The sequence below is a fragment of the Zingiber officinale genome, chromosome 3A, assembly GCF_018446385.1.
Source record: "Zingiber officinale cultivar Zhangliang chromosome 3A, Zo_v1.1, whole genome shotgun sequence".
NCBI classification, from domain to species: Eukaryota; Viridiplantae; Streptophyta; class Magnoliopsida; order Zingiberales; family Zingiberaceae; genus Zingiber; species Zingiber officinale.
Genome location: NC_055990.1, coordinates 146,130,181 through 146,202,269, shown reverse-complemented (window position 1 = coordinate 146,202,269; position 72,089 = coordinate 146,130,181). Strand labels below are relative to the sequence as shown.

Sequence of the window (72,089 nt, the reverse complement as noted above, 5' to 3'; positions counted from 1 at the left end):
CCACTTATACTAAAAGACTAAGCTGTCATATCTGTTGCCATACATCTGATTCCCATCCCCTCCACATGTCGATCAAAAGCTTTCGTCGGAAGGGCCTTAGTGAAAGGATCTGCCAGGTTATCCGCTAATGCAATCTTGGCGACGACAACTTCTCCTCGCTTTACGATGTCTTGTATCAGGTGGTACTTGCGTTCTATATGTTTACTCGCCTTATGAGCTCGTGGTTCCTTCGAGTTTGCAACTGCACCGCTATTATCACAATAAATTGTGATGATTTTGGGCAAACCATGAATCACATCTAAGTCCATTAGGAAGTTCCTGAGCCATACAGCTTCTTTGACTGCCTCAGAGGCTGCCACATACTCAGCTTCCATGGTTGAGTCTGAAGCACATTTCTGCTTGACACTCCTCCATGTAATAGCTCCACCTCCTAGAGTAAACACTAGCCTGACGTAGACTTACTATTGTCCCTATCTGATTGGAAATCTGAATCCGTGTAACCCATAGGGAGCAAATCATCTGCTTGGTAAACTAGCATATAATCTCTAGTCCTTCTCAGGTACTTTAATATATGCTTTACCATAGTCTAATGTCCTTGTCCAGGGTTACTTTGATATCTGCTGACCATGCCCACGATAAAACAGATATCCGGTCTCATACATAGCATTGCATACATTAGGCTTCCCACAGCCGAAGCATAAGGAACTACCTTCATGTCCTCTATCTCCTTTGATGTCTTCGGAGACATCTCTTTAGATAAAGTTGCTCCATGCCTAAAAGGTAAGAAACCTTTCTTGGAGTTTTGCATACTAAAACGAGCAAGGATTGTATCTATATATGAAGCTTGAGATAGGCACAACATCCTTTTCTTGCGATCCCTTATGACTTTGATCCCAAGAATGTGTGCACATTCGCCTAAGTCCTTCATATCGAATTGTTTGGATAACCATACCCTTATGTCCGATAACACTTTGACATTCTTGCCAATTAATAAAATATCATCTACGTATAGTACAAGAAATATCACCACGTTTCCGTTACACTTCTTGTATATAGAAGACTCATCCGTACACTGAATAAATCCATATAACTGGATTACTTCATTAAACCGAATATTCCAAGATCTTGAAACTTGCTTCAGTCCATAAATGGACCGATTGAGCTTGTATACTAGATGCTCTTTACCTTTTTCCATGAACCCTTCTGGTTGCTTCATATGGATGTTTTCTTCAAGACTTCCGTTAAGGAAAGCTGTCTTGACATCCATTTTCCAAATCTCATAATCTATATGAGCGGCTATGGATAAGAGTATCCAAATAGACTTAAGCATAGCTACCGGTGAAAAGGTCTCCTCATAATCGATTCTCTCTTTCTGAATATACTCTTTCGCAACAAGCCTTGCTTTTAAGGTTTCTACCTTCCTGTCTGTCCCTCTTTTCCTTTTGTAGATCCACTTGCATCAAATGGCTTTTACACCATCTGGTGGTTCTACAAGCTCCCAGACTTTATTAGAATACATAGATTCTATTTCGGAATTCATCGCTTTCTGCCAAGATGCTGCATCTTTATCTTGGAGTGCTTCGTCATATGTCCAGGAATCAGGTTCATGTTTACCCGGGATCAAGTCCGAAGATTCTCCCAAAAATATGAACCTCTCAGGTTGCCTCATAACCCTCCCACTACGACGAGGCACTGTTTGCGGTTGTGTATCATGTGTGACACGTGTTGCAGTCTCTTGTGGTATTTCATCTTGTACTGTTGGTACTAAAGTAAACGTGTCCTCTCTTATTTCTTCTAGAACAATTTCACTCATGGGCTTATGGTTCATTATATATTCTTCCTCTAAAAATCGAGCATTGGTGCTAACGATGATCTTCTGATTTTTAGGATTATAAAACAAACTACCTTTCGTTCCCTTAGGATATCCCACAAATAGACAAACTTCTGTACGTGATTCCAACTTGTCAGTATCTCCCTTCAACACATGTGCTGAACTACCCCATATCCGGATATGATTCAGACTAGGCTTACACTCATTCCATAATTCCATGAGAGTAGAAGGAACTGTTTTAGAAGGTACCATATTCAGAATGTGCACTGTTGTTTCTAGAGCATATCCCTAAAACGAATTTGGTAATTCTGAATAACTCATCATCGTTCTAACCATTTCTATAAGAGTCCTATTCCTTCGTTCTGCCACACCATTCTGTTGGGATGTATCAGGTGCATACAATTGGGATCGGATCCCCACTTCTGATAAGTAATTCCTAAACTCTCCAAAGAGGTATTCGCCACCACGGTCAGACCGTAGTGTCTTGATACTTTTACCTAGACGTTTCTCCACATCAACCCTATATTCTTTGAACTTATCAAAGCATTCAGACTTACGGCGCATCAAGTAAATGTATCCGTATCTTGAATAGTCGTCTATAAAGGATATGAAATATTCATAACCACCTCTTGCCTGGAAAGACATAGGACCACACAAATCAGAATGAACCAGTTCTAACACATCTTTAGCTCTATACCCCTAGGCCCTAAAAGGTCTCTTGGTCATTTTACCTTCCAAGCAGGATTCACATGTTGAAAAATTTTCCAACTCTAATGAACCCAAGAATCCATCGGCTACAAGCCTTTGAACCCTACTTAAGTTAATCTGACGAAGCCTTAGATGCCAAAGATATGTTTGGTTCATTTCCAAAGGTTCTTTTCTCTTATTAGAGTTAGAAGATGTGTTATTAATTTCCATTTGTTGTTTTGTGGGAGAAATTGGATTTAATGTATATAAATTATCAACCAATGCACCAGAACAGATAATAACTCTATTTCTTTTTATAACTACATTGTTACTGAAAGAAACAGAATATCCATCCAAATACAGTTTAGAAATTGAAATTAAATTCTTTCTAAAACTGGGTACATAAAGACAATTTCTTAAAACCAAACTTCTATTCTTATCAAAAGATAAGTAGACGTCTCTCACTGCAACAACCGTCACCTTAGTAGCATTGCCTATGTAGACGGTTATCTCTCCTTCAAATAGTCGTCGGGTTTCCTGGAACCCCTACAAAGAGTTGCAGACATGATCAGTGGCTCCCGTATCTACACACCAGGTGCTGATAGATAACACCGCTAAACATGTTTCAACTACTAGAGTTTGAGATATACCTTTATTGTTCTCTTTCCTACGAGGGCAGTCCGCCTTCCAATGTCCTGATTGCTTGTAGATGAAGCACTTTCCCTTCGGCTTCTTCATTCCTGCTCTTGGTCCTGTACCTTGAGGTTTATTCACCTTCTTTGCTGAAATAGTTTGTTTCTTCTTCTTCTTGCCTTTCGACTTAGAAGTAGAACCATTTTCAGCATAGTGAATATGAGAATTATGACGAAATAACCCTTCTGCTGCCTGAAGTTCTGTCAGTAGTTCCGCCAATAAATACATCCTTTTATTCATATTATAGTTCAGGCGGAAATTCTCAAAACTTCTGGGTAGCGTTTGGAGAATTATATTGATCTGGGTTTCCCCATCAATTTCTCCTCCAAGGATTTGTATTTCGTTCAAATAAGCCATCATTTTTAGGATATGGTCCCTGACGGGAGTACCCTCTGTCATGGTGGCTGTCATTAACTTTCTCATTCCTTCTTGCCTAGCGGCCCGATCCTGGTGACCAAAGAGATCCTTGAGATTGTTCATTATATCATAAGCTGTTGGTAAATCCTGATGCTGATGTTGCAGCACATTTGGCATTGAAGCCAGAATGTAACACCGCGCCATCTCATCTGCTTTTACCCATTTCCTATGATTCTCAATCTCCTCTTGGGTAGACTCACCATTAGGCGCATTAGGGCACTCCTCTGACAGTACAAACTTATAGCCCTCAGCAGTTAGGACAATGTCCAGGTTTCTTTTCCAGTCTATATAATTGGGACCAGTAAGTTTGTTCTCTTTCAGTATGATGACCAGTGGGTTGAAAGTCATCCTAAGAATCACAAAAGTAACTTTGGTCAGGTCTCTAAATTTAGAATAATATTTGATCTTGCGGTAAGCACAAGGGGACCCGCATGGGCAAGGATCAACGACACGTGGAGGTTAAGGTCAAAGGGGTCAACCTACGGGTTCAACCTACGAGTTCGACCGATCAGAGAGTCCTTATAGCTGCCCGGCCTAGAGAAGTCTTATGGCCGCTCGGCCAGGATCGCGCCAAGGGTGGTGCGAAGACAGCTCGACCACGAGTCGGGTTTCCAACGCTCACAAGCTGCCAAGTACAGAGAAATTGCCGAGCCGAGCAGCATGTCCGCTTGGCCGAACTACAGCTCAACCAAGGAAGCATTCTTGCTCGGTCTGCCACGCCTTCAGGTCCGAGCCCTACGGGGCCGAGTGGCTCTTCCGCTCAGCCCGAAACGGACAAGGCGCGGAAGGGGACAAAGGGAGCAGCTTAGGATATCTTTCTCGAGACGTGGGTCACCAACAGACAGCATGGTTGGCGGTTGGACCAGACAGAGAATCATACGGTGGAAGTTTCCACTATCACGTCAGAGATATGCCCGGGCGATTGCGGTATGGCGCTAGACATGCTTTTCTGACACGGTCATTCCAGGTATGCCTTGAGGAGCTTGCACGCTTTGGGATATGTGTATGCATTGTTAGAGTGTATACTAAAAGCCTAGCTTTTGGTATAAACATTTATCTAGAAATAAGAATCACATTGGTCAAATGTCTACATTTATGATAAATGAAGTTGTTCAATTAATTTATATTGTAGATAACATGGTGTGTGGTGTCACACACAGAGGATCATGTTATCAGTACCTTATAAATTATAAACAGTAGCTCACGACCATAATGGAAAGGAACAAACCATTGGAAGGTCGTAGTGTAATTAGGTATTAGTTTATCTTAACTATATAATTACACTAGTACACTTGGAGTGTATTGAGTAGGACCATTAGAGGTCGTTTCTTTTATACTGACTTTATAAAGAAACAAAGACCTCAGTTATTATGGAAGTGTGTGCTCTTAATCCTAATATAATAACAAGCACATATATTTGATATTTATTTCTTTAATTTATCAATGGGTGAGATTTAGTTCGATGAATCAATAAGCCCGATAAGTTGGGAAATGATATCACTTATAGTGTGTGTTGTTGATTATAGAAGGAAACTGTGTCCTAGTGATCTAGGTTGAGAATGTCCCCAAGAGGAGCTCATAAGGATTGTCATACTAAACCTTGCAGGTGGACATAGTCCGACATGACGATGAAGTTGAGTGGTACTACTCTTGGAGCTAGATATTAATTAAGTGAGTTGTCAGTAACTTACTTAATTAGTGGACATTTGTTATCTTAAACACAGGGAGACTAACACACTCATAATAAGAAGGAGCCCAAAATGTAATTTGGGATTGGTGCGGTAGTTCAATAATAGTTCTTTAGTGGAATGAATTATTATTGATGAAATTAAGTTGTGTGTTCGGGGCGAACACGGGATGCTTAATTTCATCGGGAGACCAAAACCAATTCCTCCTCTCGGTCCCTATCGTAGCCTCTTGTATATAGAGATTTATACCCACTGCATACCCACCTTCTTACCCATCCAATGGGGCCGGCCAAGCTAGCTTGGAACCCAAGCTAGGGCCGGCCAAGACCAAGTGGATGAGTCAAGTAGGTGGCCGGCCAAAGCTTGGGTCCCAAGCTTAGGTGGCCGGCCACTAGAATATTAAAAAGGATTTTTATTAAAATTATTTCTTATGTGGATATCATGATTTTAAAAGAGAGTTTAAAAAATTAAAAATTTCCTTTTATAACTTTCTACAAAAGATTAAGAGAAGAGATTAATCTCTTTCCTTATTTGTAGATTAAAAGGATGGTTTTAATTTTTGGTAAAAACTTTCCTTATTTGTAAATCATCTACATGTTTAAAAGAGAGTTTAAAATTTGAAATCTTTCCTTATTTGTTGATTAAAGGAGGATTTTAAATTTTAAGAAAACTTTCAATTTTAATCATGTTCATGATTTAAAAGAGAGTTTAAAATTAAATATTCTCTTTTATAAGTTTCTACAAAAGATTAAGAAAAGATTTGATATCTTTCCTTATTTGTAGATTAAAAGAGATTTTAATTTTTAGAGATAACTTTCTTTTTATCCACATGTTTAAAAGAAATATTTTAATTTATAAAAATTCCTTTTTATTAACCACCATGAAGGAAAAAATTATTTGAGAAATTTTTATAAATTTCCGAAAGCAAATTAGGAAGTTTTAATTCTTGTGTGAATTAAAATTTCCTTGATTTGTGGAATAGTGTGGCCGGCCATTGTATTTGTAAAAAGGAAATTATTTTTAATTAAATAAAATTTTCTTTTTCATGGCAAAATAATTAAGGAAGTTTTTAATTAAATTTCCTTATTTGCCAAGACCAAGGATTATAAAAGAGGGGGTAGAGAAGGCTTCATGGTGAACAACCTCTATTATTTCTCTCCCTCTTTTCCTTGGTGTTGTGGCCGGCCAACCTCTCTTCCTCTCTTCCTCTTGGTGGTGGCCGAACCTTCTCTATTGGCTTGGAGCTCTTGTGGTGGCCGGATACTACTTGGAGAAGAAGAAGAAAAAGGAGAGAAAGCTTGTATCGCTTGGAGCTTGGTTGGTGTTTTGTTCTTCGTCCTTGGTGAACCTTCTTTGTGTTGGCCGAACCTAGCTAGGAGGAGAAGAAGGTGCTTGGTGGTTTCTCATCTCGGAAGATCGTTGCCCACACAACGTCCGAGGTTAGAAGAGGAATACGGTAGAAGATCAAGAGGTTTTTCTACAAGGTATAACTAGTAATTTTTCTTTCCGCATCATACTAGTTATTTATGGAAATAATACCAAATACAAGAGGCTAACGATTCTAGAATATCGAATATGTTTTTCGATATTGTGTTCTTTTGTTTTTCTTTTCCTTGTGATTTGATTGTTCTTTTCGGTTAACCTAAAGTTATTTTAGGAAATTAAATATTAGATTTCTATAAAAGGTTTTGTCTAGTCGGTGGTGGTTGCTCCCATATCCAAGAAGGCCGTGTGCCTCGCCACGTCAGTACTGGGAACCGATTATGGAAATTAATATTTAATGGAATTAATAACTTAAGGTGATTTGGGTCGAACGTGTTAAGTTCCGCAGGAGATCCAAGTCAAAACCTAAAAGAACAAATAGATTAAGTTTTGGATCAAACGTGTTAAGTTCCGCAGGCGATCCAAAATTTAATTTAAAAGAACACATGGTAGCTAGGAAAAGGTTCAGATCTTTGTACAAAATTTTTGTACAGTAGAACCTCTAGGTTTTCCGAGTAGCAACCAACAATTGGTATCAGAGCTAGGGATTTGCCTCTGTGTATTTGGTATTAGTTTAATTATGCACATGTCATACATAATTTAGGCAGGATAATAGTAGGATGTGCTAACTTTGTGGATGCAGGATCCAACTATTATGGCTTATAGTTATTATGTGTGTGATTGGACCCTTGGACATGTCAAGGGCATTTTATTGTGTGCATGATTGTATTATAAAATACAGCAGAGTCGTATTTAGTTTTATTAGGATTTTATTTTTGATCTAGATACATGTACATCCTTCGAGGAATATAGGATCGAAAATGTAAAATTCTATATATGTCGTGAATCGAATCTTGCAAGGCGTGGAACTTTTGAGGACCAGAGGCGCAGCGAACAAGGAGCAAGATGGATGCGACAACTAGACCTGGTGGCCAAAGATGGCAGAAGTTAGGGTTGGTGACACACGGAGGACAACAATAGATAAAAGCCATAATAGTTGAAAATTAGATTTTTATTTATTGCTTTTATATTGTCTGTGTGTGCATGTTAGTATACATAGACTAGTATAGTTAAAAATTCCTCGTTTATAAATAACTAAGTGGGAGAGGGATTTTAAATAAATCCCATGGTCTCCATTACTGGTTTGTAAGTGATGCAAACAAGCTTGCGTTGGCTCTGAGTGCCTTCCTCCATAACGGATGAGCTTGTTTGTGGATCACTAGAATAGACTTCCAATTTTGGATGACTATAGGAAGTTAATTAAGAGCGTGTGATCTTCCCCAACGGAAGGGGCATAATCTTATTAATGGACTTAGTGTCAAGTAATGGTATACACTTAGGCATGTCTAATAGTATCCTCCCCATCGGAGTCACTGCTATTATTTGTGTGACCGAAGAAAACCAACTATTAATTTGTCAAATAAAAAGGTTGACAAGATAATAAAATTAAAAACCCCTCTTACAAATGTTTGATTTTGTATACGTCCACACTAACGTGGCATACAAAATTCACGGTGTTTGAGGTAATTTTATTTGTCATAAAGATTTATTGACAAGATAATTAATAAACCCTCCTCTTACAAATGTTTAAATTTTGTATACGTCCACACTAACGTGGCATGCAAAATTCACGGTATTTGAGGTGTTGGTGAATTTAAATAATATTGTTTGAGGAATCAATGTTATTTTAAATTCAAAGAGTTTTGACCAAATATTTGATCAAAGACAGATCAACTATTAATTTTATTCGTCATAAAGTAAAGTTGACGAGATAATAAAATTAATGAATAAAATCTCCTCTTCGATTTTGTATATACAAAATTCATGGAGATTTTAAGGAGTTGATCTTGACCAAATATTTTTGTGATTCTTAGGATGTTTGTCAATCCCTAGTAGTCATACTATAGAAAAAGATTTAGTAGTCCCAATTGTAATGATTGGAAATAGGACTTGGACATTAAGGTAGACTGTCTTCTTAGAACTAAGAACAATTTAGGTGTATTTAATTCATTAGTTGAAACATGTCTAGTGGTGTTATCTACTAGAACCTGGAGTGTAGATACAAGATGCCATTAATCATGTCTGCAATTCAGGGTTCCAGGAAACCCGACAACTAAATGAAAGGTAAATCACCGTCCACATGAGCACTACTGTAAAAGTGGTAGTTGTTGCAGTGGGAGATGTTTATCCTTTGATAAGAATAAAATATGGATTTTAAGTAATTGTCTTTACGTATCAAGTTTAGAAAGAACCTGATTTCAGTTTCTAAACTATTATAGATATTGTGTCTATTTTGATAACAAAGATGTTATCAAGAAAAATAAGGAAATTATCTATTCTGGTATGATGGTTGACAATTTATAATCCAATAACTCCCACGATGCAACAAATGGAAATTAGTAACACATCTTCTAATTTTAAGAGAAAGCAACCTTCAGAAAAGAACCAATTATATCTTTGGCATCTAAAAGCTAGGTTATACTTGAGTAGGATTCATTGGTAGCTGATGAACTTTTGGGTTCATTGGTAGTGGAAATCTTTCCAACCTGTGAGTCTTACTTAGAAAGAAAATAACCAAGAAGCTTTTAAGGGGTATGGAGTCAAATATATGTTGAAATTGGTTCATTCTAATTTGTGTGATCCTATGACTATCCAGACAAGAGGTAGTATTGAATATTTTGTCTATTTTATAGACAACTATTCAAGATACAAATAAATTTACTTAATGTGCCGCAAGACTAAGTACTTTGATTAGTTCAAAGAGTACAAGGCTGATGCGGAGAAATGTTAAAGTAAAAGTCACTATGGTAAGATCGTAGTGGCAAGTACCTCTTGGGAGAATTTAGGAGTCACTTATCAGAAGTTGGATTTCAATCCCAACTAACTGCATCTGGTATACCCCAACAGAATGATGTAGTAGAAAGAAGGTATAGGACTCTTATGGAATAATTAGATAGGTGATGAGTTATTCAGAAAATTACCAAATTTGTTTTAAGGATATGCTCTGGAAACGGAAGTGAACGTAGTACCTTCCAAAGTCATAACTCTCTACTCATATAGAGTTGCTGAATAGGCGTAAGCCTATTTTGAAGCATATTCGGATTCGGGTAATCCAACACATATGAGAGATAATGATAAGTTGGATAGGAGTTCACTTGTTTGTAAGTTATCCTAGATAAACAAAAGTAGGTTTATAGTCTTAAAAATCAGAAGGTCATTGTTAGCATCAATGACTGTTTTTTAGAAAAGGACTATATAATGAACCACGTGCTCATAAGTAAATTTGTTCTTAAGGAAATAATAAAAGACATGTCTAATCTAGTACCAACTGTACAAGATGAGATACCACAAGGAAAACTGCAACACGTATCACAAATGATACACAATTAAAAAAATGTCTTGTCGTAGTGGGAGGGTTGTTAAGCAACCTTAAAAGATTCATGTTTTGGGAGAGTTTTTGGACTCGATCCCTGAAGGACATGAACCTGATCTCCGGACATGTGACGAAGCACTCCAAGATAAATATGCAGCATCTTGGCAAAGAGTAATGAATAATAGAATTAGAATATATGTATTCTAATAAAATCTGGAAGCTTGTAAAACCACCAAGTGGTGTAAAAGCCTTTGGGTGTAAAAGGTCTATAATAGGAAAAGAAGGATAGACAGGAAGGTAGAAACTTTCAAGGCAAGGCTTGATGAAAAAGGAAACTTTTTCACTGGTAGCCATGCTTAAGTCTATCCGGATTCTTTTATCTATTTGGCAAGTGGATGTCAAGACAACATTCCTTAATGGAAGTCTTGAAGAAAGTATCCATATAAAGCAACCAGAAGGGTTCATTGCAAAGGGCTAAGAGCATCTTGTGTGCAAGCTCAATCAGTCTATGGACTGAGGCAAAGCTTCAAGGTCTTAGAACATCCGATTTATTAAAGTCTATGGATTTATTTAGTAACCGGATAAGTCTTGTGTATACTAAAGGCGTGATAGAAACGTGGTGGTATTTCTTGTACTATACGTAGATAACATTTTTGGTAGTTAGAAATAATATCAAAGTGTTGTCAGAAGTAAGGGTATGGTCGTCCAAACAATTCGATATGAAGGAATGTAAATATTCTTGAGATCAAAGTAATAAGGGATCGCAAGAAAAGAATATTTTACTTATCCCAAGCTTCATACATCGAAAAAATCCTTGCTCGTTTTAAGCATACAAAACTCCAAGAAAGGTTTCTTACCTTTTCAGGATAGAGTAACTTTATCTAAAGATGTCTCTGTAGACATCAAAGGAGATAAAGGAAATAAAGGCAGTTCTTTATGCTTCGGCTGACAGAAGCCTAATGTATGCTATGCACGAGATCAGAAATCTGTTTTGCCAAGGGCATAGTTAGGAGATATCAAAGTAACTCTAGACAAGGACAGTGGACTGCAGTAAAGCATATATTGAAGTACCTTAGAGGTACTAGAGATTATATGCTAGCTTACAAGGCAGTTAATTTGGTCCTTGTGGGTTACATGGATTTTGATTTCCAATCGGATAGGGACAATAATAAGTCAACCTCGGGGTTTTGTGTTTACTTTAGGAGGTAAAGTCATAACTATGGAAGAGTGATAAGCATAGGTGTTTTTCTGGACTCCACCATAGAAGTTTAGTATATGGCAAGCCTCTAAGGCAGCCATAAAAGCTGAATGACTCAATAACCTCAAGATAGACTTAGATATGATTTCTGGTTTGTCCAAAGATTATTACAATTTATTGTAATAATGTTGGTGCAGTAGCAAACTCAAAGAAACCATAAGTCTATAAGGCAAGTAAACACAATAGAGCGCAAGTACCACCCAATACGAGAAATAGTATAAACGAGGAGAAGTTGTTGCCGCCCAGATTGCATCAGGTGATGACCTATAGATCCTTTCACTAAGGTCCTTAAGGCAAGAGCTTTTGATGGGCATGTTGAAGGGTTGGGAATCAGATGTATGGCAGCAGATATGGCAGCTTAGTCTTTTAGTATAAGTGGGAGATTGTTAGAGTGTATACTAAAAGCCTAGCTTTTGGTATAAACATTTATCTAGAAATAAGAATAACATTGGTCAAATGTCTACATTTATGATAAATGAAGTTGTTCAATTAATTTATATTGTAGATAACATGGTGTGTGGTGTCACACACAGAGGATCATGTTATCAGTACCTTATAAATTATAAACAGTAGCTCACGACCATAATGAAAAGGAACAAACCATTGGAAGGTCGTAGTGTAATTAGGTATTAGTTTATCTTAACTATATAATTACACTAGTACACTTGGAGTGTATTGAGTAGGACCATTAGAGGTCGTTTCTTTTATACTGACTTTATAAAGAAACAAAGACCTCAGTTATTATGGAAGTGTGTGCTCTTAATCCTAATATAATAACAAGCACATATATTTGATATTTATTTCTTTAATTTATCAATGGGTGAAATTTAGTTCGATGAATCAATAAGCCCGATAAGTTGGGAAATGATATCACTTATAGTGTGTGTTGTTGATTATAGAAGGAAACTGTGTCCTAGTGATTTAGGTTGAGAATGTCCCCAAGAGGAGCTCATAAGGATTGTCATGTTAAACCTTGCAAGTGGACAGAGTCCGACATGACGATGAAGTTGAGTGGTACTACTCTTGGAGCTAGATATTAATTAAGTGAGTTGTCAGTAACTTACTTAATTAGTGGACATTTGTTATCTTAAACACAGGGAGACTAACACACTCATAATAAGAAGGAGCCCAAAATGTAATTTGGGATTGGTGCGGTAGTTCAATAATAGTTCTTTAGTGGAATGAATTATTATTGATGAAATTAAGTTGTGTGTTCGGGGCGAACACGGGATGCTTAATTTCATCGGGAGACCAAAACCAATTCCTCCTCTCGGTCCCTATCGTAGCCTCTAGTATATAGAGATTTATACCCACCGCATACCCACCTTCTTACCCATCCAATGGGGCCGGCCAAGCTAGCTTGGAACCCAAGCTAGGGCCGGCCAAGACCAAGTGGATGAGTCATGTAGGTGGCCGGCTAAAGCTTGGGTCCCAAGCTTAGGTGGCCGGCCACTAGAATATTAAAAAGGATTTTTATTAAAATTATTTCTTATGTGGATATCATGATTTTAAAAGAGAGTTTAAAAAATTAAAAATTTCCTTTTATAACTTTCTACAAAAGATTAAGAGAAGAGATTAATCTCTTTCCTTATTTGTAGATTAAAAGGATGGTTTTAATTTTTGGTAAAAACTTTCCTTATTTGTAAATCATCTACATGTTTAAAAGAGAGTTTAAAATTTGAAATCTTTCCTTATTTGTTGATTAAAGGAGGATTTTAAATTTTAAGAAAACTTTCAATTTTAATCATGTTCATGATTTAAAAGAGAGTTTAAAATTAAATATTCTCTTTGATAAGTTTCTACAAAAGATTAAGAAAAGATTTGATATCTTTCCTTATTTGTAGATTAAAAGATATTTTAATTTTTTAGAGATAACTTTCTTTTATCCACATGTTTAAAAGAAATATTTTAATTTATAAAAATTCCTTTTATTAACCACCATGAAGGGAAAAATTATTTGAGAAATTTTTATAAATTTCCGAAAGCAAATTAGGAAGTTTTAATTCTTGTGTGAATTAAAATTTCCTTGATTTGTGGAATGGTGTGGCCGGCCATTGTATTTGTAAAAAGGAAATTATTTTTAATTAAATAAAATTTTCTTTTTCATGGCAAAATAATTAAGGAAGTTTTTAATTAAATTTCCTTATTTGCCAAGACCAAGGATTATAAAAGAGGGGGTAGAGAAGGCTTCATGGTGAACAACCTCTATTATTTCTCTCCCTCTTTTCCTTGGTGTTGTGGCCGGCCAACCTCTCTTCCTCTCTTCCTCTTGGTGGTGGCCGAACCTTCTCTATTGGCTTGGAGCTCTTGTGGTGGCGGATACTACTTGGAGAAGAAGAAGAAAAAGGAGAGAAAGCTTGTATCGCTTGGAGCTTGGTTGGTGTTTTGTTCTTCGTCCTTGGTGAACCTTCTTTGTGTTGGCCGAACCTAGCTAGGAGGAGAAGAAGGTGCTTGGTGGTTTCTCATCTCGGAAGATCGTTGCCCACACAACGTCCGAGGTTAGAAGAGGAATACGGTAGAAGATCAAGAGGTTTTTCTACAAGGTATAACTAGTAATTTTTCTTTCCGCATCATACTAGTTATTTATGGAAATAATACCAAATACAAGAGGCTAACGATTCTAGAATATCGAATATGTTTTTCGATATTGTGTTCTTTTGTTTTTCTTTTCCTTGTGATTTGATTGTTCTTTTCGGTTAACCTAAAGTTATTTTAGGAAATTAAATATTAGATTTCTATAAAAGGTTTTGTCTAGTCGGTGATGGTTGCTCCCATATCCAAGAAGGTCGTGTGCCTCGCCACGTCAGTACTGGGAACCGATTATGGAAATTAATATTTAATGGAATTAATAACTTAAGGTGATTTGGGTCGAACGTGTTAAGTTCCGCAGGAGATCCAAGTCAAAACCTAAAAGAACAAATAGATTAAGTTTTGGATCAAACGTGTTAAGTTCCGCAGGCGATCCAAAATTTAATTTAAAAGAACACATGGTAGCTAGGAAAAGGTTCAGATCTTTGTACAAAATTTTTGTACAGTGGAACCTCTAGGTTTTCCGAGTAGCAACCAACATGCATCCCCTTGGGAGCCCTATATAAGGGCCCCAAGGCTTCGACGGAGGTATGCATTCTACGTTACTGTAGCTACAATATTCATTCTCGTCTTTCTCTCTTTCTGCCGGAGTTGACTTGAACGTCGGAGGGTCGTTGTCGGGAACTCCTTCCTGGCTCGGTTTTGTGCTTGCAGGTTCTCGCCGAAGGTTCACAGCAGTCGAAGGGCTATACGTCATCACCGGGAGCACCACGTACCTAGCATTCATCGACTCAGCACTTAAACAGGATCAAATTGGCATCGTCTGTGGGAACGCACCTGAATCCGAGCCGAGAAGATGGAAGAAGTTGGACGCCAACTCATGGTAACGCTCTCCCCCGAGGAGCTCGACGCACTCATCCAAGCCCGAGCTGCGAAGATGGTCGAGCAACAACAGAAGGCCCAAGCCGAGCGGATAGCACAACAGGCCACCTCGGTTTCTGGTGGTTGAGCGGCGATGGAGGACCGACCGGAGCAATACTCTACTTGGGCACAGAACAAGGGGCAGACCGGCGCCCCAGGAGACGCGCCGCCCACCCCTATTCCGTTTCATCGGTCACTATTCCAGACTCCGTCAAAGCTGGCCTAGCCAACCAGGGATTGCCCGATGAAGTGCCCATGCCGAATGTCAGGAAGGAGAAGGCGCCGCAGACTGAGTCATCCCCCGAGCGGGTCAATCGCTATTTCTCCGAGGCGATCTTACAAGACCCTCTCCCAAAGCATTACGCTCCCATATCGATCGGAGAGTATAACAGTACAACCGATCCGGACAACCACCTTGATAAGTTCGATAATGCTGCTACTCTCCATCAATACACCGACGGAGTCAAATGCAGAGTCTTCCTCACTACATTGTCCGGTTCGGCACAACGTTGGTTCTGGAGGTTGTCGGACAGATCAATTAAGAGCTTCAGAGACTTCCGAAAGACATTCCTTCATCAATTTGCCAGCAGCCGACGCTACCAGAAGACCAGCGTCAGCCTTTTTTCCATGAAGCAAGGGCCAAGAGAAACTCTCCGAGCCTACATCCAACGCTTCAACGAAGCAGCTATGGACATCCCCGCGGTCTCGTCCGAGATAATGATGCATGCTTTCACACAAGGCTTAGTCGACGGGGACTTCTTTTGCTCGCTCATCAGGAAGCCGCCTCGCGACTATGACCGCATGCTGAAAAAAGCAAGTGAGTATATTAACGTGGAGGAAGCGCAGGCGAGCCTGCGGCCCCAATCGAACGTAGACCACACGCCAGCCAGCAACCACCGAGAGGACCACGTGCCGAGGGGATGAGGCCACATCAAGATTCCAGGTCGCCCGCCATTCAGCACATTGCGGCCGAGCGGCCTAGACAAAAATGCAAGGTATGGACGTCCATGTTTTGCAGAATCCATCAATCAGTCACTCATAACACTAGAGACTGCCGGAATCTCCCCCCAGTCAGCCAACCTGAGCCAAGGAACTATCGCTGCCGATCACCTTCACTGGATAGGCGAGCTCATCATCAGAACGCCAAGCTGCGAATAGCTAGGCGTTCACCCGAGCAACACCACCATCAACAGCAACATCACCAGCCAAGGGCCAACCCCCGAGCCTCACAGGAGCGAGTGAGACCATCCGCTCAGGAGGAGGAAAATAAAAGCAATGCAGCTCAGGGCGAGATCAACATCATTGCAGGCGGACCGACGGGCGGTGACTCGAATCGGGCAAGAAAGTCACACGCCCAACAACTCAGGATCCACGCGGTTGGCTGCAGCCAAGAACGGGCAGCCAGACCCGAGATTAGCTTTGGTCCCGAAGACCTTGAGGGAGTGGAAGTACCCCACGATGACACCCTCATCATCCGAGCGGTAATAGCTAACTACACTACTCACCGCATATTTATTGATACAGGCAACTCGGTCAACATTATCTTCAAGAAGGCGTTTGACCAACTTCAAATTGACCGGGCCGAGCTATTGCCAATGACGACCCCGTTATATGGGTTCACTGGCAATGAAGTCCTTCTGATTGGGCATACCAGGTTGGCTATCTCGCTAGGAGAAGAGCCGCTACGAAGGACGCGAACCACTAACTTCATTGTGGTCGATGCCCCCTCTGCCTACAATGTAATATTGGGACGACCGAGCCTCAATGAGTTACAGGCGGTCGTCTCAACCTTTTGCCAAAAAATCAAATTCCCCGTAGAAGATCGAGTGGGAGAAGTCCGGGGAGATCAGCTGGCGGCTCGGCGATGCTATGTGGAGATGGTCCGAGACGAAGCAAAGTCCGCTCGGAAAACACCACGCATCGAGGTAAACGCTATAACCGAAAGGCCCCTACTTTAGTTTATGAAGAAAAGGAGGAGGTACAGATTCACCTGGCCCGACCGGAGGCCACAACGTTTATAGCCTCTGACCTGGAGGCAAGCCAGAAGGAGGAGATGACTGTTGGTGCGAGAAGCATCCGACGATCGAACTCGTGTTTTGATAATGGCAAAGGATTTAAAGTTAAGGTGTTTTGTAATCTAACAAGTCTGCTTGAGGATTTCAGGAAAGTCCTAGCTGCGGTTAGGCAAAGGGAAAACCCTAGGGGGTGGTAACCCTAGGTCATAGGGGGTGGTAACCCTATGCGAAAAGTCTTGGCAGGTCGATGGCTTCAGGCAAAAGTCCTAGGGGGTGGTAACTCTAGGTGGAAAGTCTTGGTGTCACGAACCAGGTGAAAGACTGGATCAGCCGGGAAGCGGAAGTCCAGCAGAAAGTCTGGGAGCTTCGAGTGTCGAGCAAAAGTCCAGTCGATCTGGAAGATCGAACTGGTATCAGGTAATCTCTTCTGAGGGGAGTAGGTGAGAACGCGTTCCCCGTAGAGGGAACAGTAGGCGTCGGGTCGACCTAGGGTTTCCGGTCGAAAACCTGAAGTCAGACTCGGACAGTCCGGAGACTGTCTATACTTTATTTATCATATTTATTGTGTTATGTGCTAACTTTGTGTTGCAGGGTAGTGTTTGGGACTAACGTATCTTGCAGGTGCAAAGGAGCAACCTAAAGCCTCGGATGAACAGTGTCCGAGGCGCCTTCATAGAGCTTGGAGGCGCCTCGGGTGCAAGGCTGGAGCTGGCTGCGAGAAGTTGTTCAAGGCGCCTTAATGAACAGTGGAAGGCGCCTTGAACAGATGAAGGTGCCTTGGTGAACATTGGAAGGTGCCTTGAATCTGTGATAAGGTTTGACCAGTTCGCCCCTTATCTCCGCGGCTGACTCGGCTCATTCAAGGCGCCTTGGTGAACAGTAGAAGGTGCCTTCAACAGCCTTTATAAGAGGTTTCGACCAGCAGCTCAAAATATCAATTTTCAAGTCTTCTGTCTCCAACGTGCTGCTCTAAAAGACATCCGGAAGTGCTGCTGCAAGTCTTCAACGACCCGAAGCTCCAAGATTCTGTTCTTGTCGTCGGTACAATTAGTTTTTTATTTACTTGTACTTCAAAGCTGTAACTCTTTTTCGTACTTATAGTTGTTGCCCACGGAAAGCGATCAAGGATCGCGGGCCTTCGAGTAGGAGTTACCACAGGCTCCGAACGAAGTAAATCTTTCGTGTCTTTGTTTGTACTTGTTTCTATTTCTTTCCACTGCGCTTATACTCGAACGACTTACTCTATATGATTCCGATAATCGAAAAATGAAATAGCCACGAGCGCTATTCACCCCCCCCCCCCTCTAGCGCTTCTCGATCCAATAATTGGTATCAGAGCGGGGTTGTTTTGAATTGGTGCAACCACCATTCAAAACAGTTTTTTTTCGTGGTATTTTGTTTTATTTTTTTTCGGAGTCAATTAGAAATTAGCTAAGTAGCTAAAATTCTAATTCTTTTCAAATCGGTGTTGCTCAAAGTTGGTCAATACCACTTGAGCTCGTTATTTTTTTCTTCTTCTTCCCGCACTACTAATCCAAGACTCAGTCTTGGAATAGATTTTCTTGTTTGTGTTTTTTCAGATCTAAATGGCCCAACAAGAAGGATATAGCACTGTTCGTCCCTCACTATTTTCCGGAGAAGACTTCGGATATTGGAAGGGGCGAATGGAGATATATCTGAAGATCCAGTTCGACACCTGGATGATAGTCAAGACAGTACTGCAACTACCAACTGATGCAGACGGCAAGCTTACATCCTGTGAGAACTGGGAGCCAGCCTTTATCAAAAAGGTGGAAGCCGACCCCAAAGCCACTTGCACCATCCAGTGCGTTCTCACCAAGGAAGAGCTCAACAGAGTCGGTCCGTTCTCTTCCGCAAAGGAGCTGTGGGAGAAACTGATCGAACTTCACGAAGGCACCTCGGAAACCAAGGTTAGTAAGCGTGATTTATTACTTAATAAACTATACAATTTAAAAAAGAAGAAAGGCGAGATGGCAAGTTCGTTACACGCTCGAATTCAAGATATTCTAAACTCCCTTCATGGAATCGGGCAGAAGGTAGAAAATAGGGACATTATAAGGTATGCTCTTAACTCGTTTCCTAGGAGTACATTGTGGGCATCGATGGTAGATGCCTACAAGTCTCCAAGGATTTGTCTTCCTTAAAATTAGATGAATTATTTAGTGAATTTGAACTTCATGAACAAACTAATGCACAACCATCCGAGAAAGATATAGCTTTGCTTGCAGGTACTAGTCGAACACGCGAATCTAGATCCTGACGAAAAATTGAACCGGAATCAGAAGATGAACCTGACTCAGAAGATTTAGAAGACGAACTGACCAGCGAATTAGTAAACCTCGTGAAGAAGCTCTATAAGAAGAAGAAGGGCTTCAACAAGAAAGACCTGAAGAAGGTAGTTCAATCCAAGGAGGCCCAACCGAACTCGAAGGTAAAGTTTGAAGTCACTTGCTACGGGTGCAACCAGAAGGGGCACATCAAAGCCAACTGCCCTAACCAAAAGGAAGCCAAGAAGCAAAGAAGAAAGAAGGCCCTGAAGGCAACCTGAGACGAATCTTCTTCAGAGGACGACGACGACGAACTCGATCAGACGAGTTTACTCGCACTGATGGCCCGGGACCAAATCATCGAATTCGAGAGCGAGAGCGAGTCAGAGGCCGACTCCGAACAAAGCCACAGATCCGCATCCATTTCTGAAGGGCCAGACTCCGCTGTAAGTATTCTGAGGCTTAATAATTTAGTCAATTATTTACTTCGCAAATTAGCTAAGTCAAATCTTAAAATAAAGTCACTTCTAAAGGAAGTAGCTGTCCTTAAAGAAGTAACTAACTCAAAATCCTTACCTGATCAAGTTCAGACTGAAGATTCAACTCAAGTTCAAAAACTTGAGGAAGAAAATTCGAATTTGAAAAAGCAGGTCAAGGATTTAAAAAATACCTTCGAACGGTTTTCCTTGGGCTCCAAGAATTTGGACCTAATTCTTGGGACACAAAGAGCCGTTTACAATAGAACTGGGCTAGGATATAAAAGTAAAAAGAAATATAAATCTTATTTATCTTTAATTAACAAACAAAGTAGTAAATCAGTCCAAGCATGGGTCCCCAAGTCCAAGTTGATCAATCAAGTTGGACTTGGCCAATACTGGGTTCCGAAGGATCAAATACACTACCTCAATAGACCATATCGAGGCTATGATCCAAGGGGAGCAAAAAGAAACGATCTTAAAAATTTAAACTTCAAAATTCAAAAATAATTTTAAAAATTCGACATTATAAAATTCAAAATCAAATTCGAAATCAAATTAAAATTTGAAAATAAAAATTCGAAATTAAAAAAATTCAAAATCAAATTTGAAATCAAATTAAAATTCGAAAATAAATTAAAATTCGAAATAAAAAAATTCAAAATTATAAAAATCAAATTCAAAATTATAAAATTCAAAATCAAATTAAAATTCGAAAATAAATTAAAATTTGAAATTAAAAAAATTCAAAATCAATTTCGAAATTTAAAAATCAAAATCAAAGATAGATGGAGGATCCAGACTAGCTGCACCCCCAACTGAACTACACGGTAGGGTAACTGAACCTAATCTACCTGAAATGGGTAAAACAAGTGTAGATTACCCGGCAGGGTAATTAAAGTTAGATTAAAACGGGCTAGGTTTAACTTGACCCACAGTACTGGTGAAGTTTTTGGATGATAGTACGTTAGGGAAGCTTGGGCATCGCATGTCTAGAAAGATATGGCTTCGACCTGGTGCATTTGGCCAAGTGGAACTGACCGAAGCTACCCTTAAATGGATCCTAACTAGTTAGACCAAAGATTAGTATTAAGTTCAATGGATAGGACTATTTGGGAAACCTCAAAGGCATAGTTACTTTAATGAGCTCCTTGTGACTCACCATAGCCCAGAAGTTTATCCAAAGAATGCTTACTTGTTGAACCCAAAGCTAAACCTGAATCTAACACAAAGTTAAACCAGACCCTTAAATTCAACAACAATTCATCTCACAACAATTATAGGATTCCCTGATTGACAATTTAGATCGGGTGAGATGACTAAGAAATTAAACTATGAAAATTGACTTAAACTTAAATCAAGTTAATCAACAATTAAATTATCTTTAATTAACAAAACTAAAATATTTTTAAAACTCAAATTTCAAAATTATTTTAAAACTAAATTTCAAAATCATTTTAAAACTAAATTTCAAAATCATTTTAAAACTCAATTTCAAAATCATTTTAAAACTCAATTTCAAAATTATTTTAAAACTAAATTTCAAAATCATTTTAAAACTAAATTTCAAAATCATTTTAAAACTCAATTTCAAAATCATTTTAAAACTCAATTTCAAAATTATTTTAAAACTAAATTTCAAAATCATTTTAAAACTCAATTTCAAAATTATCTTTAACTCAATTTTAAAAAATTATTTTAAAACTCTTTTCAAATTTAATTAACTTTAAAATCTTATTAACTCTAAAATAAAAAAAATAAAAAAAATAAAAAAACGCCTCTTGAAGGCGCCTACCACACGGGAAGGCGCCTCCAAAGTGCGGCGGGAAAGTTCCCGCCGCATCACCTTAAGGCGCCTCGGATTGATCCGAGGCGCCTCCAAAAGCTACTTAAGGTGCCTTAAGATGCTTAAGGCGCCTTAAGATGCTTAAGGCGCCTTCAATTCCCAACTTTAGGAAACGAACAGATTGTTTCTATTCGTTTTCTGCCGACGCCGAGCACGTCTTCCGCGTGCGGTTTCTAGCAACCAAGGTGCCTTCAACCCGTTTAATCTTCCCTCAACACTTGGCAATGCCTCCTAGGTATAATCCCAATCCTTCCCGATTAAATTTTACGTAAAATTTCTGCTTATTTTTGTCAATTTTTTGTAAAACCGTTGAAAATAGGAAGCGCCGACACGTTGATCCTTACTCCCATATTACGTTAGATACTATCTATACGTATTTCTTCGGGGAAGAGAGACCTGCTGGCCTGACTGAGTTCAGGTCAGTCTCTCTTCGGGTTCAGGACTACATGATGTATAGGGTCCTGACAGCATGTATTCTGCCGATCTCATCTCGGGATGTCCCGAAGATGAGAACTTCCCACTCATTTTACCTGTACGCCCTGTGTCATCGATTAGACATCGATATAGCCTTGCATATATTCCAGAACATTATCTGTGCATCTGGGACAGTCACTTCCAAGATAGTACACATACCCTATTGTCATATTTTGACACGCTTCTTTTCTACCATAGAGGGTATAGATGTGACCAGGGGGACAGTCATTCCCCCTGGTCAGGATCCCGTAGTTGTAGACTAGCCGGTGCTGATATCACAGCTGATGGAGTTCTAGCTTGGACAGGACGACCACAACCAACAGCTGCCCTTATCGCTCCAGCAGCCGAGGATATACCAGGCGAGGGAGAGGAGTGGGCTGATTTCTAAGCTGAGGATCTTTTCGCGGATCCTTCCTCGTCTGCCAGACCATCCACCTCAGTTGGACCTTCGACCTCTACATCACTCTCCGTCGAGGACAGACTTTCTCGACTCGAGGTCGAGTCCATCCAGACACGACGGATAGTTCTCTCTATTCGGCCTGAGATGGCTGCCGGATTTACGTCTCTTCGTGACGAGATACGACGTCTAGGTCAACCAGCACCCGAGCAGCCCTATGCACCACCTTCCGCTGATGACCCTCCAGCTGATGCTCCTCGAGTAGATGATCCTGCTATTTGATATGACTATTTTATACATTGTACTATAGATTGTTGTCGATAGACACCCTCACTTCACTACCTATTTATTTTGTTAGACTTCCTTGAAGTGATATATACTTATTTGCATGCTTAGTCAGTTTCACAAATTCTGGGTTTACTTATCATCTTTCAAAATCTAGGAAAAATAATTTTCAAAATTCCACTTTATTAGACTTTTCAAAAAGTTGGACTTAGCCTAAGCTTTCCCCCTAGAAATCTTGTTCCCCTAGAATTAAGCCAGAGCATCTCACAAACACCTAGGTATACCTTGATTGTGATTAAAAAACATAGAATGGCGTGAGATGAATAGGGTACAGCCTGGACTCAAGAATGCTTATATCTGTGCATCAATATGAGTCTGGGCGTTAAACACTCAATATACATTAATCAAGTCAAGTCTTCCAGCTCTAGTCAAAACTAACTGGACCAAATTGACTTAACTTAATTAACCATGTGAAAGCTGTTGCCCTATAGGCAATTAAGCAAGTAGCTAAAGGTTAGACAGTTGGTAAAGGACACTCAGTTTTCTAGTTAAGCATGTTTTGATCTTTAGGGCTCTGATACCTCTTAAAGTCAATATATTGAACATGATTCATGCTTGGACTTAAGGACCAACTGACTTTGAATGAATAACCTAAACCAAATTTTTAGCTACTCTACTCCCTCCTAGCCCTAAAATTTAATAAGTATTGTTTAATATTAAGCTAAGTTTTTTTAAGCCATAGCCTTCAAATCCAATACTTGCAAAGAACTTAGTTTTATTTTCAAAATTTTAAAACTGAGCTTACTTTGAAATCTAACTTTATAAATTCTTGTTTTCTTAAGTAGAGCAAAGATTTCAAAGCTACTTCAAAGATTTCTAAATAAAGATTATTGTTTTACTAGCCTTTTAAAAAAGATCCACTTTCTAGAAACTTTTTCTAAGTTTCTAAAAAAGCTAACATTATTTAAACTGTTAAATATTTTCTCACTTAGCTAAACTGTTAAATATTTTTCAAAATCTTGTTAAATCAAATGATTATTTTTACTTATTTTTTTGATATATGGCAAAGGGGGGGAATAGCAATAAAATTCAAATTTAAAATAATAAAAAAGGGGGAGCAACAGTTAAGGGGGAGCATATAGTTCAAATTTAAAATAATAAAAAAGGGGGAGCAACAGTTAAGGGGGAGCATATAGTTGGCGCTAAACTTTAAATTCGTAGGGTTTACTTTAGCAAATTTGCTTTGTTAAATGTGTTCATCTATTCTTAACAAATTTGCCTGTGTTAAAAGTATTCATCTATTCGTTTGTTTACTTAACTTTGAATTTGAGTTGTCATAATCAAAAAGGGGGAGATTGTTGGTGTGGGAAGCATCCGACGATCGAACTCGTGTTTTGATAATGGCAAATGATTTAAAGTTAAGGTGTTTTGTAATCTAACAAGTCTGCTTGAGGATTTCAGGAAAGTCCTAGCTGCAGTTAGGCAAAGGGAAAACCCTAGGGGGTGGTAACCTTAGGTCATAGGGGGTGGTAACCCTATGCGGAAAGTCTTGGCAGGTCGATGGCTTCAGGCAAAAGTCCTAGGGGGTGGTAACTCTAGGTGGAAAGTCCTGGTGTCGCGAACCAGGTGAAAGACTGGATCAGCCGGGAAGCGGAAGTCCAGCAGAAAGTCCGAGAGGTTCGAGTGCCGAGCAAAAGTCCAGTCGATCTGGAAGATCGAACTGGCATCAGGTAATCTCTCCTGAGGGGAGTAGGTGATGACACGTTCCCCGTAGAGGGAACAGTAGGCGTCGGGTCGACCTAGGGTTTCCGGTCGGAAACCTGAAGTCAGACTCGGACAGTCCGAAGACTGTCTATACTTCATTTATCATATTTATTGTGTTATATGCTAACTTTGTGTTGCAGGGTAGTGTTTGGGACTAACGTATCTTGCAGGTGCAAAGGAGCAACCTAAAGCCTCGGATGAACAGTGTCCGAGGCGCCTTCATGGAGCTTGGAGGCGCCTCGGGTGCAAGGCTGAAGCTGGCTGCGAGAAGCTGTTCAAGGCGCCTTAATGAACAGTGGAAGGCGCCTTGAACAGATGAAGGCGCCCTGGTGAACAGTGGAAGGCGCCTTGAATCTGTGATAAGGTTCGACCAGTTCGCCCCTTATCTCCGCGGCTGACTCGGCTCATTCAAGGCGCCTTGGTGAACAGTAGAAGGCGCCTTGAACAACCTTTATAAGAGGTTTCGACCAGCAGCTCAAAATATCAATTTTCAAGTCTTCTGTCTCCAACATGCTGCTCTAAAAGACATCCGGAAGTGCTACTGCAAGTCTCCGACGACCCAAAGCTCTAAGATTCTGTTCTTGTCGTCGGTACAATTAGTTTTTTATTTACTTGTACTTCAAAGCTGTAACTCTTTTTTGTACTTATAGTTGTTGCCCACGGAAAGCGATCAAGGATCGCGGGCCTTCGAGTAGGAGTCGCCACAGGCTCCGAACGAAGTAAATCTTTCGTGTCTTTGTTTGTACTTGTTTCTATTTCTTTCCGCTGCGCTTATACTCGAACGAATTACTCGATACGATTCCGATAATCGAAAAATGAAATAGCCACGAGCGCTATTCACCCCCCCTCTAGCGCTTCTCGATCCAACACTGACCAGATGTCTCCAACAAAACTACGACGTCTTCGCTTGGCCAACTCATGAGTTGCCGGGAATCTCGCCGAGCGTGGCGCAGCACGAGCTTCATGTCCGGCCGAACGCTCGGCCTGTAAAGAAAAGGAAGAGGGACTTCAGTGCCGAACAAAATGTCATCATCCGAGCTGAAGTCGAGAAGCTTCTAGAGGCCGGCCACATACGGGAGGTGCAATTCCCGAGCTGGCTCGCAAATGTGGTGCTAGTCTCCAAGCCCGACAACAAATGGAGAGTCTGCATCGACTTCCATGATCTGAACAAGGTGTGTCCAAAGGATTTTTACACGCTGCCCCAGATTGACCAAATGGTGGACTCAACCGCAGGGTGCAAACTGATATACATGCTGGATGCTTATCAGGGTTACCACCAAGTGTCGCTCGCCTGGGAAGACCAAGAGAAAGTCAGCTTCATTATGGCAGACGGTACCTACTGCTACAACGTGATGCCATTCGGACTGGAGAATGCCAGAGCTACGTACCAGCGGCTCATGAACAAGGTGTTCCGAAAGCAGATCGGGCAGAACTTGTCGGTATACGTAGATGACATACTTATTAAATCACTTCGAGCGGCCGCCTGTGTGTAGATATAGAAGAAACCTTCTGCACGCTGAGAATGTACGGAGTCAAGCTGAACCCCTAGAAGTGTCTATTCAGAGCCAAAAGCGGATGCTTCCTGGGATACATCGTCACCGAGTGTGACATTGAGGCGAACCCTAGCAAGGTGAAGGCATTGCAGGATATGCCGCCGCCTAGAAATCTCAAGGAAGTTTAGCGTCTTACCGGTCGGATAACAGCACTGTCGCGATTCATCTCCCGGACGGCCGACCGAGCCTTGCCCTTCTTCAAGATTCTGCGCCGAGCTACCAAATTCCAGTGGGACGAAGAATGTGACTGGGCGTTCGAAGCTTTGAAGGTTTATCTGAACTCTCTGCCTGTATTAGCCAAGCCCACTACCGGTGAGCCGCTCTGCATCTATTTATCACCAACCGAGCATGTTGTTGGCTCGACATTGGTACGACCGAACGGCGAAGAACAATCGGTGTATTTTCTAAGTCACATTCTAAAGGATGCTAAATCCCGCTACACTGGTCTCGAGAAGCTTGCTTTCGCGTTAGTCCTCGCTGCTCGGAGGCTCCGGCCTTACTTCTTGGCGCACACGATAATCGTTATGACGAACAGCCCTCTAGGGAGAGTTATCCTCAACCCAGAGGCATTTGGACGGCTGATCAAATGGACAACCGAGCTCAGTGAATTTGATATACAGTACCAGCCTCGAACAACAATTAAGGCGCAGTCCTTAGCAGATTTCATAACCGAAGTACAGAACACTGAGCCCGCAGCTTTATGGAAAATATTTGTGGATGGATTATCCACTCGGCTCGGAAGTGGAATCGGTATCTTACTACTTTCTCCTCAAGAAGAGCAGATGCATCTGTATGTTCGGCTGGATTACTGAGCAACAAATAATGAAGCTGAGTATGAGGCCCTCATAGCCAACCTGTAGGCTGCTCGACATGTGGGGGTCGGTCGGGTGGTCCTTTACTCGGACTCTCAACTCGTCGCCCAGCAGCTCTCAGGAACTTTCGAAATAAACAACGCACGGCTCCGGCTCTATGCGAACGCCTTCGGGAAGCTCAAAACCAATTTCGAGGAAGTTGTCATACAGAAGATTCCCCGAACGGAGAACCAGGCCGCAGATGAATTAGCAAAACTCGCGAGTTCAATATCGTCGGTCATCATCCAGCAACCGATCGAGCATGTATCTTTAGTGGCACACATCGACAGAATGGAGGGTCTCATATTCTCGAGCGATTGGAGAACAGGCATAATGGAATTTTTACGCTCTGGAACTACACCGTCCGATCGGGAGGAAGCCCAGCTACTGAGAAGAAGAGCCGATCGGTTCACCCTCATAGGAGACCAGCTCTACAAGAAGATTTTCTCCCGACTGTTGCTAAAGTGCGTCAGCTCAGATGATGCGGAATATATATTGAAGGAAGTGCATCAGGGATCTTGCGGAGGACATCCGGGCGGTCGCTCGTTGGCAAGGAAGATCCTGTTAGCAGGGTATTTCTGGTCGACCCTTCAAGAAGATGTCGCCCGGATTGTCGCCAACTGCCTTTCCTGCCAGAAACACCACTGCTTCTCCCATCGGCCAACAGAGGAGATGAAGGCATTTACGGTATCCTGCTCGTTCGACCAGTGGAGTATGGATATTGTGGGGTTTTTTCCCATGGCGATTGTGACAGCGGAAGTTCTTATTGGTAGCGGTAGATTATTTCTCAAAATGGGTCGAGGCCGAGCCGCTGGCAAGAATAACCGAGCAGATGGTCAAGAAGTTCATCTGGCAACACATAATATGCTAGTTCGGCATTCCCCGCCAGCTCGTGTCTGACAATGGGCGGCAGTTCGTCGGCCAAGAGCTCCAAGCATGGTGCGAAGGGTACGGCATCCAGCAACACTTCACTTCCTAGCGTATCCCCAAAGCAATGGGCAGGCCGAGGTCACCAATCGGGAGATCCTTCGGATTCTTCGCGTTCGGCTCGACCATGTAGGAGGGAGCTGGGTGGATGAATTGTCGGACGTGCTATGGGCCATCCGCACGACCCCAAAGGAGGGAACAGGCGTTACTCCGTTTCACTTGGTATATGGAGGAGAGGCGGTCATCCTAGTTGAGGTCGATGTGGAGTTTGAGCGGATATTGAGCTACGACAAGGACAACGCTGAACGGAGGCAACTGGAGCTGGATTTGATTGACGAGGAGCGAGCCAAAGAAGCCGTCCAACTAATGGCATACCGGCAAAGGATGAAGCAGAATTACAACAAGCGAGTAATCCCTAGAGCGTTCCAGGTCGGTGACCTGGTGTGGAAGAAGGTAAAGTCGGTCGGCGATGTGAGTAAGCTGGAGGCCCAATGGGCTGGTCCCTTTAAGGTCGTCAAGAAGCTCCGATCGGGCACCTACTACCTCGAAGATCAAAACGGACAACGGCTGGAACGGCCATGGAGCGCTAATCACCTCCAGCCGTACCGAGCTGGGTGAAAGGTGTGCTAATGTAATTATTTAAGCATGTTTTCGTTCTCTTGTACCCTTTGACTGCAGGAATGGAATCACAAAACACAAGGGTATACCGATTTCCACCGAGCGGTCGAGCTCCATCCGTCAAGCAGCGACGTTAAATCCCTGAGTTGGACCGGTGATTATAAACCCTCCGGCCCGAAGACCGTCGAGCGGCGACGTTAAATCTCAGAGTCAGACCGGCAACTATAAACCCCCCGGCCCGAAGACCGTCGAGCGGCGACGTTAAATCCTAGAGTCGGACCGGCGACTATAAACTCCCCGGCCCAAAGACTGTCGAGCGGCGACGTTAAATCCCAGAGTCGGGACCGGCGACTATAAACCCCCCAACCCGAAGACCGTCGAGCAGCGACGTTAAATGCCAGAGTCGGACCGGCGACTATAAACCCCCCGGCCCGAAGACTGTCGAGCGGCGATGTTAAATCCGAGAGTTGGACCGGCGACTATAAACCCCCCGGCCCGAAGACCGTCGAGTGGCAAAGTTAAATCCCAGAGTCGGACCGGCGACTATAAACCCCCCGGCCCGAAGACTGTCGAGCGGCGACGTTAAATCCCAGAGTCGGGACCGGCGACTATAAACCCCCCGACCCGAAGACCGTCGAGCGACGACGTTAAATCCCAGAGTCGGACCGGCGACTATAAACCCCTTGGCCCCGAAGACCGTCGAGCGGCGACGTTAAATCCCAGAGTCGAACTGGCGACTATAACCCCCCCGGCCCGAAGACCGTCGAGCAACGACGTTAAATCCCAGAGTCCGACTGGCAACTATAAACTCCCCGGTCTGAAGACTGTCGAGCGGCGATGTTAAAACCCAGAGTCGAACCGGCGACTATAAACCCCCCGGCTCGAACACCACCGAGTGTCGCTCGGAAAGAATGTGGTCTGAGAAGTAAACAAGAACAAAATTGAAAGGTTATGTTGATTCGTCGCATGACCAATACGTAGACAAAAGTCGAAAAAGATTCGGATAAATTCAGATAATACTAACTCGCCGAACAGCGAGTATACAAATGAAACTACAAAATTTAAAGGCACTCCTCACTCCAGAACATCGAAGATTGGCTCAGAGATGGTTTCCAGCAGTCCGGCCAGGTCTCTGGGGGGGACGGACGTCGTCTCCGGAAGATGGCCCTTGGCTTTCAGATAGGCAGTCGTAGCATGGATGACTTCCTCAAAGGCCAGGACAAGCCGATCGCTGAGCTTATTGCCAAATTCTTTCGAACGGACATAGTTTTGCCTCATCACTGCGAAGCGACCTGATTCGCCATCTTGGTACTCCTTGAGAGCCGCTCAGGCGGCTTCGAGGGCGTCCTGGAGATCTTTCTTATCTCCTTGAAATTTAGCTTGGTCTGCCGATCGGTTATCCCGCTCGGTGGATAGCAAGCCAGTCAATTCTTGGACGCGTTGCTCCAGCACTCGGGCCTGCACATTCTTTGCCTCCAGATCAGAAATGAACCTATTCTTCCTGTTAGTCGCCAACTTGATCTCCTAGTCGTGAGACTTAACCTGGGCTTCGAGCCCAGATACCCTGGTTTCCAGGCCAGAAGATTTATGTCGTTCGGCCGCCAGCAGTTTTTTAGTTTTGTTCAGCTCGACCCAAAGCATGGCGTACGAAGGCCCCTGAGCTGGCACCCTTCCAAAAATCTGAAGTTTCTTCAACTATTCCTCCAGCGCCGCCAGGCGGTTGCTGACCGCAGTGTTCTCCACCCAGTTCTACGCTCAGATGAAATAATATCAAGAACCAAGCAAAATAATCATATAGGAGTCTGAGAGGCATACCCCGATAGCTTGCTGCAAGTGGCTGTCACCGAGCTGACCGGGTGTCATTAGTGCATCACGAGCCCTCGCATCCTCCCATATTTTAGTAAGTGGTCCGCGGATGGTGATATGATGTTCAGGGGAAGTTGGTCGATCAACCGCCAGAACGAATTCTTCAGTTAGGAGATACAGGACAACCTTAATCACTCGACGACCGCTCGGATCAGACTGGGCTGAAGGTGAGCGACCAGACTACTCGCCGAGTGGAGCAGAGATTATGCCCGAGCGCCTAAGCCGACGATGGACTCATGGCAGAGAAATGACGGGCTGCACCTCGAGGGAAGCCGCTGGCAGATCGAGTTGTGAGGGAGTCCGATATGAGGAAATTGCCTCCACCGAAACGGGGGCTGGGTCGACTGCTGCAGAAGGAGCGTCGACATGCTCTGACACTGGTTCCACAGATGTAGCTGAATGGGCAGGAGGATCTGTTCTGCGCCACTTGCGTGTCACCAGCAGAGCATCATCGGTCGAGTACCCCACGCCCTCCGGCGTAGGATGTCCAGCAGACGAGGTAGCATCGCCGACCGCTTCAGTTGCAGGGACTCGATTGGCCGACTCTCCTACGACGGGTGTAGCTTCTTCGCTCTCACCCTCGCGTGAGCCGACCGGCTCAATGCTCAGGTCGGCTATCTCCTTAGCAGCCGCCGCTTCGATCTCAGCCGCCCTCAACCTCATTCGCTCGGTAGCTCGAGCATGCATCATGATGTCAGCTGCAGAAAATGAAAATAAATCAGTTAGATTAAAAGGGAAGAAGGATCAAGAATGCTCTTACCCATGCTGCTCGGAAGCTTTGAGCGGATCAGACTCAACCCGAACACGCACAACACGCCTTCACAAAGCAGCTTGTTGATGTTGAACTTTTGGTCGACCAGCATGTTGGCTGCATGAAGGTAGTCCGGCTGGCTCCTATATTTTCCGAGATCTGGTGGAAGCGGTACGGCGATCTGCCATTTGGTTCGGAAAGATGGCAGCTCGGGAAGATGCAAGTAAATGAAGTACTCTTTCTAGTGTTTGTTCGAGGTCGGCATTTTTTCAAAGAAAACAAGGCCGATCCGCGACTGGAAGAGGAAGGTGCCCCACTCAGACTGTTTGGAGTAGTAGAAATAATGGAAGATCTTGGGGACTAAGGGGATGTCGTGCAGCCTAAATAGGACAACCACTCCGCACAACAGCCTGAAGGAATTTGGGACGAGCTGGCCGAGCGGGAGGCGGAAGTAATTGCACACTTCATGGACGAACGGATGTAGGGGAAAGTACGGACTGGCTACAAACTGGTCGCGGAAGAAACAAATGGTGCCAGTCGGCGGGTCATGTGGCCGATCGGAGGGGTAGCTAATATTAGTTCGTGGTCATAAGGGAGTTCGAAGGTTCGGACAAGGCTCAGCGCGTCCCTTTCATCAAATCGGCTCTCCATGGTAGCATACCAAAGGCCGGGGGTGGGGTCAGACTGGCGAGAGGAACTGGCCATTACCGAGACAAGGGGCGAAGCAAAGGAGAAATAGCAGGGTCGACGGGAAAGATGACTGGAATAGTGCCAAAAGTGGCAAAAACTGTGAGAGTGCGAAGAAAAATGCAAAAGAATGGAAAGGCGAGGGGCAAAGAAGCCTTACTTAAAAGAAGGTGATCGAAGAAGGAAACGAGGGGTCGCCGGAATGCTAAAGAATGAAGTCGCTGGAGCACCAAATGTGAGTAGGAGCCCGAAAGCACGAACACAAGCAGCGGCGAGGGAAGGCGATAAGAGCATTATAAAGGTTGGGCTCGAGTGCTTCGAGCCGTTGGATTTAAGGCACAGGGCCCGAGGACCCGATCCGGCCGTGGAATTCAAAAGGGCAAGGGTCGCATCAGCCCTGACAACCCGATCGCGTGGTGTCGGCGGCAGCGTCACGCGTCGCTCACTCATAGGGGCACATTTAATGGGCTCCATTACTGAGGCGTGGCCGCATACTCGCCCTCAATGGTGAGGATTTATGCAAATCCCAAGAAAACCTTAAAGATGTCAGCATTGACCGCCGTTTGATCGGCGAGGCAGATGGTGGCAAACAAAAACTCGCCTAAGTTCTAGAGAATGTGCTGCCGAGCGGCAGGATTCCCTTCCAGGGTCCCCGAGCGATTAAGCATTTTCGGTAGAGCGACTATCAGATCTCCAGGCTAATGGTCCAATCAGTCGGACTCGAGGCCTCCTTCGACTAGACTTGAGGGAGAGACACGTGATCTGGCGGTAAGCACAGGGGGACCCGCATGGGCAAGAATCAATGACACATGGAGGTTAAGGTCAGAGGGGTCAACCTACGGGTTCGGCCGATCAGAGAGGGCTTATGGCTGCCCGGCCTAGAGAAGTCTTATGGCCGCTCGGCCAGGATCGCGCCAAGGGTGGTGCGAAGACAGCTCGACTACGAGTCGAGTTTCCGACGCTCACAAGCTGCCAAGTACAAAGAAATTGTCGAGCCGAGCGGCATGTCCGCTCGGCCAAACTACAGCTCAACCAAGGAAGCATTCTCACTCGGTCCGCCACGCCTTCAGATCCGAGCCCTACGGGGCCGAGTGGCTCTTCCGCTCGGCCCGAAACGGACAAGGCGCGGAAGGGGACAAAGGGAGCAGCTTAGGATATCTTTCTCGAGACGTGTGTCACCGACAGACAACATGGTTGGCGGTTGGATCGGACAGAGAATCATACAGTAGAAGTTTCCACTGTCAGGTCAGAGATATGCCCGGACGATTACGGCATGGCGCCAGACACGCTTTTCTGACATGGGCATTCCAGGTATGCCTTGAGGAGCGTGCACGCTTTGGGATGCGTGCACGCATCCCCCCGGGAGCCCTATATAAGGATCCCCAGGCTTCGACGGAGGTATGCATTCTACGTTACTGTAGCTACAGTATTCATTCTCATCTTTCTCTCTTTCCACCGGAGTTGACTTGAGCGTCAGATGACCGTTGCCGGGAACCCCTTCCCGGCTCGATTTTGTGCTTGCAGGTTCTTGCCGGAGATTCACAGCAGTCGAAGGGCTATACGTCATCACCGGGAGCGCCACGTACCCAGCGTTCATCGACTCAGCACTCGGACAGGATCAATATTGATTCCTCAAACAATACAATTTAAATTTACCACCACCTCAAAACATCGTGAATATTGCATGCCACGTTAGTGTGGACATATACAAATTCAACATTTGTAAGAAGAGGGTCTTACCCATTAATTTTATTATCTTGTTATCCTAACTTTATAACAAATAAAATTAATAGTTAGCTTTACTTTGGTCACGCAAAACAATAGCAGTGACTCCGTTGGGGAGGATACTTTTGAATGCGTCTAAGTGTATACCATTACTTGATACTTAGTCCATTAAATAGGATTGTGCCCCTTCAGTTGGAGAAGATCACACGCTCCTAAATAATTTCCTATAACCATTCATAAAGGAAGTTTGATCTAGTGATCCGCAACAAACCCATCCGTTGTGGAGAGAGGCACTCAGAACCAACATGCAAGCTTGTTGCATCACTTACAAACCAGTAATGGAGACCGTGGAATTTATTTAAAAATCCCTCTCCCACTAAGTTATTTAAGGTGAGGAATTTTAACCTATGCTAGCATACATCACATGCAAACACACATCACAGTAAATAAAAGCAATAAATATGGAAATTAATTTTTCAACTATTATGGATTCTTCCATCACTGTCCTTCACATGCTGCCATCCCTCGGGATCATGCCGTCGAGTCCATCGAGCTTCCTTTTCCGCTGCGCCTCTGGTCCTCCAATAGCACCACGCCTCGCAAGGATACGATCCGCGACAAAAATAGAATTTTACATACATCGATCTTATATTCCATAAAGGAATGTACATGTAATCTATATCGAAACAAAAATGCAAAATCCTAATAACTAATACAACTCCTGTTGTATTTAATATTACAATCATGCACACACAATAAAATGCCCTTGACATGTCCAAGGATCCAATCACACACAATATATATATGTCATAATAGTTGAAGTCTGCAACCATAAAGTTAGCACATCCTACTATTATCCTGCCTAAATTATGTATGACATGTGCATAATCTATTTGAAAACCAAACACAGAGGCAAACCCTAGCTCTGATACCAATTGTTGGTTTGTCCTAGGAAAATCGTACCGGTTCCACTGTATAAAAATTTTGTACAAGTGTCAAACTTTTCCTAAACAACCTATTGTGTTCTTTAGAAGTTAAATTAGGAATCGCAAATGGAACTTAACATTATTGATTCCAAATTTAACTTATCTGTTCTTAATGGTTTAGATTTGAATCGCAAGCGAAACTTAACACTATTGATCCAAATCAACCTATGTTATAAATTTAATTAAATATTAATTTCCAAAATTGGCTTCCAAGACTACATGACGAGGCACATGACATTCTTAGGTATGGGAGCATCCACCACCGGTTAGACAAAGCCTTTTAAGGAAAGCTAATATTTAATTTCCTTATATAACTCTAGATTTAACCAAAAGGAACAATCAAATCACAAATACGAAAAATAAAAAAAAACACAAACTCGAATAACAAATTCGAAAAACTAGAATCTAATGCCTCTTGTGTTTGGAATTCATATAAAGAAAAATAACTAGCATGATGCGGAAAACAATAACTAGTTATATCTTTTCTTTGTATGCTAATAACCTCGAGATCTTCTGTCGTATTCTTCACCTCCTCTTGGATGTCGTGTGGGCAACGATCCTCCAAGATCAACACCACCCAAAAGCCTTCTTCCTCCTCTAATATTTGGCCGCCACCACCACCAAGGAAAAGAGAGCAAGGGGAAAAGAATAGGGAGAGGGCCGGCCACAAGAGGGAGCTCCAACAAGAGAATAATAATTGTTATGTTATGAGGTCTCTCCTCCCCCTCTTTTATATTATTTGCCCAAGGCAAATAAGGAAAGATTTTCACAAAAATTAAAATTTTCCTCTTGTTTTTTCTTTTCTCATTTTAATTTTCCTTATCTCCTTTTAATTGATTGATTGGCCGGCCCCTTGCTTGGGCACCAAGCAAGGGTGGTCGGCCCCTTAAAAGAAGGAAAATTATCTTGTAAAAATTTTATAAGCAAAGAAGGAAAGCTCTTATAAAATTTTACAAGTTCTCTTTTAATCTCCTAAAGTGGATATTAAAAAAGGAAAGTTTTAAAAAATTAAAACCAAGTTTTAAAATTTAAAACTTCTCTTCTAAATTTTCCTTTTTTAACATGGTTATAAAAAAAAGGAAAGTTTTAAATTTAAAACTCTCTATTAAAAAAAATCATGAGGATGGTTAAATAAGGAAAATTTTAAAACTTTTAAAACTCTCTTTTAAACCATGTGGCCTAATTCAAATAAGAAAAGTTTTAAATTTTAAAATCTCTCTTTTAAAACTTGTAGATATCTACAAAGAGAAGATTTTAAAAATTCAAAACACCCCTCCTATTTTGAATTATTGTAGTCGACCCCCTCTTTGCTTGGACACCAAGCAAAGGGCCGACCCCTTTGAGAAGGAATTGGTCGGCCCCTATGGCTTGGTCATCAAGCCATGGGCTGACCTCCTCTTGGACACCAAGAAGGGCTTTTCATGAGTGGACTTGAGGCATTAATGAGGCTACGACAGAGACCTAGAGGAGAAATTGGTTTTGGCCTCCCGACGAGCTTGAGTATCCCGTGTTTGCCCCGAACACACAACTCAAGTTCATCAACAATAACTCATTCCACTAGAGAGTTATTATTGTACTACCGCACCAATCCCAAATTACATTATGGGCTCCTTATCATGAGTGTGTTAGTCTCCCTATATTTAAGATATCGAATGCCCACTAATTAATTGAGTTACTGACAACTCATTTTAATTAATGTCTTAGTCCAAGAGTAGTACCACTCAATCTTATTGTCATGTCGGACTAAATCCACCTGCAGGGTTTAACATGACAATCCTTATGAGCTCCTCTTGGGGACATTCTCAACCTAAATTACTAGGACACAGTTTCCTTCTATAATCAACAACGCACACTATCAGTAATATCATTTTCCAACTTATCGGCCTATTGATTTATCGAGCTAAATCTCACTCTTTGATAAGTCAAAGAAATAAATACTAAATATATGTGTTTGTTATTATATTAGGATTAAGAGCACACACTTCCATAATAACTAAGGTCTAGTTCTTTTATTAAGTCAGTATAAAAAGAACTTACCTTAAATGGTCCTACTCAATACACTTAGAGTGTATTAGTGTAATTTATTAGTCAAGATAAACTAATACCTAATTACACTACGACTATTCCAATGGTTTGTTCCTTTCCATCTTAGTCGTGAGCAACTGTTTATAATTTATAAAAAACTGATAACACGATCTTCTATGTGTGACACCACACACCATGTTATCTACAATATAAATTAATTGAACAACTACACTTAACAAATAAATGTAGACATTTAACCAATGTGATTCTTTTATTTCAAAAATAAATGTTTACAAAAGCTAGGCTTTTAGTATGCACTCTAGCAATCTCCCACGTATACTAAAAGACTAAGCTGTCATAACTACTGTCATACATCTAATTCTCATACCCTCCACATGTCGATCAACCTGTAGGAAGATAATCAACATATTAGAAAATTATCATTTTCCTACATGATAACAATCTAACAATCTTCCTACATGATTTTTCAAAATATCTATTTGTATTTTTATGGATTAAATTGGTACCTTAGATGATTAAATTAAAATTCCTACATGATTAGAAAATCTTACATGATTAAATTGAAAAATCATGTAGGAAGATAATCAACATATTAGAAAATTCTATGGATTAAATTGGTACCTTAGATACCATAAGGGACAAATAAGAAGAATTTCAAAGAAACATATTGCTAAGAAATTCTTGATTAATCCTGTAGGAAGGAACTTATATTGGGTACCAAATGTTGGACCCCGTGGTTATTTTGATGTGATCAACCAAGTTAGGTTAGGTCCTGTTTGTTATTTGATCCCTGTGTTTAAGTGTGCAGGAGCTTAGGAGCGTAGGAAGTCGAGCGGAAGACGCAGCTAGCGAGAAGAACGACACGGGAAGAGAGCCAATGGGCTCGGTGCGTCCGAAGGACGAGAGAGCTGCGGAAGAGTACACCGGTGGATGAGAAGAACGTGCGTGACGTTCGAGGGATGAGAAGCCGGAACGGAAGCCTGCTCGAGGAGAAGGCCGGAAATTGGATTCGGGTTAACCCTATTTCGATTGGCCACAATCACCCAAATATTCAGAGCCTCGGAAGAAGAAAACAAGTCAAAAGGAGCTGGAAAAGCTAGCTGGAGGTGCCTTCAACGAAGTGCTGAAGGCGCCTGCGCTGCCTGCAGGCTTGGAGGTGCCTTCATTGCCTTGAATGCGCCCTCAACCTTGTCCAGGGTGTCTTCAAGGCCATTGGAGGCGCCTTCGACCTGGCCAAAGTGGTTGTTTGTAATCGGATAGAGTTATATCTGGTCAAACCCCTTGGTGGCGCCCTCAACCCCTTTGGAAGCGCCCTCAAGGCTTGAGATAGAGTTTCCAGGAGCTATATAAAGACCCCTGGACCTAGAAATTAATCAATCAACTCTGTATTAAGTTCCTAGCAACTTCTGAGCATTCTTAGTGTGTAAAAAAGGCTTCTCCGCTTACAGTGAAGGGGACATTCTAGTAGAGTTGTTCGACTGCCTTGGATTAACAAGCCCCTGGGTTGTAACTAAGTTAAATTTCCTGTCTCTCTTTTATTACTGCTATTTTATCTTTTATTGTTGCTATTATTTTTTGAGTTGAAAAGTCTTAAGGAGGGTATTCTTTATTTGCAAGCAATTCACCCCTCCCCTCTTGCTGGCCCCGCTGCACCAACAAGTGGTATCAGAGTCCGACCACCTCAGAAGGACTAACCGCCGACTGAAGCACAAAGATCAAAATGATGGCCGGAACAAGCATTCATCCCCCGAAGTTCGACGGAGACTTCGCTACATGGAGACGAAGAATGGAGGTATTTTTTAAAACGGATTTTGACATTCTTCTAACTATGAAATTTGGTTTTACAACTCCAAAAGACAAAGAAGAGTATCAGTGGACAAAAAAGGAGCCAGCCGATTTCGTGGCCAATGGAAAGGCGAAATTTCGCTTGCTTAGCGTTCTGCTGCCCCAGGACGTAAGTTGGATCGGAAGCTACTACTCCGCCAAAGACCTCTGTAAAAAATTCCTGGAGCTCCATGAAGGCACTTCAGAAGCGAAGTTAGCAAAGCAGGACATTCTCCGGACCCAGTTGACAAATCTCCGGATGAACAACGGTGAAAAAGTAGCGTAACTTCAAGCAAGAATTAAGGAGCTACTAACGCAACTGAACAACCTCGGAGAATCGGTAACAAATCGAGACTCGATCCGGTACGCGCTCAACGCCTTCCCAAGGTCTCCAGAATTGGCATCCTTAGTAGATGTATATTACATCTCTAAGGACTTTGAGGTAAGTACTTTAGAAAATTTGTTTTCTACATTCGAACTTCACGAGTCTCGAATTGTAGAGCCTAAACAAGTAGAGAAGACAAACCTCAACGTTGCCCTACGAGCCGAGATGGACGATCCCGACTCCGAAGCGTCGATCGATGAAACTGAAGCAGCACTATTGGTAAGGAAGTTAAATAAATTTATTAAAACTAATAAATTTAGATCGCAGTCGAGGAAGCATCAACGCAACAAAATGATGGTCCGATGCTACAACTGCAATGAGAAAGGACACATCAAGGATGACTGCCCGAAGATGAAGAAAAAGAACAACGAAAAGGAAAAGTACAAAAGACCGAAGTCCTCGAAGCGCAAGAGTCTGAATGCTACATGGGATGAATCTACATCCTCGGAGTCTGAAGTGGAAGGCTTCTCGGGATTAGCACTGATGGCCAACCATCAAATAGTAGAAGATAAGACCAGCTCAGAAATGAGCATAGATGAAGAGGGAGGATCATTAGAAGAAGAAAGCTGCGATGAAGAGGGAGCATCAGAAATAAAGGTAAGTGAGGTACATAATCTGACTCCCAAGCAGTCCTTTCAATTCATAAAAGTTCTCACTAAAGACTTAGTTAAATTAGAAAAAGAGAATAATGAGTTGAAGTTAAATTTAGCAAAAGCATGCCCACTAGAAATGCACGATAATTTAAAATTAGAGAATAAGAAATTGAAAAATGAAATTGAAAAATGATTATGCATACTTAAATAAATTTCCAAAATCAAAACTCAAGTTATATGAAAAATTAAACTGGTACATTAGAAAACATGAGGGACAACTTAGGAAAGTTCTCAAAAGTTATGTACCCCCTAAGTTCTTTATTAATCCAGTAGGAAGGAACCTTTACTGGGTTCCAAAATCTTTTCTATACTAAATTTTTTTTGAGTTAAAGCTCTCAGCGAGAAAATTAAACATTAAAATTTCTTTATGAGGCTTTGTCTAAGGAAGTGGTTGTTGCTCCAATAACCAAGAAGGTCTAGTGCCTCGTCACGACCTGGAAGTCAAAATATTGAAATAAAATATTTAATTAACTTTCTGGTAAAGCATTAAAATTAGAATTAAATAATGCTTTAAAAAAATTTTCAAACATTTTTTTAATTTATCAAAAATATTTTTATACTCAGAAAAATATTTCATGCATAAAATTTTTACTTAGAAAAATTCCCAAATAATATTTTTTTACCTAAGTTAAAATTTCTTCTGAAATTAGAAATTTGGTGTTTAAATTTTTTTCAGAAAATTGTCTAACCTAAGTTTCACTTCGAAAATTTTCAAAAGATATCTTAAAAAAAATTGCCTAAGTTAAAAAAAAAAACCTGCTTATAAAAAATGTTTCAAAAATATTTATGTTTGTAAAATCTTTAAAATTTTCTTTAGCAATTATTTTGAAACTAATTTATTTTAAATTTTATTTATTTTAACTTAGAAATTATTTTGAAAATGATTTCTTTTAGAACTTGAACTTTTCCTTAGAAAACTTCTACTTGAAAATTATGACCCCATTTTTTTTGCTGTGATCAAAGGGGGAGAGATAGGAACAAGTTTAGGGAGAGTTAAAAATTTAAAAAAAAACTTAGTGTTGCAAATTCTATTATTGAAAATATTTATGCTTAAACTATTAGTTTAGTAATTTCTATAAATTACTGTTTGTCTATTTTTTCCCTAACTTGAACTTGGGTTGATGCACATCAAAAAGGGAGAGATTGTTGGGCCCCGTGGTTATTTTGATGTGATCAACCAAATTAGGTTAGGTCTTGTTTGTTATTTGATCCCTGTGTCTAAGTGTGCAGGAGCGCAGGAAGTCGAGCGGAAGACGCAGCTAGCGAGAAGGACGAAACGGGAAGAGAGCCGACGGGCTCGGTGCGTCCGAAGGACGAGAGAGATGCAGAAGAGTACACCGGTGGACGAGAAGAACGTGTGCGACGTTCGAGGGACGAGAATCCAGAACGGAAGCTTGCTCGAGGAGAAAGCCAGAAATTGGGTTCGGGTGAGCCCTATTTCGGTTGGCCACAATCACCCAAACATTCAGAGCCTCAGAAGAAGAAAACAAGTCAAAAGGAGTTGGAAAAGCTAGTTGGAGGCGCCTTCAACGAAGTGCTGAAGGTACCTGTGCTGCCTGCAGGCTTGGAGGTGCCTTCATTGCCTTGAAGCCGCCCTCAACCTTGTCTAGGGCGCCTTCAAGGCCATTGGAGGTGCCTTCGACCTGGCCAAAGTGGTCGTTTGTAATCGGATAGAATTATATCCGGTCAAACCCCTTAGAGGTGCCCTCAACCCCTTTGGAGGCGCCCTCAAGACTCGAGATAGAGTTTCCAAGAGCTATATAAAAGCCCCTGGACCTAGGAATTAATCAATCAACTCTGTATTAAGTTCCTAGCAACTTCTGAGCATTCTTAGTGTGTAAAAAAGGTTTCTCCGCCTACAGTGAAGGAGACATTCTAGTAGAGTTGTTCGACTGCTTTGGATTAACAACCCCCTGGGATGTAACCAAGTTAAATTTCCTGTCTCTTTTTTATTACTGCTATTTTATCTTTTATTGTTTCTATTATTTTTTGAGTTGAAAAGTCTTGAGGAGGGTATTCTTTATTTGCAGGTAATTCACCCCTCCCCTCTTGCCTGCCCGCTGCACCAACACTAAAGTCTTGTCTAACTTGAACTTTAATTTAGACTTACCGCTTTTCAGTAAAAAAATTAAACGGATGAATTTCTTTAAGAGACTTTGTTTAGAAGTGGTTGATGATCCAATAACCAAGAAAGTCTAGTGCCTCGCCACAGCCTGGAAGTCAATTAACGAAATAAATTGTTTAATTGACTAACTGATAAAGTATTAAATTGAAATTGAAATTAGATAATTCTTTAAAATAGTTACCCAATTTTTTAAAATCTTCAAATTTTTCTCTACAAATTTGTTTAACTTAGAAATATCTCTCATCTGTTTAACTTAAAGTTTTTGAGTTATTATATAAACTTTGCCTTACCAAAATTTATTTTATAAACTGCACAATTTTTTTAAGAAAAAAAGACTTAGAAAATTTTTTTGCTTGGATTTTTTTTTACTTAGAAAATTTTTTCTGCAACACTTAAAAACTTCAAAACTACTGTAAAATTTTTTTGAATTACTTATGGAACCTCATTTTTTATATGATCAAAGGGGAAGAAGAAAAAGATTAAGTCTAGGGAGAGGTAACTTAAAAATCAAATTTCTAGCTTCCTACTTTTTGTGCTTTATTGTAAAATTTATTTTTGCTTTAACTTTATTTGTTTACCCTATCTTAACTTGGGTTGCTCACATCCAAAATGGAGAGATTGTTGGAACCCCAAGGTTATTTTGATGTGATCAAACAAGTTAAATTAAGTCCTGTTGTGTTTAACCTTGCGTCTAAGTGTGTAGGAACTTAGAAGCACAAAAAGTCGAGCAAAAGACGCAACTAGCGAGAAGGACAGCATGGGAGAGAGCCGACGGGCTCGATGCGTCTGAGGGACGAAGTGTTTGGAAGAGTACACCGGCGGATGAGAAGGGAGCGTGCGATGTTTCTGAGGGACGAGAAGCTAGAGCGGAATACTGCTCAGGGAGCAAAAGACGCAGCTAGCGAGAAGGTCGGTACGGGATAGAGCCGATGGGCTCGGTGCGTCCGAGGGACGAAGCTGCGGAAGAGTACGGTAGTGGACGAGAATGAAGCATGCGACGATTCCAAGGTACGAGAAGCCGAAGTAGAAGCCGAAGCAGAAGCTTGCTCAAGGAGAAGGCCGAAATTGGGTTCAGGTGAGCCTTATTTTGATTAGCTGAAATCACCCAAACGAGCGGAGCCGGAGCGGAAGACCCAGACCGAGGCGAGCAGCACCGGAGCAAAGAGCCCGAACCCATTCCGAGCACTCGGACCGGTCCGGGCGCCCGGAGCGATTCCGAGTGCCTGGAACCTCTTTTTATCCACGGTCGATGTGGATGTTGACCGTTGCAAAGATGATAAAATTTTATCCTCTTCCAGGCGCCCCGACCAAGGCTATAAATACAGCCTTGGTCCAGAAGCTTGACAACAACAAGAATTACTGAGCAACACTTGTATACACTTTCCACTTTGTTTAACTTCTTCATTTTTGTGTGTAAATTGCTGTAAAGATACTTCTCCGCCTGAATGAGAAAGTAGTGCTATTCATTTCCTTGGATTAATAACCTCCCCGGTTGTAACCAAGTAAAAATTCCGGATTCCCTTTCTTTTCTGTTCATTTAATTATTTTTTGCAAGTGTTCGCTATTTAAATTAATTGTCCAAGAAGGATTTCTTTTGTAATTTGTGCAGGGTTATTCAACCTCCCCCTCCCCCCTCCTTTTCTAGCCGGCCAACTAGGGTCCAACACAAGTGAACAGTAACAGTAAAAGACTAAGTAGAGATTAGACCAAGGTAAGTCCTGTGCAGGCTAAGAAAGGAAGACTACTGTCACATTCCTAGACTATAGCCGAGGCACTGGTTCTCTACTAGGTCTTTTACAGGTGTGTGTGTATATATAAACTAATATCTTAACGAACATGTTCACGAGTTTATGAACCAAATACTATTAAGCTCGATTTGAACTCGATAATATTTTCAAGCTAGAAATCAGGCTCGAGCTTGGTTCGTTAATTTAATCGAACGAACTTTTTTCGAATCGAGATCCGAATAGCTCACAAGCAGTTTGACTCATTTACACCCCTACAGATAACGCTCACTCAAGGCCCCTCTATTACCTACCCAAGACCTTGTGAAAGGGAAGTAAATGATGATATGAGCAACCTTTTAGATGGGAAAGTTTTATTTATATGAGAATAAATCTCAAAAGATTCAAACCTACTCCTGTACTATAAATTTATCATTTAAGTATCAACTCACTTACACCCACCATGGAGGCTGAAATAGAAGCGACATGCCTCATGGATCTCGTCCCTGCATTTACTCACTGGTGCAATGCTTTTTTTTCTCCCTTCCACGCCGTGTTTTTTTTTTGGAAAATTAATAATATAAGTTATGGTAATTATATAATTATTAAAAATAGAAAATGGCCATGAAGTTCATTTATCCAACCTATTTTGATGGAATTTTACTTTCAAAGTAATTAAATGATTCCTGAATCTAAATCGGATAATTGTTTCTATTTTAAAATATCTCGAAGACTTGGGAAGTAAAAAAATAGTATGTTGTATTGCTCGGTAAGAGATTTCTCGATTTTGAAACAACTGGAAGATTTGGGCAGTAAAAAAAAGTTATATGCTATAATTTCAGGATTGGATCACTTTTTTTAATCAGCTGATTTCAGTCGCATAATCCAACCCTAAAAATAGTTAAAGCACAAAATGATAAGTTATTTCATTGCACAGTAAATCTTGTGGAATATAATCTTTTTCAGGTGCATTTCCAACTCGGTCTGAAGCTCAACTGCCCCTCGCCAACATGTTCGAAATCGAAGGAATCCCTTGCGCCCTCATTTCCTCTTGAGCCCGTTTCATTTCCTCTGGATCTGAAGCAGAAAGCGAACGGATTGAAAAAGACAGTACGAATGCTACATTTTGCATAGAGAAGACGAAGACAGCGGAACATATACCAAGCATAATGCATTTGCAAACTAAGATGATGCTACCGGTACTTGTACCATTTACATAGAGATATAGGCCGAAGCAATACTGGACGCACTATTCGGTCCACAAATTTGAAAAGGCGATGGAACATAGAGATACAGGGTGAAGTGCTGAATCAACACAAACAAACACCTCTATCTGATGAACCGAAACACAGAGACAGAAACAGAAAAGTGATCAGGTATCGTAACACGCATTTATAAACAAAGATGATGCCGCTGCTACTCATAGAGTTTACATGGAGATTGAGGGGGTCAAAGTAACAGATGAAGACAGTATTCGAGAGTGGGAAATACAAAAGGACCATAATAAATCACCATTAGATCGACAAATTCAAAAGGATGATGGAGCATGAAACACATAGCATAGGAATAGCTATTGAAACTGAAGCACATTGCACTTGTAGAGCATGAACACCTTTTGGAAGTCGAATTCAAAGCTAGTGGATCAAAACGGCATATTTTTTTACACAGGCATTCTCAATCATTAAACTCTGCTCAAATGTGCATTAGTAGATATGAATTGGTCACACTATATTAACACTTAATCATACTGTTACCAAAGGAAATCTAAAGTCTCATTTCTTTGTAAATAAAATACATAACTGCTAGAGTGCACTTTGCATAGAAACATAGAAACATAGCATGAAGTAGTGAATGAACATGATATGGAGACAATTTGTTATATAATTATCTCTAGTTGTCTGATTTCTTTCAAAAGTTCATTTGTATAGATGCTGTCTAAATAACAGATATTGCTCAGTTATGTATATGTGCAGCATTTGTGATGTTCATGTAGAAGCATGGTGAAGCGAACAAATACCATTTAGATTTGGATTGGAACAACTTTAGTTTAGAATACACTAGCTTTCTTATGTAGATGTGTTGTTCAAATTGCATATGATGAATACTTTATCAAACATACAAAAAACTTACCAATACTATCCATCAATTTTGGCATGACAAATATCACCAAAAGCGTGAAACCCAACATTAAACCCATTGGACTTTTCACTACTGACCAAATGGAAAACGGTTCCCTTATCTGTAAACAAGTATCAAAAAATCAATAACATTTTGTAAAACTAGTATTCGTGATCACGAGTAGCTTAAAAATTCTCACCTCATAGTAATGCTCCTCTCTTAGTGGCTCGAGGATCAGCTCATGAAGAACTCGCCGATTCTCTGTGAGTGCTGCATGGATGTTACCAGGGTTTCTAGCACTGATATCAACACGAACCTGAGAATATATGCATGTGTTTTGATAAAGAGGAAGCAAGCTCATGGTTTCTTCGTGTTTGAACATGTAATAGGAGAGAAGAAATATTACCGGGGAAAAGAAATAACCTAGTGCAGCTACTTCAATCAGATGTGTTCCAGCTGGCACATTGTGACTTTGAGCATTTAAGTTAAGATCATAACTATGATGCATTCACTTGTATAACCAAAATGCCAAAAGGAAACCTTTCCAAAAATAAAAAGATGTATCCTTCTACCTTTTCAAGGACACAGCAAAAGTAGTTTAACCATGAACCTACAGCAAAAACTAACAGCAAAATTTGAGGCTAACAGAAGAAGGTATATAATTGCCCAAGAGGATACAATGAGAAATAACCATCTGCTCTTGTAAAAGTGATGCTTTGACCACCATTAAGTATGACTTTGGCATTTGTAAGCTTTGGCAAAAGACCAAACTCTTTGGGAGTTTTACCTAACAAAAAAAAAAAAAGAGGCGATAATCAAAATCTTTAGCAAAGTCCAAAAAGAAAAACATCAATCAGGACACCAGGAGATGTAAAACCAGTTTTAGCAAATCATTTGCTGCATGTTCAGATGAAAGCAATATCCTATATTCATACAAATAGCAACAATAAGCAGTTGTAGATCAGTACATCACAATTATTTGTTTGGACCATGCCATGAAATAGAATTGGAAATCAAACACAAGATCTACTATATATGTGAGATCCCTGACGGCATGGTGAAACAATGTTGTTATATCATTATCATTGTGGAAGCAAAGAGGAAACAACAGACAAGAATAAATATATAACTAAATCATAATAGAATTAACAAACAACTTTAACACTGATCACTTGTTGCAAACCCAAACATAATAAACTAATCAAAACTCTGTTCAACGTGTTAGTCAACCTCCACAGTAATACTACTCCCACATAGGATTCACAGTGGCTTAGATTGTGCATATGTAGTACCCTGAAGTGCTCTCTAACAAAATGAAAGGAATTCTCAATTGTATGCTACCATATGTTTCCTTAGCATGACAAAGCATAGCTAGTGTTACAACGAATACTATTTTAAAAAACCTTTTGAGTCAATACAATTGGACAACAGATGATAAAACTTTGCTGGCTTTCATAATCTTATCTCTTCAAATTTTAAAACACTCAAAAACTATTATACACATGGCACTTGGAAAAATTGCTGCATCAACTTTTAAGAAACCCCAAAAAAAGGTCTATGGAACATACATTTGGCATATTGGTGCCAAGATTTCATGGAAGAATTTTAGTTCACAGATAAGTACAGCATAACATCATGTTAGTATGTAGTCGGCAGCATTTCATAGTGTACTAAAGCTTTCTCATCATGTTATAAAGTAATAAAGTTCAACGAATTCCATGATTGTCAAGAGTGGATTCACAATAGTAGATATGGGAGTTTGTTCAACCTAGGGGTGAGCGCAGACTTAGCTGTGAGATTGTACCTAAAAGAGGTATAAGCTACGTGGCAACTTGGGTGTGAACTAATTCCAACTGAGATGAGTCAGCCAGGCCGGGATGAGATCAGATCAGTCAATGTGTGGCTAGATTGGCAGAAGTGGTCTAGCTCAGACAAAGTGAAACTAACTCAACCCAGGTGAACCTGACTCAGAGGTGGTGATCCAAATTCTTGGCGTGGATTATGAAGACCCAGATTGAATGCAAAAGTTATCTTCCCAGAATTGCCGAGAAATAGTGTATTGGCTCTCTTGTGGTTACTTCACACCCGTTTTATAGCTTCAGGGATGGTGGCCATCCTTTCCTAGTACATGTGGTCTTCTCCTAGACAACACTCCTCAAAGTCCTTTCTCAAGCCAACAAGCTTCTCGACGTGACAGGTTGCTATTGATCTCCCTTAACCACTCGGATTCAGATCACATCCTTCCACTCTTTGCCATGCAACTTTTTAATCATACATCAATCAAGTTATGTGGGGGGAAATTGTTGTATCAATAGTGATCATATATTCGTCTTAAAATATTTGAATAAGGTTTCTACATATGAATTTCATGATGTTAAAATGCTGAAATACAACAGAAACTCATACTGAAGCTCTAATATACTTCCAGGAGTCAAGGACCGCCTAGATTAAATACTATTTCATTCACGCACCAACGTTTAGGAGGAAAGCTTACGACCATATCAAACCTACTGATACCAAACTTTAACCCCGTAGAAAAGTCTAGTGACAAGGTCATCGAACAAAAAATAGAATAGAATCAAATTTCATATTAAAGATCCCAACATCCAGTTTCATAATCACCAAATCAAATTACAGTAATTTGTCTTCCCTCTGGATTGCTCCAAAGTCCAAAGACCTAATCAAAGAGACTGAAGGAAATCACTAACCTCCCAGTTTCACCCGTCCCGCAATCCTGTACCCATCGTCGGAGCTGAGAATTGACCGATAGCCAAATCAATTGAGGAAATTTCCAGATAGGGTTCGGTTAAAGCAATTAAAATCGATTGAGAAAGGCACCTAGCGCCGTCAGCGAGGGCCAAAGCGAGGAGATGCGAATAAAATAGAACTAAAACAAGGATCGCCACCGGTGAACCGACGAAAGCTGCCGCCATTGCCGCCGCTGATCTCATCGCCTCCGGAGACGACGATCTCGCTTTATCGTCGCGATATATGCACAAAACCCCACGTAAAGTCCAAATTCCCATAATGACTGGTAGCCAATCATAGAAATACAGCACCACGATTCGGTACCCAAGTACAGACCTGTTTTGTCATTGGATGCAGCCGTTGATTTCACCGTGGAGGCCACATAAACGTAGGTAGGCCATTGATCAAATACTTCTTAAATACAGAAGCAACTATATAAATCCATCCGTAATATGACGCGTGTCACACAAACAAACGTAGCGGATATCTATAGGTCATGAATAGCAAATGTTTAGAAGTAGCAAGCAGCTAATCTTATGAAGACATTGCTTAACTCTTCCTGTTCGTATAAATGAATCGTCTGCTCCTCCTCGTTCGACGAACCGCCACTGTAGCCGATTCCGTCTCCGAGTCGACTAGCTCCTCTTCCGCCCTTGTTCCATTTTATCTGAATCATTGCATACAATTATCACTATTGATCTTATTTTATTTTATTTTTCTTTATTTAATTTCTTTCTTTCCATTTTATCATAATTTTATTTAAATTATATTATAGTTTAGTACTGTTAATTTGATTGACTCAGTGAGTCCGGCACCGAGTCGAGTCGAGTCGCCTCCGTCCGATCCATGAGGTTCATCTCTCCGTTGCGCCGCACGAATCAGCGCGCAGATCCACCTACAATGGCTTCCAACTCCACCCTCCGCCTCCCGCCGCCTTGCCCTCATCTTGCCGCTTACATCGCAGGCGGCGGCGGTTCAGAGCTCCGATCGCTCCACCGCATCCTCCGCCGGCGTCCTCCGCTCGGGCGGCCCGAGGTTTGCCGCGACCCAGGGGAGGTGCCTCGCTGCGGCGCCTGCCGCGGCGGGGGCGCCCGGTTGTACGTTTGCGTGGCCTGCGCCGCCGTATCCTGCATCCGCCATGCGGCCGAACATGCGGCGATGCGCCCGGGGCACGAGATCGGCGTCGACGTAGACCGGGTGGAGCTGTTCTGCTCCGCGTGCAGCGATCAGGTGTACGATCCCGATTTCGACGCCGCCGTCGTGATTGCGCTCACCGCGCCCGCCGCCTGCTGGGCCCCGCAGACGCAGACGAGCAGACGCACGAAGCGGCCTCGGAGGGTGGAATACCGCCGCTGGGCCCCCAATACGGGCGAGCGTGCGGCGATCGGGCGGAGATCTAACTCTTTGCTCGTCCGGGAGGGCAATGCCTCCTCTTGTTCCACCGCCACCACAGTGAATTCGACGGCTAACGCCGCAACCACTTCCTGCACTACCTCTTCCGCGCCGTTGCCTTGGGGATTGAGGGGTTTGAACAATCTGGGCAATACCTGCTTCATGAACTCTGTTCTGCAAGCGCTGCTACACACGCCATTGCTGACTAATTATTTCTTGAACGATCGGCACAATCACCTCGTCTGTCAGCGGAAGGTCAGGAAGAAAGCTCCCACCAAGGAGAGGAGCAACGGTTGGGATGCAACTGCCGGTTTGCAAATCTGTTTGGCCTGTGATTTGGACGCGATGTACTCGGCTGTCTTCTCCGGCGAACGGAAGCCTTACAGTCCTGCCAAATTCCTTTACAAGTTCGTCTGTTCCCCCCTTCAAAAGATCTGATTTTTCATTATGCAAGCTGATAATTTTTGCCACTCTGGATGAAAGCAGTCCGCAATTCTCTAAATCGATGGATGGCTAATGCCTTTACTAAGACAAAACTATGAATCACTTTTGTTGCTTGTTTTGCTTGGAAGATATAGAGAAAAGAGCAAACAGGAATTGGATTTTTTCTCTAGACATGATATTGTTTTTCTAACCTCTTTTTCTCTAATTGAAGTTTATTTATGTTCATCTAACTGACATTTGCCAAGGAAGAGCAGAAAAGATGCCAACTTGTAAAGAAAAATTTAGAATTGGCTTCTATTGAAAGCCATGCTAGCACAATATCTAATTAGTGATAATCAATGTTTTTGATGGCTTGTTTCTTAAATGGATATATTGTCCATATTCATTTATTTTATTGGAATATCTCTGGTAACTTAATATGCCTTGTTTTCAAGCAACAAGTAACTTTTTTTTTCACGTCTCAGCTGGTGGCGATATGCATCGAACCTTGCAAATTATCAGCAGCATGATGCACATGAATTTTTCATTTGTATGCTTGATGGAATCCATGAAAAGGAGCAGGAGCCATGCAAACCTTCCACCCATTGTAAGATTCATCTCTTGGCAACTACAGCATTCACTCTCAGCCATGTTTTATATTGTTCTCATTTTTCCTCCATATCTATTTCAGTTTAAATGTGATCACTGAACATAGTTAGAGAAACTCATGGCTAGAGTTTCCAAAAGATTTGCCCTTGGTAAAATCTTTGAGCGTCCTTTGTATCTGCTGTTGTCTATTTGTTCTTTGTTACTGATGATGATCTTTTGTTCATCAAATTTGCTGACTAATAGCAAAGATGTTATATTTTTTGTTTTTTTTATGATTATTGTCAATTCTCTGAAATGCTACAAAATTCCATTTAATTGGAAAGCATGTACCTTATAATAAACCCATTCTATGTAAATCACCAAACTTATTATTGATTTATTACTAGTGATAATAGAAGATTTCAGTATCGACATACTGGTAGTTGATCACAAAATCTGCTATTTCATTGAGATAAAATTGTTTAATAGCAAAAGAAGAATATCTACCATGTGATGCAGTTTCTGTTGCCATCTGCAAAATACTTTCTTTGTTTTTATACTTCAACTTCGAACCTCAGAGCTCTCAGCTTAGCTTTTTACATCTATAGTCAACTATATGTTACAGGCATAGGCTTTGACAATATAATGAAAATGGTTGTACAGTGACTGCATCACAGTCGACTGAACAATGCCAGAGGTTGCCACTGCAAGCAAGCATTTAGGGATATCGGCTTTGATAATTAGATGAAAACATGATATCCCTCCCCTGTGCCTAGTTATCATTCACCTGAAAGTTTTTGTAAGATACAGGAATCGTGATTTCATTTTTGTTGATTATTTGTGGTCACCAATTCTCAAACAATATGGGTGGAAGTTATATCTTTGTAATTGTGCATCATGTAATTGGCTCACTCTTGATTTTCATCATCATTTCTAGGTTGCATTTCCAAAATTGATATTTTTTTGGGGTTTAAGAGGAAAATGAATACTCACTGGTGAAGCACTCACATGAAAATGATAATTTCCTTATAACTTGATGCACATATGATTTGTAAGTAGTTAATCAGTTTGTCCATTGTTATAGTATTTGTTCTTGTATGTATCACAGCTCTTCATTTTTTTATAAAGAAGCTACTTAGTTGTGGCTAATACTCAATAAATAGTGTAGCTGTTTTTTCTGTTATTTACTTTGTGGTATGTACAGCCTGATACATTGTTTTCTTCTTGTTGGTTATCTGATATCATTGTGATAAAGATTTAAACCTATATAACGCCATTGTATCATGCAATTAAGTCTTACAAATGTTTGTATAAATAAATTTCTTTCCATAATCTAATGGTGGGTTTTCTACTTTTGCTTTCTTCCCTGTTTGTACAGTAAGCAGTGGAGAATGTTGCATTGCTCATAGGGTTTTTTCGGGTACCTTGAGATCAGATGTCACTTGCACCATTTGTGGGTTTACATCGACAACATATGATCCTTGTGTCGACATCTCCTTGGACTTGGACTCTAAGCAGAATTCTATTAAGACAAATGGCCCCAAACACCATATCAATGGCGACTTTATAAAGTCAACAATAGGCCAAAAATCTGGAACTTCTACCATCATGGAATGTCTGGATCGCTTCACGAGGCCAGAAAAATTGGGTGCTGACCAGAAACTCTTCTGCCAACAGTGTCAGGTGAGGCAGGAATCCTTAAAACAGATGTCGATAAGCAAGATTCCACTGGTAACTTGCTTCCACATCAAGCGTTTCGAGCATTCATTGACGAGGAAAACATCGCGGAAGGTGGATCAATATCTGGACTTCCCATTTTCCCTTGACCTGGCCCCGTATCTTTCATCCTCCATTCTCAGCGCCAGATATGGCAACCGGGTGCTGGCTTCTGAGGATTACGACTCAGATTCAGATGCATCAGTCGAGTCAGTGTCAAACTTGGAGCTGTTTGCAGTGGTCACACACAGTGGTAACTTAGATGCTGGCCATTACCTGACATACCTTCGTCTCAGTGGCCAATGGTACCGGTGCGACGATGCATGGATCACTCATGTCAAGGAGAGCATGGTGAGATCTTCTCAGGCATACATGCTGTTCTATGTACAGAAAATTCTTTACTACAAAGCGAGTGAGAATTTGGTCAGCTCTTGAAGTGTTTGTCGATAACAAGCTCCAGTTTTGACACAGGGAAAGCCTACTTACGAACAGCTGATTGCAGGCTCAAGTCTTTTTCTCTTGAAAGTCTCCTACAGGCAACCTTGATACAAGATAAAGAAATTGGTTGATAACGGAGTGTATTTTTTCTGACCCCAATGAGTTGTCAGTTTTTGGTACAACTTAACAGCCATAATAGATGTGTACTTCGGATCTTCCACACCTTCAGGATTGGAGAGAGCCCTGCTTAGTATTGCTCACCCGTTGCTTCATGCTTCAAATCATTAAAATGCTCGAAGGTTGTTTTTTCATTAATGGACTCATCTTATTGCTACTAATGACTAACTTTGCAGAGGCATCCTAATCTGTAGTGGTTTTGAAGGATCATGTATGTTAGGATGACACTGCAAGCAAACTAAGGAACACGAGCTATTGGAAGTGAGGCATTATATGAGTAATGACACATTTATTAAATCGTTTGGTGTGGTTTAGGGTTCACTGTCGATACTATTGCCTTGCCACTTGGTGTGTTTGTCATCATGTTTCGCTTTGTCAAAAGAACAATGTGATACATTTCTCGTCATGTGGTAGTGTAATTATAACACGATACCATAATTCACTATTATGATGTATTTTTTGTGATAGAACAACGAAGTTAAGAACGCAAGCCATGATCCCCTACAAAAGACCCCTTACCAACAACAAATAATAGGGCATGAGCCAGATTGCGCTATGGCAAACACAAATGAGCAATACTTCGTTTTGCAAACTTCTAGTACTATGAAGCTTGCTTGCAAGCATGAAATCTAGAACACAAACCTTGTCGTCTATAAAGAGGCACAGATATAAATAAGCAATACTCATGTTGGTAATGTTAATAGTACAAATATATGCATCAAAGACTATCACTAAAAAAGATCTAGGGGCAATTACAGCCCTTAAGAACAACAAAATTTAGAACACAAGCCATGATCTGATACGACAAACCAAGGATATAAATAAGGGATGATCATTTTGCTAAATGCTAGCGGTACAAAGTTCGAATGGATCGAACAGCTACAACAGCTATTTTCTGGCAACTTTAAGCTTCTCCTACAGTTGGCATCAAGGCTGGATCCAAGTACCTGAACGAGAAATTAACGTTGGCACACAAGTCAGTAAAGTACCATGAGTAGAAACTTATTAAGCTCTATCAATAATAAAGAGACAAAATATTAAATTGCTTCTAATATGCGTACAATGAATATCAACGTCAAAACGGGGACAAAATAGCATAAGCCCTGAGCATTTGGGTAAAGAAGATTCAGCTCGGTAAGTTTGTTGATGTGATTTAATACTGTGTGCATTTAGTATTAGTTTATTTTGATCGGAATGGACCATATGAATAATTATTTAGCTGATATTGAAAAAGCAACACATTTTTGTGGCAAAACCATACAAAACAAAAGTAATACGCAAGAATATTAAACGCATTAAGTCATGGGCAATAGGAGGGAACTGCACTGTGCATAAGATTGCTATAGCTTTGGAATCAGGGCAAGGCATGTTTGTCGCATTTATTCCGGAGCAGCTACTAAATAAAGTAATTTGAATGGAAAGAAACAAACGCCAAATTATGAAAAGTTCCTGATGTAACAGAAGCTGTGTAAGTGTGAAAAAAAGGGAGACATTATCATGCGTGACAATATATTTGATGCTGAAGGGTAGACATGACAAACTTTGGCATGCAAGGCCAGGAATGTGATGTGAGGAAGTTGTAACAGGTGAAGACAGAGATTGGCCTTAAGATTAAAGAGGTATAAAAGTTGATAAAGGTAAGACGGTCAATAAATATCGGCTTAGCAATGAAACCAAGACATTTTATAGACCAACTAGTATCCACTAAGTTTTAGCACGTTAAGGATTCTAGATGGATCAATGCCATTCAGCCAAACAGCAATAAGCTAAAAAACATACAAAAATGCAGAGATAAGTTAGAATTTAAGGACCTGAAGGTTTGTTTTTCAAAGCCCAAGCTTGTGCTGTTGGAATCCCCTACACGAAATGCCAAAGCACAAAAGTAAAATAAATGTAGCTCCAAAAACTGAAATTCAAGCACTAATCCAATACCTGTTGGACTTTTGCAGAATCAATCACAGACCCACCGACTTTCGGTTGTCCAGAATTCAAGTCCTACAAAATAGTGGTTAATGTATGCTAAGTAGCAATTACACAACTATATGGCATACATACTAAGGGAAAGCTTGCTAGTTCTTAAAGTCAAAATACACAACTATAGCCATCCCTACCAAGGGAAAGATTGCTAGTTCTTAAAGTCAAAATACACATCTATAGCCATCACTGTCAAGCAACCAATTTCCTAGAAACCATCTCCATTATGATTGGACAACAGAGATATAATAGCCAAGGTTCATCCTTGATCACAAGCACAGAGTCTCAACAAAAGGCGAGGAATAATTGGACATTGTCGGGTGCTGCAAAGAAAACTCTAACTAGACCAAAGAAGGAAATAGAATAATGTACTGTCCTGTAAATTATTATGCTTGATAAAATATCCCAATTTACAAAGAAAGAGAATTGGTAACACTGTCTCACAAGGAGAATACATAAACAATAAGATTGTTTCTTAAGATGCATAAACAAAAGAATATTTGGTCATTTTTCTTCTCATATTTTTTTAACACTATATTTTTACCCCATTTCTTAAACAAGACAACTATTTTCCACATTTATGTTGTTTTCCCTATTCTACCCAAGATATATTTCAAAATATTTCCACTAAATGTGCTGCAAAGATAGTAAAGAAAATGATTAAAATATTTTGTGTTAATCAACATAACCATCAGACTTAAAGGAATGCAGAACTTACTTGCCCATGTGGTTGGGCTCCACCAGGAGCTTGATACTAAAATAGCAAAAGTTGAGTGTAAGTTATAGGACATAAAGAATCTGGATGAACAGACAAAAATATTGACTAACCAACTGCATAGGTTGAAGTTGCAACTGTGCTTGTTGCCTCATCATCTGAGGTTGCACTTGTGCAGGCAAAATTTGTTGGTTTGGTGGAATGTGCAAGTGTGACTTGGTATCAAGTTGTGAATGGTGCTGCTGGAAAGAAAGCTTTTGTTGTTGCAGATGCTGCTGTTGCTGTTGCTGTTGCTGTTGTTGGTGTTGTTGTTGTTGTTGCTGCTGCTGCTGCTGCTGCTGCAACATAAGCAACTTCTGTTGTTGTTGTTGCTGCTGCTGCTCAAATAGTGTCAATTCTTCAGGCTTCTCCCACTGGAATGGCAACAGTTTAGTTATTTGCATCTAAAGGAATGAAAAATTCAAACATATTATTAGGTAATAGGTTACATGAGCAATTACCTTGCTCTCTTGAGTAACGCTATTATAGTAGTATTTGAATCCATCTGGAGAAGTATGCTCTGTCCAGTTGCAAGTCATAGGAACAGCAGGTGAAGAATTTACTGGAACTGTTAGAGATGACACGCTCGTAGGTACTACTGAAGCAGGTGTGCTAGTGGCTGTACTAGCAGCCTGGATGGTAAACAAAAACATTTAACATTGTAGTATTTCATCAGAATGAGGAAAGATTTAACAGTTTTGACAGATTTTATGGAAATTTAGACAGGACATTTGTCGTTGAAAGATCTTCCAAGTTACAAATGTGATGAAAGTTAGACAAGCACACGTTCCATCTAGAATTTATTTACCTGCAATTTAGAGGCCTCAGGAAGTGTCTGATGCTGTTGCATTTGCTGCAGTTGCTGTTGTAACTGGAAAATTGCCTGTTGAGATGATTGGAAGCTAGATTGTAAGGCTTGTGCCTGCTGCTGGAGCAGCATCTGAGGTAGCTGTGATGGAAACTGTTGAATAGGCTGCTGAAGCATCTGAGGCATGACATTGGATGTGCCAAACTGGGGGAGATTAGCAGTAGCAGGCATAGCTTGTGCTTGTAGGGTTGAAGGGGCTTGCTGGGCAATAGAAGGGGCAATTTGTTGAGCTAAAGGCAGTGAGGATGCTTGCCCACTCAGTCCAGGTAACTGTTGTGATGGCATGTTTTGGTTTAAGGTTAGACCACCTGAGTGAGGAAGTTGATGGCCAAGATGTTGTAAAGGTGTCTGCAAATTCAGTGGGTGAAGGTGGGACATAGGACCTTGTTGGGCATGCAGTTTTGAAGGTGGTGGAAAGTTTTGCTGATGCACCATTTGTTTTTGCAATGTTGATATTTGCTGGCCGCCAAAAGGAGGGATTGCAGCCATTGAAGAGTTGAATCCCTGCATTATGCAACCTATTGTAAATTAAAAGTTCTAAAGTTTCATCAAGAGTCAACTGGAATCACAAGAATAAAATGATTTAAGACCTGTTGTGATGAAGGTAGCACTGAAGGACTTGAGACTGGACCAGCATTTGAACCAACAGTTGGTCCAAAATGGCCAGGCTACACAACCAGATACATTTCATTCAGAAAAGAGAGAAAATGCAACTACTAGAAAACTAGAGAGCTCTGACACTTACATCTGATGGCGTTCCAGGGGGACCACCTTTGACTGGAAAGGTGCCTCCAGATCCATGTGAATTGGAATGAGAAGCTGGACCATGCAAATCAGGACTCAATGGGTTCCATGCATCAGCTGGCTTTGGCCCATTTCTTGGCTCATCAATATTAGCTGTCGGCCTGGAAACAACAATGTTTGGAATCAGAAACATACCAAGGATACATTATTGGCAAATTTAAAAATCTGGCTGCAATTTTTAGCAAACGCAGTTGTAAGAATTCTTCTTGATTTTGATTGAATCAGATTTCAAGTGTGTACCCTCTGGGACATTGTCTTTACATTCTCTTATTTGGCATGAACTGATATAAAAGTTGAAGTAATATTTGTACATTAAAAAAAGAAGAAAAAAAAACAGCGCTACAGCAAAGGTTCAGTGATGGGTGAATAGCGTTGATATGTTGGGAAAGGGAACATCAGTACTTAGCTGTACTTGAAGTCAGCATAAGCAGCCATATAAGCATGCTCAAGAAATTTAGTATCTTAATTTTAAATTAAGCTTCAATTTACATTTGTCAAAAAAAAAAAAAAGACAGCCCGGTGCACGAAGCTCCCGCCATGCGGGGTCCCGGGGAAGGATCCATTGTACGCAACCTTATCCTGCTTTTTGCAAGAGGCTGTTTTCAAGATTCGAACCCGTGACCTTTTGGTCACATGGGAACAACTTTACCGTTACGCCAAGGCTCCCCTTCTCTTCAATTTACTTTTGTCAGATAAATGAAATTATTTTTTCGAACTAGCCTGTTCAGAATCACCATTTCTGTGCTAACCCTAGAGTCATGCTGGCTAGACTTTGGGAAAACATGCTCATGCAGATTATTTTGATGGTTACGCCATCCCCTTGCAGCCAGAAAATTTTGTAAGATTACAGCAGAGAAATTCAAAACATTAACATCCTAGCATCTACAGCTCTATAAAAAACAACTGCTAAAACATGGGTATCAAAATCATCTCAGTCAGCTATATCATTACTATTTACTGAATTTCCAAAATAGCACTTCCATTTGCAGATATTAAAGAGATCCGCCATACCTGATGACTAATGCTGCATCAGATCGAGGGCTGACACCAGGTCCACCAAATGCAGGTCCATTCCTGTAACAATCAGAAGTACTCCAATTAAAGTAAAGAGATGATGAAACTTATTGGTGGAAACGATTTAACATTTGAATACAAGTGAAAACCTCTGATCAGCATTCCTTGGTCGCTTAGGATCAGCAAATCGAACAACCAATGGTTGATCACATCCCTAACAGCGAAGAAAATAAAAAGTCATGGTTAAGTTTAGCAAATGAAGCACAAGTTAATGCAAAAAATTACCCTCATCACAAAAGTTCCATCGAGAGCATTCATAGCTGCTGCTGCCATCTCTCTATTTGCAAATTTAATAAAACCACAACCTTCACAAATCATATTGAAAATCAATTATTACCAGTGATTCTATTAACTAGGCATGCAGGAAAAAACTCCACAAATGTGCATAGACATACCGCGATTGTGACCCCATGAATCTCTCATTATGTAGACATCTACAACTTGCCCATATGGAGTAAAAACCTGTCATATATCTTGTCAAATTTTTTAACAGGTAACATAGCTATCTTAAGAGACACCACCAACTTGAAAACGTAGAATATTTCAACTACATATGTTTTCCGGTTCATGTTTCAGTTTGATATAAGATCAGAAGGCCATCTGAATATAAAGAGTTATATTTAAGTGGCCCCACACATCCCAAAACCTTAAGATCTTAGACAGAATCACCCTAGACATTTATGTTCTCAGCATTCATATGTGTGGGGTAACACCAAACTGGATTTGTCTAGATTCAACTGGCCCAAAATCAGCATGTGAATGCATCTAACTTAAGTGAATATATATCTTACTGGCTAAGCAGGAATAAACTCAGTCTCTGATACCATGTAAATTTTCAATTGGCTGACCAAGTAACCCAAAAAACTAGAGCAGTTGAGCTGTCAGAAAAGAAATTAATCTATATGATTGTATTGTTAATACAAAATCAAGTTTACTGACAGAGATGATATCATAAAAGAGATATCACACAACGCAAGCCATTCAAACTTACTTCCTCAATCTCCTTTGCAGTGGCTTGCTTGTTGAGTGATGCTACAAACAGTTTGTCTTCAGCAGCAGCACCTAAAACACAAATCAGTGCACAATCAAGACTAATCAGGACATGTAGAACAAACACTTCAAAATTAGCAACAATGCATTTATATCATCCGCAAGAAACAAATCTACACAAGAAAAGTGTAGAAAAACAGAAGCAAAATAGCACATATCAACACAAGCAACTGCGTTCAGATTCGTAGAAGAATTTAAACAAAGAAAGCAATTATATGCGGGAGCATATTCATTGCTTTAGCATGGTATAACTTAATAGAGCAACTTGAGATAGAATGAATGTTTTCGGATTCTATTCAGTCAAAAAAAGAAGCTGCGATAGTATGAAAAGCCAAGAGCCAAAGTGTAAGAGTTGGTTCACCAGATTTGTTGAAAAAGCAATATATTGTTGTGCGACAAATTGAGTACATAGTATTAGACGTTGCATCTGCAATGACATGCAAGCATAGAAAACCTTTTGTAATTGTGCACGATCAGAGAAATTTGAGAAGCAAGGTGCAATAGCACAAGGTATCCCCCTTATAGATCTAACTGACTAAAAGCCATAGTAATATGTGTGAAATTATATGTAGATTGACAAGTTTAACACAAAATTAAAGTGTCAGACATAATTTAAAATGATAGGGCCATAGATGTACACTCCTTGAGATGAAATTTGTGAATGATGAGATATGGTAACAAAGTAATACCAGGATGGTTTCTGTCTCCATCAGCATATCTTACTTGAATAGGTCCTGATCCCTGAGAAAATGGATACAAAGTCAAGCCACAATGTATAAAAAGAGAAAGCTCCATTAAAATAATTGGCAGTGGAAAAGGCACTCACTCCAGGCAAAGTATATTGATTATGTAAAGCCCTGATGGCTCTATCAGCATCATCAGAAGTGGCATATTTTACAAAACAACATCCTGCAAAATAAAGTTTTCCTTTCTTGACCAAGATGAACAGAAAGAATAATTAATGGATATGATAAACATAAGATATGCACAGCAGAAATCAGGAAAACAAAACAAGTATTTAATAAACTAATTCATCTAAATCAATGAGGCAAAGGAGACTAAATGATTCAATCTTTTGTAGGTTAGGAAAGGTAGATGCAACTGAATAGGAATCATAACTCATTGGCACAGATAGAATTAAACAGGCAAGGAAGTTCGGATTACTAACAAGAGAGTTTCTTGAGATAACATTTTGTTCTGTTATCATGATCATTATTCTTTGATGACGAGATACAATAACACTTGAAAAGGAATAATCAGGAAAAAAGTCACATTACTTCAAATGCCAACACAGGCAATTAGACACTTGATAATATCAATATTACTTGGTGGCCTACCATAGCTTGAACTTCTCATACATGTGATTATACTCTTGCATACGTCTTAACAGCACATTAAGATTGATGTAGTCAAACCCAAATAGTTGGGCCAATCATACGCAAGGATTTTATAATTGTTGCTTTCTCACATATTCCAGAAGGAATCAATTTTCAACTAAACAACTGTCAGATGATTTGAAGCTCTAATCGCAACAGGCATGCAAATCAAAGCCACATTAGATAAAGACTGCAAAAAGACTGATCAGCACAATGTACCAAACAAACAACTTCCATTTTGATGTATGGGACTGTAATATCTTCTCTTTGTCCACGAACTATAACAAACGTGTAAATATTTCTAATTTCCATTCAAATTGCATGCATACAGTGATAACCAATCAACAGAAGAATAAGCATATCAGAAATTCAATTTAAATGACACAGATCCGATGTCTCAAACAACTTCACAAGTTGAAAATAAAAATGTCATCAATTAGGAATGTCGTTAGCATCAAACTACATACCAAGTGCCCACAACATAAGCTCCCAAATACAAACACAATTGCTTGGTTTAGTTTCCACGTGTAAAAATAAATGGCACATACTATATATTTGTATAGCCTTTCTCAATGGCAACATTTGCACACTAGTGGTCTATTTTAATTTCCCCATGAATTGAATGCTAGTGATGACTGATGGAACAAAAGTTCTCCATAACATTGCAACTGAATTCAGTAATGGTCAAGGACCCGCATCACACAAAGAAATGAGTATGTTGCACCATATCCAGTGAATTGCTTAAAAATAACTCATCTCTAAGCACAAAAAATTATCCGATATTCATTGTCTATATGTTTATGGATATAGCTTGTGCTCATAATTATCCACTACATCTCTATATGTTAAATAGAGCTTTTATTCGATCTTCTCCAACTGTTCACACCCTAAAGTCTAATGAACAATATAATCAATTGTCCATCATCAGCTAGTGTATCCAAAAAATAAACCATTTCTCACAGCATGATGACAGTTTTAAGTATGACAACGTAAGTTAATAATACCTACATTTGCATTATTTAGTCCAGCGAAATAAAATCTTACAAGAAATCACATAACACACATGTTTACAAACATACCTTCATTACACAAATGACTTAGAAAATTCCTATTCTTTCTACAACTTTTTTCTTATGAAGCAGCTGATACAGAGAAACAACAAAACAAAACACAAGATTCCAGCCATCACATGGTAAATATTCACAATCGTTTCTCGTCAAGGGATTTGGATTTTTCACAAACAGAACACACAACCAAAGTACAGCAAAACGGAAGGTATAAAGCATCAAAGACACATTTGTGTTCTTAAAAGAACAAACAAACTAAGAGCTCTCAAAGTCACCTGAGTATTCATATTTTAGTTTGGATAAATAAGATCAAATAGGCAGATGATAAGTAACAAGAGGTTATCAAGATGAACAAGCTAGTTCTGAGATTCAAGGATTCAAATGTAGAACTAGACAAGCTCTCCTATGTTATTGAACATTTAAAATACTGTAGCGCCTTCAATGATTTCAATGGGAAAAGGGAAAGAAAATTTTAAACCATCTTATGGCTTTTTCTCGGATGAATTAACACAACATTAACAGACTAACATGACTCTGTAAAGGCTGTTGGCACTACATAAGTAACCATGCTGTCAAAAATATCCCCCATCAAATCAGAATGTGAACTAAACAATCCAGAGAAGTAACAGATTTATTAACTGAAAAGGACCATCTCATTGACATCAACTATAATCCACAAGTTTGTACCTTGTAGAATATCTTGCTCATTCAATAACGTTGATAGAATATAGGTTGAACCATTGAACACAGGGCACACGACATAAGATATTTAACATCAATCAAAGTTTCCTTAATAAACAAACAACACAATAAATAGAATGAAATTGGCAAACAGATCTCAATTAATTATGAACAATAGAAAATCAATTTTTTTAATCTGTGTGATGTAGGCATACACTTCAGTGGATGAAGATTTGAAACACCACAACGCACATACTATAATCAATATGAGCAAAAGCAGAGGTATGAGGAAAAAACAAAAGAACATACAACCATATCACTATCCTTTATAAAATTTATAAGACAACCACTGCTGCCAAAGTAAACCTGTAAAATAGCTAAACAAGAATAACTATGCACCACATAAATCAACAAGCCACCAGATGAGTCACAGTTTGTCGGGGAAGGAATATAGCATATAGAAGAACAAAATAGGAGTAATAGATTTTGGACATGGAAGAACTGATTCTGATAGTTATGCAAAATTGCAGTGTAATACTCACAAACAACAAAACCCTTTTTGTCAATGGCAATCAATTCCAAGAACTATCTAAAGTACTTTTTGGCATCCAGGATGGAACTCAAATTTAGCAATTTAAATTGTATCAACAAAAGATCATGCCCATCTACCACAACAAAGATGAACAATGTACCACATGATCTTGTTTAGATCAGCACTTGACATCACAAATTTTTCTAACATCAACAGAGCTCTCAAGAGACCATATGATATACAAAGATTACAATGCAAAAACTCAGAATTATGAAGAGCTGAGCAACCAGTATTAAGAGTGAAAGACCACCAGGCAAACACATATATCAAAATCTTAGTCCAATTTATTAAACTGCTGCCATAGAAACAACCATTGCCCATATTATCAACACATGCAATTTAAACGAAGTTAACAAACATCATTCAGCAAAATTGAAATTGCAGCTTGATTACACGAACAGAGACAAACCACAAGTCATACTTCAAAAAATTTGATTTTGCTTGTAATTCAGTGTGTTAAGAATCAATTCATTTGCAAACTAAGAAACACAACCACAATCTGCACCACCAGAAATATGAATCTCAAAAGATAAAATTCTGAAGAAGGCTCCATTTACTTGCAAGGAAGAATGAGAAGAAAAAAGCAAATCAAACATCCATGAGTTGACCAAGATCAAGTATTCGCTTCAGAATCATGACTATTCTACAACCATTGATGGCAAGGTGAAAGTTACAAATGCACACAACATGCACTAGGATGAAAGTTTGGAATCCCATGCCACTCATTTCTTTGCTCATGCCAGTAATCAGCCAATAGAGGAGAAACATCCTCCAAGAATTGTGGGATGGCTTCAGCTTTCACATGAGGGTGAACAATAAAGTCAAAAATCCAAGCTTCCAACCCAATCCAACAGACCATATCAAGCAGGTGGTCAAAGAGCATCTAGACATATATCCAACGACAGAGGTACAACTTCAAAATGGTCAATTCACAAAGCATGAATTTTTTTCAAATGAATAGGTCATAATGGATATGAATATCTTAGAACAGTTTGAAAGCACGCATAAGTTGCATAATTGCATCATGTCACTTGTAGTACAGCAATTCCAGAACCAAACACTGACATCATCTTGAACCTAAACTTAAATGGACCAAATATGATGACTTGTTTATCACAACTCACAAAATGCTGCAGCATCAAGGCATTAACTGATACTGCAGTATCACAGTACTTGACAGTAAGACTTAAAAGTCAATAAACCATCAATGGTCTTGGTATTTTCTTCATCTTGTACTAGAAAAATAGCAAAAGAAGGAACCATGCCATAAAAGAGGATAGCAAGTGGCAACAGCTCCAAAAAAAAATGATAAGAGGGATGGCCAGATTGTTCACAGCTTATTCTCAGGAACCTGGAAAAGAACGAGTTGATAATAAATATAAAGACAAAAGAAATTTGAAAATACCTTGTTGTTCTCCTGTTTTCCTATCCTTTATAAATGCCACTTCGATAACATATCCATGCTCCTCAAACAATGGACGAATCTAAAAACCAAATATTTTATATTAAAATTATCACACTATTAAAAGTTCTGTAACCGTGTTACCATTCAAAATAGAGCAAATGTCAAATCCTAGTCACTATGATTAATATCGTCTAATAGCTCATTGAAAATCCATAGAAACTATCATCTGGTACCTGATGGAAGCCCCACAAAAAGAAATTGACAAACACAATTTCATGTCTCAAGTCTATCTCAGTTATTTTATACCATTGAGATAACAGTTTTGCACAGATATTGGAACATATTTGGAAAATTAAATTGCACATTTCGAATGAGGTAGGTTTTCAACGTAATATCCAGCTAGTTAATATTGCTGTTATTAATGTTTGATTCTAAGTCTAAGAAAAGGTAAGGACTATCTAAACCAGACACTGAAACTTACGAATCATTGCCAAATGAGAAACCCATCAAGTGCAAGTGTTACCGAAATATAGAAAACAACTGTTTTGAAAATGGGGATGATAAGAGATAAAATGACAACAAACGTGAAGGGTAAAGATGGTAAAAAAAAACCCAACCAGTAAATGTAGCAATAGTCACTTACATCTTCTTCAGTTGCTGTCCTTGGAACTGCTCCAATAAAAAGCTTGGCAAATTTATTTCCACCAGTGCGATCTACATAGTGATTATAAAATGATAAAAAAAAAGTTATGCAATAATCCAACTGTGCAATTAGGAAGGGCAAACTATATTACTCTCATAGCAATTGAAAGGGGAAAAAATCAACATCGCAAGATCATTCAAGGTTAAACGTATAGATACCATCATGCTTCGTTATTTATAGGAAAATCTAAATTTTCATGATTAACAGAGTTGTAGAACACATACACAATGAAACATATGAAAAGTATCTGAAAATCAATCCAACTTCAATTTTAAACTCAACTTGTGAGTCATAACAACTTGTACAAGATACCAATTCCAATTTATATTTAACTCATGACAATTTGTACAAGGTACAAATTCACCATTGCTTTATTGATTTACTAAACTAAATTTTTGCAAGAAATATTTATGCAAAATATATAATCTAACAGCAAAGGCACGCCCTTCAATAGTGAAAGTTTGATGTGGGCATAACAAACAGATACATAAGTAATAAAACTGATGGAATTCATATACATGTTCAAATGATAAAATATGATAACTGATTACGGAATTGGCCTAATGGAGAACATGAGTAGAAACTCTCAAATATTCTATATCCCATAGATAAAAGATATAAGAAATACTTCAAACGAACAGATATTTAAACACCATGGAAGAATAAAACCAAGTACTTCTATACATTCACATGAACCTGGAAGAAATAGTATGCATTGGAATGAAGATCATCAGGGTTAATTCACTAAGCATGCTAGCTTGTTTCAATATTCCGTCTTCAATTAAAGCGATATATAAACCAATTAGCGATATCTTAGAAAAACATATGCAAGTCGCAAAGAAAATGTTCTAGAACAAAACAAAAATCCAGCTCAGTCTCAACTTTATCACATAGAATATCAGCACAGTACAAGAATCTCTAAAACAAAAAGTCCACTGCTCGATTTCCCTGTTGTCGCACTAGGATATCAACAAAAATAAGACAGATGGAAAACTTAGAATTCATTTCTGATGAGCTATAGAGTCAGATGGTTTCTAAACATTGACAAGTGACAAACTAAATGGCATCACCCCATTCCCACTCAGACATGCAAAAATTTTGAATTACTAGACATGTGATTGACTAAATTAGTATCAACCATCTACTGAATTTGTAGCTCAGTAATTCCCCGCCTAGAAGGTTGTGGAGGTGGGATGATCATAAACTGAAAATACAAAGTCATTGAACATATTGTTCCACAACAAGAGTGGTTCACAGGAACGCAAGACAATTCTCGTCAGGTTAAATAACAAGAACCGAAATAGTCCTTCACTATGTAGAAAAGGTATAACAAGCAAAAGTGGAATATTCATTTATAGACTAGAGCCATGATCGCATCATCGTCTTCCCCAAAGTCATTCCCGCAGTATAAAAGAAACCTAGGAGTTACAAGTTCAACTTTAGGAATCTATGTTGAGGTACCGTCTGGAGACGATTTATTACCTCGCAGTTATCTATAAAAAGGAGGGGGGAAGTCTGACGAAGGAACACAATGATCAGATAAAGTTGGAAACCGCCAATGAGTCCCTAAGAAAAAACCCTTAAACCATTGAACCAAACGTTCTCATGAACCCTAACTCGTAAATAGCGAGAACGAATTGCGAAATTAAGATCTTGGTTTACCTGGAGAACCACCACGACCGGAGAATCCGCGTATAGGGCCACCTATGGGCGGCGCCGGGCCGAAGGCCCCGGGATCTCCGCCAAGGAACCCAGCAGCAGCTGGAGTCGGAGGGAGGTCTTGCATTTCACGGTAGGGATGGTAGCGTCCTCCTGCGCCGCTATTTCCTCCGGTGAATCCCTCACCGCCGGATCCGCTCCTGGGATAGCGGTGCTGGCGCTCCGTGGGACTGCCGGAGGACCAGCGAGAAGGCGGCCGCCTCCCACCGCCGTCTCCGAAGCGGTCGTCAAAGCGCTCGTTGCGGTGCCTGTCCATGGAGGTCGATGCCTAGGGTTTGCTCTGCTCCTCGTGCGTCCGTAGGCAAGAAGATTAAGAGGATGTTGTGCTAAATTTATTAAAAATAATTTATATGCTCTCTTATATAAGCTGTTTTAGAAGTTTATAAATTGTTGGATTTTATTTTAAAAATAATTTGTTAAAATATTTAGATGAATTCATTACAATCAATTTAAAGTAATGATGTATTTAGTATTATAAAATCTTTTTATTAATAAAATTATCAAAAGAGTATAATATTATTAATAGAGGATTTTGAGCTTTTTTTTAATAAAGAATTTAGGCGAATTTCTACATCAGGAGAGAAAAAAATTGAAAAGAGACGTCGACGGAGAAGATACACGGGGAAGAAAAAATGACAGAGATAGAAAGATATTTATAAAAATTTATGGAGGATAAAATAGAGATTTATAAAATTATATAAGGATATTTTAGAGAAAAAAATTATTTAAATAACATCTTTTTTAGAAAGTAAGGTTTCTCATACTTTTTTAAAAATAGTTTATAAATTCTAAAATAACTTATTTTGATAATTTATAAGTTGTTTGAAAAAAAATTCACCAAATAAATTTGAAGAGTTTATAAATTCTAAAACAACTTATAAGCTATTTTAGATAGCTTATAAGCTCAATTAAATACCCTCTAAGTCAAGAAAGAAGGAAAAATGCATTAGGTGAACATTTTATAAATTAAAATAATTATCTTAATTTTCCTAATGTTATGAAACTATGGATATATTATATATGACAATAAATAAGATTCTCATATTTTCTTATAATGTCTTTTTTTTAAATATAATCACTCAGATAGTCAATATTAAAAATATTTGTGCAATTCTTATCGATGTTAAATAATTTTGATTGTAATTGCCTAATAAGGTCGGATTAGATCGAACCTTCTCCCCTCGGTCAGGGTGTGCTCGTTTGATCAGCCGATGCTATCTGTGCATTGACCACCTTGACTTTGACCTCCACCGTAGCCGCTATCCTCCGCGGGGTGGGGCCCCTCATCATTACCGCATCACATGCCTCCCCCTCAAGTTTAGTCGAAGGAGGTTGCAAGTCCGACTGATTGGACAAAATTGTTTGTGAAGCTTTCCACCCGATCAACTCCGACACTCCTTGTTTTCTGATCGGACTAACGTGACCCAATGGTCAGCTATGTGACCACTCTCTGCCAGTCGGTCTGTTGGAGATTGTCGTTCAGCCATAGGTCTGCTCCCTTAAGCCGATCGGTACAATGAACATCCATACTTGGAAATCTCTTTGTGCGCTGCCTTGGGCAAACGCGATCCCGGCTTACGTCACTCATGTTTTCGAGAAATCGTGCAAATCTCTGTGCATTATGGCTGAGCGCGCTCCCATGCCTTTCAATTGCCCTCATTAAATGTCAACCCATAGTGAGGCGCCACGTGTCACGCCCACTGTCGTCGTACGCCTGACGTGACAGGCGAATATCTACCGGTGATGTGACCTTTAGAGCTTTAAATTCAACGGCCCGATTTCTGTCTGGGTTTCCGTGACCTAGATTGGACGGCTCTGGTCGACCGACCCCTAGGTTTATAAACCCGTGCTTGTCACTGCCTATGCGCACTCTTGTCTTCGTGCTCTCCGGCGACTTCGTTTCTATGCTCCGGCGATACTCTTCTTTTTCTGCTCCTCCAGTGCCCTTCTAGTAAGCTTCCTTCCCATCGTCCTCTTCCTTTTGATTTTTCGGCATTTCTTTGTGTTCTGGCGATACTCTGCCAGTAGTCTCCCTTCCCCTCGCATCCTTTCACTGTCTGTTTTTTGCGATGACGAGTTCCTCACAGCTGTCTGTCGGCGCCCTGGCTTTGGTACACCTCTACTGAGTCCAGGTTTGATGCCAACGACGCTAAAAGTTTGACCACCACCTTTGAGTTTCTTTCTGGATACAAAATTGTTCTTCCTTCTTCTTCCGATCGGCCAAACTCTCCGCCACTCGACTATCTTACCTTTTTTAGGAATAAATTTACCGTCGGTCTGTGGTTTCCTATTCATCCCTTCTTTCCTGTCGTTTGTAAATACTTTCGCATCTCCCTTCACCAATTAGTGTCGAACTCCTTTCGACTGCTATGCAGGGTAGTTGTTTTGTTCCACCTGCACGACATTCCTCTCACTCCCTGGATCTTCAACTATTTTTATTACCCGAAATTATCCGAGCCAAGGACTTTTCTTTTCTAAGCCCGAGTGGGCTTAGTTTTCTTTGACAAAATGTCGACCTCCAACAAGTATTAGAAGGAATACTTCTTTTTTATACGTCTTCCTGAGCGGCCAGACTTTCCGACCCACTGGCAGCTCGAAGTGGCGAATCAGTCTCCCTTGAAATAGTACAAGAGCGCTGATCGAACTACCTCAACACAACATTGATGTTGGTCGGTAATAAGTTGCTGCTGGAGGTTGTCCTCTGTTGGTGCAATATTCCCTAGGTCAAGGTTGACCTGGTTGACTGAGCTTGAATTGGTTCAAGCTCGAGTCTTGATGGTTGAGTTTCGATGTTTGACAATACATGGAGATTGCAGGTGCAATTGTTCATGTGGAAGATTGTGAAGGAGAGTTAAGTAGGTCAACGTTGACCGGATACTTGATTGGAAAATCCTGGTGAATGAAGCCAGGTGAAAGTCATAGTAAGTGAAGCTAGGCAGAAGGAAAGTCCTGGTGAGTGAAGCCAGGCAGATGAAAAGTCCTAGTGAGTGAAGTTAGGCAGAAGGAAAATCCTGGTGAGTGAAGCCAGGTGAAAGACCTAGTGAGTAAAGCTAGGCAGTATGGGAAATCCTGGTGAGTGAAGCCAGGTGAAAGTCCTAGTGAGTGAAGCTAGGCAGAAGGAAAGTCATGGTGAGTGAAGCCAAGCAGATGAGAAGTCCTAGTGAGTGAAGCTAGGCAGAAGGAAAGTCCTGGTGAGTGAAGTCAGGCACGGGAAAATCCAAATAGGTTAAGGTCAGACATCTGGTGAAAGTCCAAGTAGGTCAAAGGGATTGACCGGATACTTGGCACGAGAAGAGAAAGACCAAGTGGGTCAAAGGGATTGACCGGACACTTGGTGAGGGAGTCTTAGCAGGTCAAGGGTGGTCGGATGCTAGGCATGATGGACCAACAAGTCATGGATGACCGAATGTTGGTCCAGGGGGTTTTGGACTTGATTTTGGGCGAAATCATGAGCTTGATCGATCAGCCAATCGATTGGCTAATGCCCAATCGATCAGCTGATCGATTGGGCGAGTCTTTGTGACAAGCCCCCTCCCAATCGATCAGTGGATCGATTGGGAGAATCACGCGATCGCATAGAACATCTCTGGATCGATCGGTCGATCGATCCAAAGCCTCCAATCGATCAGGTGATCGATTGGGAGGTTTTGTTTTCACGCGATAAGGGTTGGATCGATCAGCCGATAGATCCAGGCAATTCCCAGGAGCACAAAGGCGCTCTGGATCGATTGGTCGATCGATTCAAAGCCTCCCCGATCAATTGGGAGCAATCCAATCGATTGTGATTCGACCGTTGGCGCAGGATATAGTTGTTGGTGTGCGTTCATCTTCGGTAGAGCTCACGATTTTCATCTCAGATCTACACAGCGCTTCCACAGCTTCTCGATAGAGTTCTCACCGCCAGTCTTGAAGTCCTTGGAGGTTTTTCCAAGTCAAGAGGCGGATTTACAGCAAGAAGAATAAAGCTAGGGTTAGGTTTTTCTTGTGCAAACTTGTAAGTTTTTGCTTATATTTTGTTTCCTTTCCCTTTCTTCTTGTAGTGTGAACTTGTAGGGCTTCTCCGCCTTCGGTAGCTACCGTAAATGAGTGTTTTCATAGTGGAGGGTGTGTGAGTGTGTGGATCCTTGGATTAGTCACCTCTTCTTGAGGTGGATACCAAGTAAATCCCTAGTGTTAGCGTTGTGTGTTTGTTTCTTTGTATTTTCGCTGCATTTCATCACAAGAAGCAAGCAACGACGAGCACGAGATCACGTCGAGTTATTCACCGCCCCCCCTCTAGCTACTTTTCGATCCCAACAGTCTTCTACATCTTCGGCTTGAGTCTGATCTGCACCCGACTTCCGTCCAGCCTAGGTATGCAACTTCTTCACTCCTGCCTTTGATTCTAACCGATTTTTCTTCCTGTCGAAGTCATGCCACGTGTGCGTCTGGCCAGCAAGGCTAAGCTTGCAGATGTCGCGATCAATGCGGCAGCTGTGAAGGAGTTGGAGAGCCACGGCCTACAGTCGGTCGACTCTCAAGAAGACCCTCAAGACGAGAGCGAAGTGGCTCCTGTCTTAATGAGTGGTGGAGCAGCTAGTGGATCACGCCCTCCCTCCAAACGGCTTCCGATCGTTCAGGTTCAAGGGGCTTCTGGCTCGGACTCCTTAGGAGAGCCACTAGTCAAGCGTAAGAGCCGCCAGGCAGAGCCTTCATCCCGCTCTGCATCCTCAGTGGTACAGTTCGTTGAATGAGTTGAAACTTCGACACCCGCTCCCGTCCAAGAGACCACTGCCCTTGAGTCGTCTGATTAGATGCCATCATTATCTGGCCTGCCAGAATGAACTTTCTATGCACCACTAGCGGCCTTCATGCCACCACCATCCAAGGTCAAAAAGTCTGGTATCCGTCTGGCGTCCTCGTCTCGACCGTCCGGACGAGCGACATTTGCCCAGTCAGCCTCGAGCGATCGGTGCCATATAACGGTGGTTCTCTATCTACCGACTGAAGAATGGCGCGAGTTGGCTAGCGCTGCATCCCGAGCCTCCGAGCACCAAATAATCATCCAGGGGTTTCTCGCACAGATATGGGCTGATGCTCGAGCCCGTTAAGCGATGATGCCTCCAGGGGCGCTTGCGGACATCCACACCCAGATGTCGACTAGGATAAGTGTTGTGTTTTACTGTTTTCGTAATTTATCCCTGGTAAACGCTCATACTTTCCTGGTTATTCATAGTATTGGGTAAAGAGTCTGGCCATGTGCCAAAGGCTCATATTTTTGGAGGAGGAAGTCAAGAA

The 72,089-nt window shown here is 40.7% G+C and overlaps 3 protein-coding genes across 3 annotated transcripts; 1 reads left to right on the top strand and 2 right to left on the bottom strand.

Annotated features, from left to right (window-relative positions):
* Positions 1–43,887: 43,887 nt before the first annotated feature.
* Positions 43,888–48,319, bottom strand: LOC122052679 (ER membrane protein complex subunit 7 homolog). The gene is made up of 7 exons (XM_042614343.1): positions 48,102–48,319; positions 47,972–48,015; positions 45,942–46,050; positions 45,670–45,733; positions 45,463–45,579; positions 45,276–45,384; positions 43,888–44,222 (listed from the first exon to the last, which is right to left on the bottom strand). The coding sequence occupies exons 1-7, from the start codon at positions 48,287–48,289 to the stop codon at positions 44,137–44,139; spliced, it is 717 nt and encodes a 238-aa protein (XP_042470277.1). The 5' UTR covers positions 48,290–48,319; the 3' UTR covers positions 43,888–44,136.
* Positions 48,320–48,616: 297 nt separating this feature from the next.
* On the top strand, positions 48,617–53,172 carry LOC122052678 (ubiquitin C-terminal hydrolase 22-like). The gene is made up of 3 exons (XM_042614341.1): positions 48,617–49,810; positions 50,312–50,433; positions 51,793–53,172. The coding sequence occupies exons 1-3, from the start codon at positions 48,858–48,860 to the stop codon at positions 52,563–52,565; spliced, it is 1,848 nt and encodes a 615-aa protein (XP_042470275.1). The 5' UTR covers positions 48,617–48,857; the 3' UTR covers positions 52,566–53,172.
* Positions 53,173–53,414: 242 nt separating this feature from the next.
* Positions 53,415–67,140, bottom strand: LOC122052677 (flowering time control protein FCA-like). Its single transcript, XM_042614340.1, has 19 exons — positions 66,756–67,140; positions 65,034–65,104; positions 64,391–64,469; positions 60,096–60,178; positions 59,959–60,010; positions 59,211–59,281; positions 58,615–58,681; positions 58,445–58,524; positions 58,309–58,373; positions 58,157–58,219; positions 57,087–57,246; positions 56,932–57,009; positions 56,282–56,845; positions 55,935–56,105; positions 55,548–55,847; positions 55,438–55,473; positions 54,678–54,740; positions 54,557–54,602; positions 53,415–53,692 (listed from the first exon to the last, which is right to left on the bottom strand). The coding sequence occupies exons 1-19, from the start codon at positions 67,066–67,068 to the stop codon at positions 53,673–53,675; spliced, it is 2,382 nt and encodes a 793-aa protein (XP_042470274.1). The 5' UTR covers positions 67,069–67,140; the 3' UTR covers positions 53,415–53,672.
* Positions 67,141–72,089: the final 4,949 nt, after the last annotated feature.

Bases quoted from the DNA above. Each gene is read 5' to 3' on its own strand.
- LOC122052678 (XM_042614341.1), top strand. From the start codon at position 48,858: ATGAGGTTCATCTCTCCGTTGCGCCGCACGAATCAGCGCGCAGATCCA. The intron at 49,811-50,311 runs GTTCGTCTGTTC...TTCACGTCTCAG, and splicing joins CCTGCCAAATTCCTTTACAA to CTGGTGGCGATATGCATCGA. The intron at 50,434-51,792 runs GTAAGATTCATC...CTGTTTGTACAG, and splicing joins ATGCAAACCTTCCACCCATT to TAAGCAGTGGAGAATGTTGC.
- LOC122052677 (XM_042614340.1), bottom strand. From the start codon at position 67,068: ATGGACAGGCACCGCAACGAGCGCTTTGACGACCGCTTCGGAGACGGC. The intron at 65,105-66,755 runs GTAAACCAAGAT...ATCACTATGTAG, and splicing joins CGGTCGTGGTGGTTCTCCAG to ATCGCACTGGTGGAAATAAA. The intron at 54,603-54,677 runs GTATTGGATTAG...CATTTCGTGTAG, and splicing joins ATTCTGCAAAAGTCCAACAG to GGGATTCCAACAGCACAAGC.
- LOC122052679 (XM_042614343.1), bottom strand. From the start codon at position 48,289: ATGGGAATTTGGACTTTACGTGGGGTTTTGTGCATATATCGCGACGAT. The intron at 48,016-48,101 runs GTGCCTTTCTCA...GTCAATTCTCAG, and splicing joins GCCCTCGCTGACGGCGCTAG to CTCCGACGATGGGTACAGGA. The intron at 46,051-47,971 runs GTTAGTGATTTC...TTTTTTTGTTAG, and splicing joins GGGACGGGTGAAACTGGGAG to GTAAAACTCCCAAAGAGTTT.